The sequence below is a fragment of a genome, unplaced genomic scaffold (genome assembly GCF_019419815.1).
Source record: "Pyrus x bretschneideri cultivar Hongxiangsu unplaced genomic scaffold, Pyrus_bretschneideri_v1 Contig34, whole genome shotgun sequence".
Lineage (NCBI taxonomy): Eukaryota > Viridiplantae > Streptophyta > Magnoliopsida > Rosales > Rosaceae > Pyrus > Pyrus x bretschneideri.
Window position 1 is genome coordinate 4,019,181 of NW_025999657.1, and position 72,089 is coordinate 4,091,269.

The 72,089-nt window shown below is 38.5% G+C and overlaps 3 protein-coding genes, 1 long non-coding RNA gene and 1 pseudogene across 5 annotated transcripts; 4 read left to right on the forward strand and 1 right to left on the reverse strand.

The window, feature by feature from the left end:
• Window positions 1-843: 843 nt before the first annotated feature.
• Window positions 844-2,866, forward strand: LOC125480535 (autophagy-related protein 8f-like). Its single transcript, XM_048591469.1, has 6 exons — window positions 844-1,002; window positions 1,292-1,333; window positions 1,444-1,499; window positions 1,792-1,844; window positions 2,292-2,410; window positions 2,505-2,866. Exons 2-6 carry the CDS (start codon window positions 1,297-1,299, stop codon window positions 2,615-2,617), a joined length of 378 nt encoding a protein of 125 aa, XP_048447426.1. The 5' UTR covers window positions 844-1,002; window positions 1,292-1,296; the 3' UTR covers window positions 2,618-2,866.
• A 16,375-nt stretch (window positions 2,867-19,241) lies between these two features.
• On the forward strand, window positions 19,242-21,082 carry LOC103960607. The gene is made up of 4 exons (XM_048591640.1): window positions 19,242-19,450; window positions 19,680-19,863; window positions 20,060-20,118; window positions 20,574-21,082. The coding sequence occupies exons 1-4, from the start codon at window positions 19,337-19,339 to the stop codon at window positions 20,733-20,735; spliced, it is 519 nt and encodes a 172-aa protein (XP_048447597.1). The 5' UTR covers window positions 19,242-19,336; the 3' UTR covers window positions 20,736-21,082.
• A 7,367-nt stretch (window positions 21,083-28,449) lies between these two features.
• LOC103960606 lies at window positions 28,450-32,814 on the reverse strand. Its single transcript, XM_048591639.1, has 5 exons — window positions 32,403-32,814; window positions 32,192-32,269; window positions 31,998-32,082; window positions 29,701-29,789; window positions 28,450-28,804 (listed from the first exon to the last, which is right to left on the reverse strand). Exons 1-5 carry the CDS (start codon window positions 32,703-32,705, stop codon window positions 28,661-28,663), a joined length of 699 nt encoding a protein of 232 aa, XP_048447596.1. The 5' UTR covers window positions 32,706-32,814; the 3' UTR covers window positions 28,450-28,660.
• A 326-nt stretch (window positions 32,815-33,140) lies between these two features.
• LOC125480625 lies at window positions 33,141-34,152 on the forward strand. Of its 2 annotated transcripts, none has more exons than XR_007260964.1 (3): window positions 33,141-33,418; window positions 33,733-33,853; window positions 33,959-34,152. It is a non-coding gene; the product is annotated as an uncharacterized LOC125480625 (long non-coding RNA). The 2 variants fall into 2 exon arrangements; XR_007260963.1 differs by having other exon boundaries at window positions 33,141-33,375.
• Window positions 34,153-34,230: 78 nt separating this feature from the next.
• On the forward strand, window positions 34,231-36,033 carry LOC125480570 (annotated as a pseudogene).
• The last annotated feature ends 36,056 nt before the right edge of the window (window positions 36,034-72,089 follow it).

Here is a 72,089-nt window from a genome sequence, read left to right on the forward strand (position 1 = left end):
ACAAGCACGGTGAAAGATCATTAAGGAACCGGCAAGAAGGTGGAGCCGAGATAAGTTGAACTCCATCATGATGTCATGCATCATATTACACAACATGATTGTGGAGGATGAGCGAGATGGCTATATTGATAGAGAGTCTGATGACGACCAAGATGATCCAAATAGGTCAAGGAGGGCTAGTGCGAAAATATATGATGGGCTTAATTTGCCTTTGGATCCAAGAACTGGTAATATCTCTTTAAATGAGTACATGAGGCGCCATAGGATGATATGTTTGCGTGCCACAAATAAGTACCTACAACAGGATCTTGTTGCACATCTTAGGGCCAAAAGAACCATGAAGTAGAAGTTTAAGTTTTATGTTGTTAAATATTTTTTTCTTTAATGTTGTTTAAGTTTGAATAACTCCTCAAAGTAGTACTAGGGTGGAGATTGTGTTGTTTAATGTTGTTTAATGGATTAGGTAGTTATAGGAAATTTTTTTTTTTTTTTTTTTTTTAAATTTGTCCGGAAAAAAAAATTTCAAATGCAACAATAACTTGACGTTAGCATGACGTCAGCTAGCTGTTGCTGGACCCATCACCGTTTAAATAATTGCGTCCACTTCATCTAAGTTTCCATCTTGAAAACAAACCTCTAATCGGACAGACCAGACAGTGAGAGCCTGGGACCCACGACAATACTGTTTCCCAAATGCCAATGATAGTGAGCTGTGAGGTGAGATCTTCTCTTCTCTTCTCTTCTCTTCTAGGTGGCGGGGCAGCTGGCCACGTGTGCACTAAACAATGCGTAGACGGATAAACCTAAAAGAAACTTCCTAATTACTATAATTAAATAGATAATTACATTTTAATATAAATGCGAAAAAAAAGCAAGGAAGTAGCCTTCCTCACATTGTATTATCATCATCAACCAAACCCTACGGAATTTCGTGGACTTTTCTGATCAAAAATCCAAAAGGCTCTTTTTTTCCGTTGTGGGTTCTTCTTCGGACTTCTCGAGGTTCGATTTTCATCTGCTAATTCGTTTTAATTTTTTTCCCTGGTATAGTTAATTTAATAAGTTGATAATTTTTTTTACGACCCAGAAAACAGTTGTGATTATCTTCCTGTATGTGAAAATTTGAAATTGGATGGTGGAATTTCATGGGCAATCAGTATTTTCTGGTTAATCTATGGAGGATTTTAATCTTTTATTATCCATGTAAACATAAGCAGATGAACCTGTTGTTTACTTGATTGGATTGTATTTGGTTTTTAATTTTTTCTTATTTGATGGATGGTAATTTCAGGTCAAATGGCAAAGAGTTACTTCAAGCAAGAACATGATCTGGGTTTGTACCAGTATTTTGCAGATTAAATTGACACTGTTTTCAGTTTATGGGAAGAAAGAAAAAGTGAATTAATTTATGCATTTATGTGGTTTTGGTGTTTAAATCTTCAGAGAAGAGACGGGCAGAGGCTGCTAGGATCAGAGATAAATACCCAGATAGAATTCCAGTAAGAATTACAGTTCCAATTACGATGACCTAATTAACAATTATTGTCCAAGATGTGACCAGAAAGTAAAAAACCTGTTTAGTGCAGTAAAGGATTAGGATGGTTCTGTGTTAATTCATAATAATCTGGTCTACTGGTGCCAAATTAGCGTTTAAAATTACTGCCGGTGTCCGTATTAATTAGATTATCAGCTTTAGATATTGAGAAGTTGATTTCGGATTTGTTACCTGTTCCCTCGACGATATCGAGGACGAGATTTTGTTATCTAAAATCTTTTTATTACTATTTCAAGGTGATTGTGGAGAAGGTAGAAAGAAGTGATATCCCAAACATTGATAAGAAAAAGTAAGCTTTTCTTCTTCGCAGTATTGAATGTGTTAAATGCGTTTGTTATGTTCCCTGGTTCAGTTTGCTGCTCTTTGATTCCGTCTTGTTTATTCAATTTTTAGCAAAGTTGACATCTTTCTAGTTTCGGACAAACATTTTAAGTAGTTCCTTCGCCTTGATTACCTAATTCTTACAATGCCTGAAGTAGGGTTTTCTTTATTTGTGTGATCGTCGTCCTTAGTAAAATGATTTCGTCGTGGATAATTGTCTTTATGGATCATAGGACAGTATCCATTTTCTCTTTGGTTACCGAATTCTTCAGTGGCTGAAGTAGGGTTTTCTTTGTTTGTGTGATCATCGCGCTTGGTAAAATGATTTCTCATGGATAATAGTCTTTATGGTAATATGACAATATCCTATTGCCACCGTTTCTTTAACTATATAAACTGAATCTGAAAATTACAGGTACCTTGTCCCGGCCGATCTAACTGTGGGACAATTTGTTTATGTTATCCGCAAAAGGATCAAGTTAAGTGCAGAAAAGGCAATCTTTATATTTGTGGACAATGTGCTCCCACCAACAGGTAAGTTTTGTGATATCGTCCATTGGAGGATGCTGCTGTCTGCTTGGCCTTTCGATTGAACATCACCAACCTATAACGTCTTACGTCTTTGCAGGTGCAATTATGTCTGCCATATATGAAGAGAAGAAGGATGAAGACGGGTTTCTCTATGTCACGTACAGCGGTGAGAATACATTTGGTTATCAGATTCCACTGTGTAGCCCCTGATTATTTGGATACACCAATCTTCATCCATTCCCGGCATGTTTGATTTCATCTCTGCGATCTTCCTTTCGTTATGCTGATGCTTCTGTTCTTATGCCTACTTGATAAACACCTTCGCGGTGGTAATATGTATAGTCTCATATTGTACAAAATCTCGAAGTTCTGGTTTACGATTAAAATTTACACTTGTTTCAGTTCGTAATTATTGAATGAAGATCTCTGATCAGTGCTAGTTTTTGCTGCTCATGGTTATGTCGGGGTGCGACTTTGATGAAAGTTTATTAGAGTATATGCTATAAAACGTATATAATATGCCGACCTTTCTTCTTGTTGCATCTTTGACTTCCTAGTTCCTACAACGTGCGCTCATGGGTTTTATGACATTAGTTTTGCTGTCAAAAACCGCAACCTCTGCATATTTTTGGGTGCCGCCCTCTGTTTCTATTGCCAGGATGAAAATATGAAAAGTAACCGAAGAAAGCAAAGACTAGTATTATTCATGGAAAAAGAGAGGAGGGTGATTCAGCTGCATGTGGAGCGCTACCCGTGGCTGTCCGGGCCACCCGAACTCAAGAACCTAAGACCACCTCTAACCGAGGGCATTATTAACCTAAAATTAAACAAAACAATCCCCAATCAAAGCGTATTTGAAAATGGGCATATTTTGCTACTCGTAGACCATCTCCAATCGAAGGGGTTATGTTTATCTCCTGTTCAGATTATAGCCTTGCAAGAAATTATTTTTTAATGAATAGTGTTAGACTATATTTATGTACTATCTTCAACTGAATGGGCTATTTTTTAGCTCTCTCAATAATTTGTTATTTTAAGCTTGTTATTTAAATTTATTGGTTAATTTAGGTAAACTACTATTGAATGTTTTTAAATCTAGTCATCGAATTTGAATCAACTATTGCAACTGACGAGCTTGGCCAAAAAAGGGCTAAGAGAGGGTTACATTTAGCCAACTTGATGCCATTTTGACCAAATAATAGTATGGTAGGCTCCATAGAGTTATAGCATAGCCATCGGTTGAAGATGGATTTTTGAACAAATTAAGTCATTGTTTTGCCTTTAGACCTTTAACCCTCTCGATTAGAGATAGTCTAAGTCCCCATATGGGCTAAAAAATGTTAGCCCCCGGGCACATGGCCATTTCTTTTTCATGAAGCCGACAACTTGATAATATGGTGAATAAGCGCTCAGGCATATCAAGTAATAAAAATATAGAGAAGGTAATATTTAGTTCTCCATGCTTGGAGACAGAAAAATTTAGCCATTATTATTTCTTAGAAAAATATATTTTGAGGGCTAAAATTGGAGATAGCCTAAGGATCTTCTTGAATTCCTTTTTGTTTTTGAAATTAATGAGTTATTAAGTAATTTAAAGCTAATTGAGACAAAAAAATGGATTTAAGCCGGAATTCTAACATGTCTTGAGAAGTTTAAGTACATGCGGGCTTCGGTCATGCGCAGTGTGAAATGTTAAAAAGAATAGGTAGCAAATTTGAAGGAGAAAATGTTGATGGGCTGCTTGATTTTTTTAGGTCAATCATTTATGGGAGACTGGTCGACCTCAACCTTGGGGTCAGCGTTTTGTACCAAAATACCGAAATCGATCCAAAAAATTATGAACCGAATACTAAAAAAAACCAGAAACTGATAACCTCGAACCGTTTGGTAACCGATGCCAAACATACACTGATTCGTATTGGGTATCGGATATAGAAACTGAGATTCACTGTGCAAAACTTTCATTTCATTGAATAATTAATTTAGGACAATACAAGATAGTATATATAGCCAAATTCTAATTACAATAGTACCCTTAACTTTTACAACTAACTACACAATTACCACAACTAACTATTTACTATTATAACAAACTAGTATCAGCTTTGGATGATTTGACATCTTCCTTAAACACCCCCTTAAGCTAAGCTTGGTATCAACATTGCTTCCAAGAGGAAGCTTGGATTTGAGATAGCTAAACCTGCTTCTAGATAAGGATTTGGTATGAATGTCTACCAAGTGATCTTGATTGCAGACAAATTGAACTTTGATGAGATGTGCCAATACCAATTCCATGATATAGTGATGTTCGATTTCAACGTGTTTTGTTCTTGCATGAAACACTGGATTTGCAGCAGGTGAGATGGCTGAAATGTTGTCAAACCATAGGTTAGGAACCTGAGAGAGTGGAAAACCAATGTCATGAAAAGTTTTGCATATCCAAGTGAGTTCTGCAGCTGTGTGTGCTAACCAATGATATTCTGCTTCAGTAGATGATCTTGCTACTGTGGATTATTTCTTGGCACTCCAACTGATGAGGTTTGATCCCAGAAATACACAGTAGCAACTAGTTGAGCGCCTATCAAAAGTGCGCCCTACCCAGTTAACATCAAAATATGCATTAAGTTTGTTGTCATCCTTTTTAAACCAAATACCTTCAGAGACAATTCCTCTGAGATATCTAAGAACCCTTTTCGTAGCTTGTATGTGTTGTTCTCTAGGAGCACGCATGAATTGACATATTTGATTAACTGCAAATGAAATATCTAGTCTTGTCCATGTCAAATACTGTAAACCACCAACAATGGACCTGTACTCTGGGGGAGTAGATAGGAGAAGGTGATCAAGTTTCTGAGAACCAAGTGGAGTACAACAAGGTTTGGCTCCATCTAAATTGGTTTTCATGAATAATGAAAAATGGCTCAGAAAGGCATTAGGACCAGTTACCAGGATGTCGTCTACATAGACTAGCACAATAACCAAGCAAGGCCCTTGAAACAAACAATGAGGCATTTGAGGAAGAATGCACAAAGCCATATTGAATGATAGATAGGAAAAGTTTATCAAACCAAGCTCTTGGTGCTTGTTTAAGGCCATATAGAGATTTCCTCGATTTACAGACATGATTTGGCATACTCAGATTAGTGAAGCCTGGAGGTTGTTGTATACACACATCCTCTTTTAAATCATCATGAAGAAAGACATTACTTAAGTCAAACTGATTTAAAAACCAAATAAATTGCACTGCAAGTGATAAAAGTTCTCGAATTGTAACTAGTTTAGCTACATGACTAAAAGTTTCTTGAAAGTTAAAACCTACTTGCTGGTGATAGCCCTTAGCCACAAGTCTGGCTTTAAATCTTTCCACAGTACCATCAGGTTTCTTCTTTATTTTGAAGACCCACTTGCAACCAACAACATTTTGTGAAGGAGATGAAGGAACCAAGGTCCAAGTGCCTGTGGATTGCAAGGCATTAAATTCATCTTGCATGGCAAATCTCCAATAAGCATGTTTAGATGCTTGCAAGTATGTAGTAGGCACAAAATCAACATCATATGGAAAAGGATGTTTAGTGGTTGTGTACAATTTTGGTTTATGTATGCTAGTTTTAGAACGAGTAATCATTAGATGTGTGTTGCCATGAGGTAATGACATAGATGTGTCACGGGAATTGATACATGCTGCAATAGTAATAAGACTTGGAGGAATAGTTGGAGGGTCTGAAATATTTGCAGAACTTGGAGAAACATGACTGGGGACATTCCCAGTTGCAGAACCTGAAGTTGCAGAACCTGAAACTGTAGAACCAGAATGTGACCTTGGGAATGGCACAAAGAACTGAAGATCCATAAATGTTGGAGTAGTTACAGGAATTGAAGTAGTGCCCTAAGTGAATGACTAAAAGGGATATGTAGTTTTCCTTGAAATGTAGGTTCTGCTAGTGATAGGGTCAAGACATATATAACCCTTGTGTTGTAAACTGTAGCCCAAAAAGACACATCTTTTACTTTTGGCATCTAACTTTTAGTGAACATAGGGCTTCAGGCAGGGAAACAACTGCTACCATAGATTTTGAGTCTCGAATAGTCAAAAGGCTTGTGAAAAAGTAATTCCTAAGGAGATTTTGATTTCCTAGAAATTGGTAACCTGTTGATAAGATACATAGCAGTAGAGAATGTTTCCACCCAATAGGTATCTAGAACATTGGAAAAAACAAGTAAGGTTATGGTAGCTTCAACAGTGTGTCTATGCTTTCTTTCAACACAACCATTTTGTTTAGTGGTGTGGGGACAACTTAATTGTTGAAGAATACCAAGTTTACTCAAAAATGATTTAAACATAGTACCAATGAATTCACACCCTAAATCTGAACACAAAATCTTTATTTTATTTCCAAAATTTTTTTAGGTTTTTAGTGCAACAAAGGTAGAATAGGCATATGACTTTGCCTTTAATGGAAATAACCAACTATATCTATTACAATCATCAACAATTAATAGATAGTATTTGAAATCACTAGGTGAAGTAATAGATGCAGGGCTCCAAAGATCACAGTGAAGCAATTGTAAGCTTTGAGTGGTTGTAGAGCTGGCAGTTCCAAAAGGAAGTTTATAATTTTTAACAGGAGCACAATCTGAGCAGAAGAATTCAACAACAGACTTTGCTTGCACTGCAAGTTTATTGCTGGAAATAACCTTTCTAAAGATTGAAGAAGATGGATGACCCAATCTTAGGTGCCAAACCTTCACAGGAGCTTTGACACTTATTAAAGCTGATAGTGATGAAGTGGTATGCTGGCAAGATCCTTGAAGTGGATAAAAGCCATCTTTAACTTGTCCCCACAAAAGCATCTTCCCCGAAATATGATCCTTTACAGTGGATCCATCAGGGTCAAATGTCAAAGTAAAATTATTGTCTTTGAACAATTGATAAGCAGACAATAAGTTGTGTTTCATATGAGGAACATGCAATACATTGCTCAACTTAAATGAAGGCTAAGGAGTATTCAAAGAAGATGAACTAACAAGATGAATAGACAGACCTTTTTATCATCTCGTATGTAGAATTTGTCTTCACCAATGTATGGAGAAGAGACTGAGAGATTTGCAATGTCATTGGTGATGTGTGATGTAGCCCCATAATCTAATAGCCAAGATGGAGAAGGTTTGGAAGAGTAATGAGCACATAGAGCAATAAGTTTGGCTGGTGGTACTCTTCCAAAAAATCTCAGGATTCATCCCATCAAAACAGTTAATGGCTTCGTGGCTGGTGGAACCACATATTTGGCATGTAATCTTGAAGTCAAATGAGTGTGAAAAACCTTGATAATTTGACCTAAAACCTTGATAATTGGAGTGATTCTGATTTCCACGACTATTGCCATTAAAATTGCCATGATTGTTATTGTAATTGCAATTCCCTCTGTTAGAATTGCAATTATTTCTCCTTCAATTAGAATTGTACCAGAAAGATGATTGAAGTGGCTGATTGTATGCATCAAAGGCTTGTTGAGGAAGCTTCGGCAGCAACGGTGCCTGAGACTGAACAGAAAAAGCCTGAAATAACTTAGTGGCAGAAGAAGAGATTGTTTGTTTATGATGAGCCATGGAGATTTCCTTAGTGAGTAACAAACCATGCAGTTTGTCAAGAGAGTTAAAAGATAGACGAAGCACAATTGAATTAATGAAAGACTTGAATTCATCAGGTAATCCATGAAGTGTTATTGCGATTAGGTCATGATTAGAGACAAATGAGTCAGTGGCGGTAAGAGAATCTGAAATTTCTTTGATCTGTTGCAGGTATTCTAAGATTGATTGAGAACCTTTCTGAATTGACTAGAGACGAGATCATAGTTCATTAGAAACTCCACCAAATCATTGTTTAAGCTTCTGCCATAGTTCTTGAGACGTAGAAAGGTGAAAGGTATCAAGTCTTAAAAAAATATCGAATTCAACCAGATTAAAAGGTTTTGATCCTTTTCAAACCATTAATCAAACACTGGATTCAGAGATCGATTTGGGAGAAGTGGAGCCAAACATGGCTTAGTTCTGCCAATGAGACCAAGAAGCTTGTAACAGTGAAGAATCAGGGGGCAAACAATGCATGCCATGGAAGATAATTCATTTTCTTAAGTTTAATTGGCACCATGCTGCTAATATTCTGGATCGTAAGAGACATATATGAATTCGGAGGTTGAGAATTTACAGAGGAATTAAGGTTTGGCAATGTTGGTGAATCCATTGAAGAAGATGATTCAGAAGGAGATGTCATGACATGCAGAGGCAAGATTCAAGATTAGAAGAGTAGAATCAAGAATTGAAGGAAGAAAATCAGAGATGAAGCAAGAATTCGATCAGGAATTCGATGTTGGAGAGTAGAATAAGATCAATGTTGAGAGGCAAATGGCAAGATACCATATAGAAACTGAGATTCTCTATGTAAAACTTTCATTTCATTGAAGAGTAAATTTAGGACAATACAAGATAGTATATGCAACCAAAAGCTAATTACAATAGTACCCTTAATTTTTATAACTAACTACACAATTACCACAACTATTTACTATTATAACAAACTAGTATCAGTTTTGGATGATTTGGCATCTTCCTTAATATTGGAATCTCACCATATATTCGGTAATATCTAACTAAACCAATCTTTATTCTATAATATATATATATATATATATCTAATTAATAATAGTCTTGAATAGAAGAAAAGTCTGAAGTTTAGACTCCATGTTTGTCTCTCGACTTAATCTGGTTTGAACCACCACCAGACTTCACTTCAAACTTTCTTTCTCGATTATTCAGCCACCACGCACCACCATTCCACTTTGTCGTGTAACCACCACCACTACAACTTAGTGTGGTCCTCTGCAAGTTTTCTTCACACCTCAACAACTTCAATCACTTTTTTCCACCGTTAACTTCTTCTTCGAACAAGACCACCACCTACCACTTCGTTGCATACAGTGGTTGTTGTTACAACTTTATTAGAGAGGTACCCAGGAATGTGGTTAGTTATTCATGTCTTAGTGTACTAGTGTTGTTTTGTGATGATACAATAAACTTTAGCCCCTTAAATTTAACCTCCAGCAAAATGGCAAATCAAATATCTCGAAACTTAAACAGTCATTGGCTATTAGTTTGTTCGTTAAACTTAAGCACTTTTGCAACTTAAGCTAGTTGGCTAGTGAGGGTGCTATAAAGAATATTTGGTCATTCTTTGATTAAGAGTGTATGGACGTGACACCATTGGTCAACAAAGAAAAAAAATTGTAAAAATGATTATATTGTTCACCTGATTCAAGTTAAAGTTGTTGATATTAAGTGTATACATGCCAAATGGCATAATCTGTGTAATGGTAATTGGCATCATCCTAATGATTAAGGTTGTTAGAAGATTACTTAGTCATTAAGTTTCCTTGCTTGTATAAATAACATTGAAGGCTTATTTGTTGTAACTAATTGTTGTACTTGCAATACATAAAATCTCTCTCTCAAAAACTTTAAGCGTCTTCCATTGCTGTTCTTTGAGTTCTTCATTTCTATATTCTCTAGTTCTGTTAAGATGGTATCGAGCTTAGGTTTTTCTTGAATCGGCCTAGGAGAGATGTGATAAGGAGATCTCTATGGCGGTGATGTTTGTTCGTATGGCGGTGGTTTGCGATCTTTTGGTTTTCTTCGCAACATTGAATCAGGTATTGTAGTTCTGAAATTTAAGCTCTAATTGGATTTTTTCTGGTTTCTTGTTGTGTTTTGTTGAGGCACAAAGCTGTTTTCTGAATCTTTAATTGCTGTAATAGTTCTTAAAATTGTTAAGGCATAAAGCCATAGATTTGTGAAATTTGCTGAAAATTAAGCTATATATTTGTTTGTTTGAGCACGAAGTTGGTTTTTAATTAAAGATTCTGAAGAAAATTGATAAAAACTTAGGGCACGAAGCTCTGAATTGTGTTGTATTGTGGTTTTCTATTAAAAATTTGTTAGCACAAAGCTTTTTCAAGTTGAGATGATCGTATATTGAAGAGATTATCAATGGCGTCTACACACTTAAGATTGAAGGATTATTAGCAATGCTTACAATTTGACTACAAGATGATAACTTTGCTAAGTAGTCCTTTTTGTTTCAATCAGTGTTAGAAGGCTATTATTTGTTTAACTTCTTTGATGGTACAAATGTCTGTCCTCCCAAGTATGTAGTTTCTTTGGAGAATGGTGTTACAAAGGAGATTACTCAGGCATATCATGATTGGACTAAAACTAATAAAGCTTTACTCCGTTTGCTTATAACTATTGTTGGGGATGAAGCTATTGAATATTTTGTTAAGTAAAACGGCTCATAAGGCCTGGACTCAACCCAGTGATAGATTTGCTATTGTTTCTCAGGCTCAGATTAATCATCTCAAGATTGAGTTGCATAATATCAAAAAGAAAGTTGATTCCATTGAAAAAGTATTTTCTCAAATTGAAGCTTCTGAAAGATCAATTACTTGCAGCTGGTGAAAGTATCTCAGATAATGATCTCATTGTAGCAGCTTTGGCTGGTTTGCCTAAAAAGTCCAATATGATCAAGATTGTTATTGTAGCTAGAGAGTCACCAATTTCTCTTAAGGAATTTTGAGCTCAACTGTTGAGTGTAGAAAAGACAACATAAGAATTTGAATCTTCACTGCAACTTTCAATGTTTGGAATGTTTTTTCAAGATGAATCTTCTACCACTAGAGCTAATTGGCAATACTTTGAAGGAGAATGCTCTGCTACTACATCAAATAGGCAGCCTAATCAAAAAGAATTTTCCAATGACACTGAATAGAATCTTAATGGTGGCTTTGGTTTTGTTGGTCAATTTGAAATAGAACTGGTCATTCTAGAGGTCAGTTTTCTTAGAGTAACATACCCCAACATTTCCAATCTGGAGGTCAGTTATCTTAGAGGAATAATGGTAGTTACAATGGTCCTTGATATAATTCAAGGCCTAGATTTAATGGAGGAAATGGAAGCAATTTCAACACAAGAAATAATGGAGGGTTCTTTGGCTCATCTGGTAGTAATAATGGAGGAGTTTTTGGATTATCTGGTGGTAACAAAGGAGGTTCAACCTGAAATAACTAGAATGGAATAATGGTCAGAAGTCTAATATGATTCGAGAATGTCAGATTTGCAACAAAATGGGTTATATTGCTCCCAATTGTTCTTACAGGAATGAACAAGCTCATTCTTTCAAAAATGGTATTCTAGAGTGCCAAATCTATAGCAAATGAGGACCTGTAGCTCTTAACTGTTTCAATAGGGGTAACTACTCTTATTAAGGCAATCAACCATCTTAAACTCTCACTGCCATGACTGCACAATCTAATTCTGAATTGAGTCCAAATTAAGCATGGATCATGAATACTAGAGCAACAAATCATATGACTAGAGACATGGCAAACTTGGGCATGGTTACAACATTTAAAGGAGATCAAAAGATAATTGTTGGTAGTGGTGAATGTTTTCCAGTGAAGAATACTGTTTTTTCTTCCATTAAAACTCAATCTAAACCTTTACAACCTTTTACAGTGTTGCATGTTCTTGAACTTACTACTAGTCTTGTATCAGTTTATACTTTGTGTAAAGACAATAATTGCTATGTAATATTGGATGAATTTGCTTTTTGGGTGCATGACAAGGCAACAAAGACAATTCTTATGAGGGGAAAAAGTAATGGAGGCCTGTATTACATTCTGAAGCAACTGTTTGTTAGCTATGATCAGCTTTTGAATCTACACCAAAGGCTTTCCTTGGAAAATTAATAAAGGCATCTTTGTGGCATCATTGGTTAGGACATCCTTCCAATGAAGTTCTTCACAGCATGCTATGCCATTCATAGATTACTTACCAGTCCGATAACAATCAACACATAAGTAGTTCTTGCTTAAGTAGTAAAATGTCTAGGCAAATGTTTGAATCTAGATCTCTTGAGTCTGTAAAACCTTTTAAAGGATCAATAGTGATGTATAAGGGCCATCATCTGTTGTATATGTTGAAGGATATAAGTACTATATCAGTTTTATAGATGATTGTACTCGATTTACATAGATTTTTCCATTAATATACAAGTCTCAAGTTCTGGAAGTTTTTGAAAGTTCTTTGCTTTTATTAAGAATCATTTTAATGCTGCTCCTAAGTTCTTTCAATCTGATGGTGGTGGTGAAATATATGAGCACTGCTTTCAAGAAATTCTTAACTACAAAGGGTATTGTTAATTTGGATTCATGTCCTTATACCCCTCAACATAATGGAGTTGCAGAGAGAAAGCATAGATATATCCTAGAGACTACTGTTGCATTGTTAACCATAGCATAATTGCCTCATAATTTCAGGTTCCGTGCTTGCTCTCATGTTGTGTTCCTTATCAATAAAATGCCCTGTGAATTGTTAGCTATGAATTCTCCCTATTTCAAGTTATTTGGTCATCATCTAGTCTTGAAATCTCTAAAAGTTTTTGGAACAACAATTTATCCATACCTTAGACCTTATAATTCTTCCAAATTGGATGCAAGGACATATCAGTGAGTGTTTTTGGTTATGCTTTTGGTTATAAAGGTGTGTTGTGTTATAACAGACTTAACAAAGGATTGTTTGTGTTTAGATATGTCATACATGATGAACAAGTGTTTCCTTTTCATAATAAAGGACCAATGGTTGGCTCAGCTCAAGGTATTACAGTTTCTAATAGATATCATCCTATTATTGTTCCTTATGTTTTACCAATTTCCACTGAGATAAGCACTTCTACTTCTACTGCCACTAGTTCTCATGATGACTCTGTGAGTAATAGGGGTTCAATTTCAAGGGATAGTTCTGAGTTTCAAGGACATTTTAACAATGCTTTAGTTGATTTAGTTAGTGGTGAGATTTGTTCTGGTTCACTACAACATCATTCTAGAGTTCAAATACAAGATTCACTCTTAATTTCAAGTGATCCAATATAGGCATCTCCACAACAATCTACTATTCTCTCACCTTACTTGTCCAACTTTTGTTGCCTGTCCATCATTCTACACAATTAGAGGTACTTCTCCCTCTTGATCCTCCTTTTACTCCTGCTACTAATGAACATCATAATCTGCCATTATCTAGTTCTATTCATCCTATGCAAACAAGACTCAAGACATGACTATTTCCAAGCAAGATTATAGTGCTTTTTCGTTTCTACATGTCCTGATATTGGTTCAAACATGTAAGATACTGTCTTTTGTGGTTTTTCTGCAATTTTTCAAGTTCATGAGTCTTCAGAGCCAACATCTTATAAGTTTGCAATTTCTAATGAGCATTGAAGAACTGTTATAGTTGAGGAATTTATTGCATTGCAGAAGCAAGGAACATGGGAATTAGTTCATCCACCTATCAATCAAAGCATCATTGGTAGTAAATGGGTTTATAAGATCAAAAGAGATCAAAATGGTAAAATTTCAAGATATAAAGCTAGGCTAGTGGCTCATGGATTTAGTCAAGAGCATGGATTGGATTATGAAGATACTTTCAGTCCTGTTGTGAGGCATAGTACAATTAGACTAATCTTGGCTCTTGTTGTTTCTCAAAGTTGGACATTGAGACAATTAGATGTGAAGAATCTTTTCTTCATGGGGATTTACAAGAAGAAGGTTTCATGGAGCAACCATAGGGTTTTTAGGATACCACTCATCCAGATTATGTATGTAAGCTTGTTAAGTCACTCTATGGACCTAAACAAGCTCCTCAAGCTTGGAATTCGAAATTCACATCTTATTTGCCTACTTTAGGACTGATACTAGCTTATTTGTCAAGTCTACATATAGTGATGTTGTCATTCTACTTTATGTAGATGACATCATTGTCACTGGGTCTAATCTAGAGTTGGTTCAAACAATAATTGATGATTTAGGTGTAGTTTTTAACATGAAGGATTTGGGCAAGTTGACTTTTTTCTTGGGGTTCCAAATCACTTATCAAGATAATGGTGATTTGTTTATTTCTCAATCTAAATATGTCAACGACTGAAGAAGGCTCGGATGGAATCTTGTAAGCATGTCCTACACCTTGTAAACCTCACACATAACTTCTCGAGGATGAAGGTACACCATTGATTAATCCTAAAATGTTTAGAAGTTTAGTTGAAGCATTGCAATAGACTCGATCTTACTTTTACTAGACTCGATATTGCATTTGTTGTAAACTATGCTTGTCAATTTATGGCAACACCTACAAATGCTCATTACTATCTTATAAAAAGGATTCTGAGGTATTTACAAGGTACAACTAAGTGTGATCTTACATATTCTGCTAGTACTAAGTTAGAACTTTAAGCCTTTAGTGATGTAGATTGGGCTTCAGACATTAATACTCGGAGATCGACCACTAGATATGTAGTTTTTCTGGGTAATAATCTAGTTTCTTGGCAATTGAAGAGACAAGGTGGGGTTTTAAGGAGTTCTACTAAAGCAGAATATAAGGCATTAGCTAATGCAACAGCTGATGTTGCATGGATTCGACTTATTTTAAAGGATTTGAAAATGTTTCTTCCCCTACCTTCTTTTCTGCATTGTGACAACATTTCCTGCATAGCTTTGTGTTCAAATCCTGTTTTTCATAGATGCATCAAATATTTGAACACAAATTTCCATCTTGTGCGTGAGAGAGTTCAAAAAGGGGATATGCAAGTTGCTTCTATTCCTACTGCAAACAAACTGCTGACATTCTTACCAAAGGACTTCATGGTCTTACCTTCATTCATCATTGTTCCAATCTCAAGTTGGGGTTCCCCAGTTGAGATTGAGAGTGAGGAGTATTAAGTGTATACTTGCCAAATGGCATAATCTATGTAATGGCTAGAGGCTTCATCCTAGTGATTAAGGTTGTTAGAAGATTACTTAGTCATTAAGTTTCCTTGCTTGTATAAATAGTTTTGAAGACTCATTTTTTGTAACTAACTGTTGTAATTGCAATATAGAAAATATATATCTCTCTAAAACTTTATGCATCTGCCATTACTTTTCTTTGATCATTTCTACAATTCTCTAGTTTTGTTAAAAATTGAACTGTATTCGACCTAGCAAAGAACTTCTTCTCAATCAGAGTTATTTCTTTCTTGGGGATAAGACTTTGACCAAACAAACAAAGTGCGAGAAATGGTAACATTTGAAGGGAATGTGCGATTAAAGCTAGGAATTGAAGGGAAACCCGATTGAATTAAAAGAAAGTGTGAGAAAGGGAAAGGAAGAACAAATGTATAGAAAGTAGTTTTTGATTTATAGATAATTGAAAAGATAATATCAAGAATTAAAGTGTGTAAAGTAAAGAATTGAAATGTGAGTGCGTGAGCTAATCGCATGCAAAACAAGGGAATTGGAAGACAAATGCGGTGAATCAAATTGCAACAGAAATAAAGAACCAAAAGACTGCGTAAACTAAATCGCATGACGTAAATGAATTGAAAGATGAGCAACCAGTAACTTGAGTAAAAGTAATCCCGACTAGAGCTACATTATGCTACTCCTAGGTTATGAATTGAAAAGTTAGTAGAACAAAAAGATGTTCCACGTTGTGTTAAGGGTTCTTCTCCTGTTCAATATTTTGTATTTATAGGCCTCCATAACGTCCCAACATGATTGACCATTAATGGCCTTGGGATTACATCAACCAGTATAATTCTTCCTTCAATTGTCATAATTGACATTGATCATCCTTGATTGCATACATCAACACGATTTTGATACAAAAGACATTTACCACTTAAATCATGGATATGATAGAATATAATTAGTATGACATAATTTGATATCCTCTCCACCTTGAGCTCTCTCACCTTAAATATTTGATGACACTTTACTGGCTTGAAACCTTTACATCTATGCTCAATTTTCTAAAAACAGTGAACCAATATAGAAACTCGTGGTTGGGTCACGGTCGAAGCTCATCAAGCTGCCCCTGGAAGTCTCGTGGTTGGGTCGTGGTCGGAGCTCATCACGCTACCCCTGGAAGTTGGAATGATATTATATGTTGTTATTGTAAAATTATCAAAGAGACAGGCCAATGGCTCACTTCGAACAACACCGGTACTGTTCCCAACTTGGTAATTACCACTTGCACAATCCATCAGGTGTGAGATTTTATCACAAAAGACCTCGATATTAGTTGGAGTGTAGTTAGGATATTTAAACTCTTTTTTGTTTCTTTCTCTAGCCGATGTGGGATTTCAACAGTTATTTGATGGACTTCATGGGTTGTGGCCAAAGTCGTCACCCTCATGTCCAAATAGCTAGTCACCATACTACGATACAATTGGTGCGGTTGCAACAACAAACTGACCTTGGACATGGTCAAGTATCATAGCAGTATTGACATGGATGACATCAACTCATTCTGGACTAAAATCAAATTTCAGCTTAGACTGAATTTAGTCTAGAGCCTTAGCCTAAGTCATATGATGACTTGAATTGGGACAAATCACATATTGGCATCTATTATTGTCCAATTATCTGTTATTATCATCTTGGACCAATTTTATTACTTGATAATCCTAGATCCATGAGGTCGAGTGGTGTAAAATTTGGGCACAAATCGGTCCCTTGAATAAACCAGAAACACAACAATAAGCCCAATACAATCATTCAGAGTTGTACTAGCATCAGTTGTGCGTGAAATTAGTATATTCCATTCAATTTAAGATAATGTTACGGCTAACTAATCTCTATGTTGAGAGTGAATCCCATATTGAGGAAAGGAGAGACCTTGCATGTGCTTATAAGAGGTTGTGCTACTCTCTATATTGCCAATTGGTTTTATGGTAGAACCTCAACTTTCTTCATGTTATTAGAGCAGGTTGTCCTACGTGTGAAGCTCAACGGCCAGATGTGCTCCACATCTCCCGAGATGTGTTGTCTACGTGTTAGGCTTGAAAATTTGCCACACGTGAGGGTGCTTATAAGAAGTTGGGCTACTCCCTATATTACCAAGTAACTTTATGATGGAACCTCAACTTTCTTCACCCTGCTAATCCAGGAAGCTATTGATAACCATTGATGAAATGATACATTGTTAGACCCACCAAATCATGATGCTAACTCTGTTTATCCAGCCTAACAACAACATGAATAGGTCGGACTCGTTACCATGTTCATGGCCAAAACGACCGAAGCCCTTTAAATTGAAACCACGCACAGCATGATTCCTAATGAAAGTGATTTCGGTACGCTTTGTTTCAATTTCAAAGAGAAAATGAACATAAATAAACAACTTTTTTTAAAAGGCTCATTTATTGATTTGCCCCTTAAACAGTCTTGTAGTCTCATGGACGTTAATTAAATGAAAGACCAGTCTGAGCATTTCTTACCATATTGGCAAAGATGTGTCATTGTGGTTGGTGGTGTCTAAAATTTTTAGATTGTCTTAAACCTCTAAAAACAACCAATTCTCTGCCAGCGTGGACGACTCGATTTTGATAGTTTTAGGAAGTAAAGTGAGATAAATTCAATTTAAAAAATAAAATGAGATTAAAGGATAGTTTCATAGGCAAATCAATAAATAAACCGAAAAAATGTGCTGACATTATTTTCTTTTCAAACCTAATTAGCTAAGACGGGTGGTGTGGCAAAAAAACCAAGTGCGAGGCACATGGGGTACATGCCACATAGAGTGCATACTAAGTACCGACGTTGGTGGGGGAGGGTGGACCTTTCCATGTCCACAAAGAAGCTGCAATGACGGTTTTGCCACGCTCCTTTGTCTCCTTCGTCCCTATGTCCCTACCTCCCACTCCACTCATGGGTCCTATTCAACTTATTTTTTTGGTCTCATTCAACTTCTTCTACGCTTCTTTAACAAGATTATACAATTCTCTTTTTAAAATCACTCATTTAACATCTTGTTTATGAAATTATAACTCTATTAGTTAAGAGTAACCATCCTTGCATCTAAAGTTTCGAGTTAAATTTCTCTACCTCTTCCCTACTATTGCTCGCATAAAGAAAAACAAAAGCTTCATGTTACTTACCTCAATGGATATTGAAATTACTCGGTTTATGACATTAATTATTAGAAAATACTTGTTTCCAACCCATTGATTCTTTCGTTCTCAACTCACTTGTGATTAGCTTATCTTTATTGAACAATTTTTATAATTAGAACCATTCATTTTCTTTAATATTCTTTAAAAAATATCAAATTAAAAAGTTTTTAGCTTTCCACATTGAATATATACATGAAATTATATATTTACTCGTCTATCTTAAAGTAAAATTCTATAAGTAATGCACCATATCTACTTACAATGATCACAAAATAACACACATTTCTGAGACAATTTTTTTTGAAGAATTCGCCATGATATATCTGATTCATGCATAATATCATGAAAAATGAATACAAATTTTTGGTTGCTTCGTAATATCGACAATAGGTTTGAAAAAGTATCTAAAAATTTCCAATTTAGATATTCGTATCCTGTCGAAAATAGTGAAATCCACCTATAAGTACGTCTCACCTTATGACTACTATGTGCGATCAATGGATTTGGAAATGAACTGTTTTCCTCTCTCAATATCTATTTCCATGCATTATTTATGCACCAGATAAGTTATCCATGTATCATGCTTTTGTGCTTTTTAGGGCCCTCCAATCGATTTAAAAGTAAGAGATGAAGGGGACAAGGGGAGGCCTCAATATCTTGAGTTTGGTTTTAGACGTTCATCACCCAAACACCTACATGTTCTCTTTAAGAACGTCTCTACCACCTGCATTTATTACTCCTCCTTCCCCTATCACTACAAATACTATGCAAACCTAACACTTCAACTCACTCACATATAGAAAGACTTTCCATTACTCTCATCGATTGAACTATCGACCGTTAGTTCCGTTTGTGACTTCAAAACCTTGAGATCGTAACCACTGTCTTTCGTAATTATGTCTTCAATTGTTCTTCTCGTTCTTCTGTGCCTTTCCATGCATGCATGCAATGCCCGACTTCTAGGCTTCGTTCCAAAGGAAAGTGGCTGTAGAGCCTACCATTCTATTGAGGTCGGCACAACTATTTCCTATATATATATATATAAGATAATTGATGGGATTTAACGTAATTGAACCAACCAAAATGGTCATCATAATCGCATCTAATTGACTGAAATATATATAGCTACCTGAAATGATCTTGAAATATTGTGACAGAACCCACCTTGCATGCAATATATAAATGGTTTATTATTGCATAGTATTGAAAGTGGCCTAACTATTTTAGGTTTTGGTGCAGGATGTAGGGAATGTCTTAAGACGTTCTGAGACTTCAATGTCGTCGACGAGGCCGACTATCTCAGTAGAATGGCAAACAAAGCAAGTAGAAGTGAAGGTCGACGCTGAAACATTACTCACCCTTCAGAGTATCCCAAAGGATGATCTTTTGAGGAAACAAGGACATTTCCACGGACCAACTTCAGGTTCTTAATCTATCTTCGAATTAATCAAGTCAAATTATCTCCCAATAGTATTCTTACTATATATGTTGTTAACCACGAAAAATAAACATTCCTCCGTTGTGCAAGGAAAAAAAAAATTTTATTTCCCAAAATTATTCTTGTTATATGTGTTATTTTTTGTTGTTTACGATGGTGATGGTATGGTGGCGATGTGCAGGACATGATATTTTTACAGTATCTTCTGGGATTGACCAGAAGAAATCGATTAAAATGAAGGTACGTACATAAGAATTCACCCAATTGCTGCGTTAGAGTATGATCCCTTCTGGAATGATGCATGGTGGTGCAAGTGGCCACATTTATCTACTTCACCATATGTTCCCTGCGAAGATGCAGGGCATGTGGTCAACTCATGCATGCACACTACATATAACCGTTGGCAGGGGATATATACATAACATATATAATTGGGATGAGAAGAAAATCAGTACTATAAACTACGATTTTGCAACAACGCGTAATTTTTTTTGCCGAACTTATGTTATCAAACAGCTTCTGAGGTGCATGCTAGATAATGAATTTGGACTATACATTAAAACAAGAATCAACATAATCAATGATGCTTAAATTCACGGCCTAACAAAATAAGTATATATGATATAATTGCTTGATAGTGTCAATATTTTGCATCGAAATGCATATATATGATATGAAAGATCTGCATGATTTAGGGATTGGAGAGGCACATAAGGACATTACTGGGATCTGCTACACTGCATAATCAGATGGAAGAAGATAAAGGTCCGAAAGGAAATAGAGCTATGGAGGACGTAGGTGTTATGGATTATGCACAACCTCACAGGAAACCACCCATTCACAACAAAAAGTCCTAGACATATTAAATGATCAGCATGTCTACACTTCTGATGAATTTACCGTCTACTTTTACCTAGTTGGCAAGCGCTTAAGAAAAACAATATAATGCTTTTCCTTGGTTTCTGGGAATGATATAGATATTTATAAATAAGGCGCTTTCATTACTTTTTTTTCAATAAAAAATATCTGTTCATTAGAAAATAATAATAATAATAATATCTCCTCGCAAAACCTTGGAAAAGAAGAGAAAAAAGAGTTCAACTGTTATAATATTGGATGCCATGTGAGTGAAGATTATTCATTGAAGATTGTTGCATAGGGTAAATAGTTCTCACTAATTGGCTTACAGTATTCTTGCTCATGGTTTTATAAGGTTGTACATGTTTTGTCAATTGAATTTTCCTATATAAAAGAATAATTTTGAGGCCCCACATACAGACTGAAAAAACCTTTTGTTCTCTCTTGTGAGCAACAAAAGCTCAAACAATAGCACAAAGAAATCATACAAGTTTCTTTCATTTCTCTTCTTTCATTTCCATGTCCCATATCCAAAAATAAGTAAAAATAACCAGGCAATGTGATACTTAGATCGTGTTCCACTTCAACCTTTAAAAAAGGTTCTCCCTCTCTTTCTCTTTCGCCTATTTATAACATGTTATCAGCACGACTTTGTAACTCTAACTAGTTTTCATTCCCTTGCCAAAATGTTTCCTGAAAGGATATTATTGTTTGTCTTCCTTCTCTGCCTCATTTGGTTTATGTTCCCTTGCCACTACAATGACGAACTGCTAGCACCATGCTTTCTCCTAGTCCTTAATTTAATAATTACCTATGTTTTATATTTATTATTTGGTGTAGCTTTCGATTACTAATCATGCACTGCATTTTAGATGGTGCAGTACAATGGCCCATCATGCACAACATAGTTAAATTTACTGTACTTTTAGATGGTGTGGTATAATCACCCATCCTACACCTCTATTTAAGTTTACTGTAATTTTAGATGGTGCGATATAATCTCTTATCCCGCATTACATTATTCTGCTCAGGATGATGCGATACAATTGCCTTCCTCATTAAATAACTACCTAAGAATTTTTAATTAATGTCTAAATTATGTTAATCTCGAGTTTGAAGTTTTGAGTGCTAATCATTTTGGCCTAAAGTTCAAAAATGAAAATTTGTAAGAATGAAAAGTTTTAACACTGCATTCCTCCAGAATACATATTACTGCAAGTTCTTACACATCTCACTTTACTTTTCAGAAAAAGAAAATGACTAACTTGGCAAAGTTTGATTTTGTCACCCTGAATGTCATTGGAAAGAATTACCTTACCTGGGTTGTAGATGCCAAAATCCATCTTGAGGCAGGAGATCTTGGTGACACCATTAAGGAAGGAAACATTATGTCCTCTCAAGATCGGGCGAAAGCCACTGGCTCTCTAGAATGCATTGAGAAATAGATATAATCACCAGAAAACATCGATTCTCCCAAGAGCTCGTTATGACTGGACATACTTGAGAATCCTGGATTTTAAGACGGTTGTTGAGGATTGATGTGAAATATTTTAACACTCAAATTAAAACCCTATGATTGTAGTATGAAAGTAGGAATCGTTTTAGGCCGGGGATTAGAAAGGATGCTAATCTACTCTAAATTGACTTAAAAACACAAAACTAAACTTAAAAACACTTAACTGGACTTATATGACTCAAAACAAACTAAAAAGACTCAAAATACACAAACTAAGTTAAATTGACTCGAAATAGACTCTAAGAAGTTATTTGGATGAATTTTAGACTATTAAGACTCAAAACACTAAATTGGACAGATTTGAACACGTTTCTAATTAATCTAACACACTTAATTAAAAGGGAGATTGATTTGGACGAAATTAAAGTAAAAACAAACAGATTGTAAAGACTCTAAACAACTTGGACGAAATTGGGTGAAATATGGGTGAATGGTTAGCTAGAGGGTCCTTCTCCACACATGACACATGTGCATACAAATCGGTTTCCAGTTATTATTTATTTAAACCATGAATGACAATGCCCCAAGTTAATTGTATCGCATAACTAACCATCAGATTTTCCTTATTTCATTGAATTGAATGAATACGCATTACAACCAAATTATCTTTCTCAAGTTCCCTATATGAAACGCATGGTAGAGATACATATCAATAGTCATTAAGTTCTATGAAAATCATAAGCATTGACAAGGCATTCATCACTATGAAACGCATGAGACTCCTGCCAAGGATTCACTTAACACAATCATGACTAGTGACTTCCACTACTGAATATAAGTGAATAACTATTACGTGAAACTCCCTTATATTCTTGCATCAAATTCATGCATGCAAACTAAGTAGGCCTCCTTAATCAACATACAAGAATAAGTTACCAATAAAAAAGATAAGTAATTCGCATTCATGATTTATGAAACAATAATTGGATGAAATCAATTCATATCACATATATGTTCATGGCTTTGAATTCACCTATAACTAAAACGAATTTAGTTCCTCATGTTCACAAAACAAAGATAATTAAACTTAAACATTGAAAACAAAGAATAGAATACACCTAAAAACGCTCCAACAATCCAACGTTTTGAATGGCAAGCACGGCTCCAGGTGTGGTGGATGGGATGATGTGAAATTGTGGTAGAGGGTGGTGGTTTATGAGTGTTGCGGCATCATGTATTTATAGGGTGAAGGGAGGGCACGAAATTGGGCTGAAAATGAGAGGAATTAGGACTCCATATCACCAAAGAACAAGGACACTTTCAATCAGATTCCAAGGAGGACAAGGAATGGTCCTTGTGGCAGATTCTAGAACTTCTAGAAGGGTTACATGTGGTATAAACTTAGGGCACGAAAATAGGGCTTCTAGAACTTGATATTTAGGTGATTTAATGTGAAAATGAGTCCTCTTTGAAGCTAGAATTAAGGTAGGAAAAGATTAGGATAGGATAAGATAAGATAAGGTTGGATAAGGTTTGGATAAGATAAGATAATTTGGATAATATTCCTTCTTTGTAGCTGATTCCTTATCTTCCAAGTCTTCAATTTATTTCTTCCAGATGTTAATCACATTCCTAGCCTCTCTTGATCTTCAAATTCATCCATCCAACTTGCTCCATGCATATGCAAACCATTCCAAGCCCAAAACTGCTCCAAATAGCACCAAATTGCACTTTCTTGCCAACTTTGTCATTTAAACCTACAAACACATGAAAATAGCTTAAAACACTATAATAAATAGAAACTAACTTTCTAAATGCAAAGAAACAAGCTAACAAAGTCACATAAATATGCTCCTATCAAGGATAACTCTTCAATGTTCAAAATCAGTTCCCAAATGAAACTTTGTGGGTAGAATATCACTGAAGCAGACATACTAAAAAAGACATCTAGTACTTTTTATGCCTCTAATTTGCTCCTGGATTAGTAATATAGAGAGTGTAGTTTTAAGTACAACCAAATGATATTAAGCACTTTGTGGCTGAACAAAACAATGAGCTTCTGATGAAAAATCATTAGTCCCGACCAACTAGATTAGTACTATATTCCCAGAAGTGAATGCTACTTCCCTTGAAGCAAACACCACATCTTCTCGTGGCTATAATTACATATGAGGACCTGGCTACAAGCGAGGCCCATGGAATGGAAAACGCAAGAACCTGGGTATTCAATACAATCAGAGTCCAAGGCATAGTCCAAGTCAAAGCTTTAAAAATGTAAACCGCTATAAGGAGAAAGCTCATATGAATGACATTCTGGGAAATCCTGAAAAAGTTTGCCATAAGTGTGGTGGCAATGGTCATTGGGCATGTACATGTCATACCCCAAAGCACCTTATGGATCTTTATCAGGCATCCCTCAAAGAAAAAACATTTCGGACCAACTTTATCGACCAGGCTGATCCGATGAATGTACCTGATCCAGTTTTCAATTTATCAGGACAATTGAACACAACCCATCTAGATATTTCAAACTATGTTGTGGAGAGGGGGAATGAAGTTTATAGGTCTGAATACATCAATCTTAGTTGCTGTGTAATTTTGCTTTTCATTAACTAAACTTGTTGTCTAAACCTTTTATTTTCAATTCAATAAAAGTGGCATCGTAATTTCCTTTAATTATGAATAAACTATTTTTAATTATGATTATTTTACTCACAAAGCATGGATTAAAATTATGGATATTCTCAAAACAGGGCAAAGATATTTGTTTTGCAAACAGCGTAACCACGCATGCAATACTTCAAGATTGAGAGTATTTTTCAACCTTGATTCTACAAAAGCAAAAGTAACAACAATATCTAGCTAATCAGACGTAATTAAAAGCTCAGGTCGTTACCAAATAGAACACCCATACAAAATGTGTTGTACACCACTCGTTCTACAAGAAATTTGTTGAGTTTTAAAGATATACGTTTGAATGGATACCACAAAGAAACAAAAAAAAGTAGAAAATGTGGAATACCTATGCATTATCTCCAACGATACCCATAAGCTTACATTGGAGAAGTTGCGTTGTTTATCGAGTAGATTGTATTATACATATATAAGGGCAATTGAAGCAGACAATGTCATGAACCAAAAGTTCTTTGGCCCAAAAAATTTACATGCTCTGGCATGACCGTCTGGGGGTCATCTAGGATCCACCATGATGTGTAGGATCGTACCAACTCTAACGGACACACATTACTAGGCAAACATATTGCTATACGAAATGATAACCCTTGTCAGGCTTATTCTTAGGGGAAATTGGTAATTAGAGCATCTTAGTCAAATTTTGATGCCAAATCCCTATCATTTTTGCAAACAATTGAAGGGAATATTTGTAGGCCTATTTTACCACCTTGTGGACCATTCTGATACTTCATGGTCTTGGTTGATGCATTTACTAAATGTCACATGTTTGCCTCTTGTCTACCCGAAAGGTAGCTTTTGCAAGACTTCTTGCTCAGATAATTAAGCTACGAGCACAATTTCCAAATCAACATATTAAGTCAATTTGACTTGATACTCTCGTGACTTTACGTCTCAAACTTTTGATGAATATTGCATGACACTGGGCATTGATGTTGAAAACCCTATTCTTCATGTCCATACTCAAAATGATTTAGCAGAAGCATTTATCAAGCGGCTTCAATTAATAGCTCGCACTCTACTCATGAGAAACGAAGTTACCAGTTTCTACATAGGGACATGCCATCCTACATACTACATCATTAGTTCGATTGAGCATGTTGCCAACCATTAATACTCCTTAGTACAACTCGTATTTGGGTACCAACCAAACATTTCATATTTACTATTTTTTGGTTGTGCCGTCTATGTGCCTATCACACCACCATAACGTACTAAAATGGGACCTCAACGCATATTGAGAATTTATTATGTAGGTTTTGATTCACCATCTATGATTCGATATTTGGAACACTTGACGGGTGATATTTTTAGGGCTTGTTATGAGGATTGTCACTTTGATGAGACAACTGCCGTTAGGGGAGAAAAGAAATTCCAGAAGAGAGCACTTAGTGTGAAAATGAAGTGAGAAGAATTGTTCATCTTCAAGGTATTGCCAATCAAATGCCAATTGCATGTAATGATGCATAAGTGGAAAAATCATATACACCAATTGCAAATGTGCCTGCAAGAGTTGATGTCCCTCGTGGGCATAATAATGTGGCAGCAAATGATTCATCCATTGCATGCTTGAAGCGTATTAGAAACTTAGGTTCAAAAGATTTAGCTCCTAGAAAGAGGAAGATAAAGGCACATCTGAATCCAAATGAAACCATTCATGAAAAGGAAATGAATGATGAACTTATAATTTATGATTTTGTACTTCTAAAAAAGAAAAATGTCATTGATGAGACACATGTCCTTGAAGAGACAGAAATATATGAAAGTAAAGAAATCTCCATAAATTATGCTTGTACTAATGAACTGTGGAATCAAAATGAAATAATTATCGACGATATGTTTGCATTCGCAGTAGCTACTGAAATCATAGTAAGCTATGATATTGAGCCACACTCTATTGATGAATGTAAACATAGCCAAGATTGGCTAAAGTGGAAAGATGCAATCCAGGCAGAATTATATTCCTTGGAAAAACGAAGTGTTTTTGGACCAGTAGTCCATATATCATTACTTTACCTTTACTACACTTTTACTTGTGCTCTGACATCACGTGTGGAATGGGTTCAATCCCGCGCACATACGCACTTTAGAATTAGTTATTTTAGGTTAAATTAGTTTGCACTTTCCGCATCACCATCACTTTATGGCTTCATCAGATGGATATTCTGGGTCGGGGTTTGTTAGTTTGGTAAAGCCCACTTGGAGCAAACCCTATAGGTTACAAATGGGTGTTCATAAGAAAGCGCAATGAGAAAAACGAGATTGCAAGATATAATGCACAACTCATTGCACAAGGTTTTTCACAAAAAACTCGTAATTGATTATGAGGAGACATACTCTCCCGGAATGTATGCAATTACGTTCCTATATGGAAATCCCAAAAGGACTTAAGTTGCCCGAAGCAATTAACAAACCATGATGTATGCTCTCAATTAAATTAAGGCGATCGTTATATGGGCTAAAATAATCTGGAAGGATGTGGTATAAAGTTTCTTAATGAGTATGTAATCAAGGAAGAATGTACCAATAATGTCATTTGTCCTTGCGTGCTTATTAAGAAATCAGACTCTAGGTGCAAACAGAAGCAGAAATAAATCATACAAGTTTCTTTTATTCCTCTTCTTTCGTACCATCTGCCATATATAAAAACAAGCAAAGATAATAAAACGGTATGATACTTTGATCGTGTTTCACTTCAACCTTCAACAAAGTTTCTCCCTCTCCTTCGACTATTTATAACATCAAGTTCCTTTATGCAACAAAGAATGGTCCACTAGCGAGTAGTGACAAAGTGTTGATTTGATGGATGATGGCTGCTCTCATTGTTTGCATGTGTTTTTATTTTTTTTTATTTTTTTTTTTTATGTTGATAGTTTAATAAATTATTGTAACAAAGGTGAGAAACATTTTTTTTTTTAATTGTTTTATGTTGATAGTTTACCAAATTACTGTAACAAAGGTGAGAAACATATTACATGGATGTGTCACAACCTTCTGTGTTGTCATGGTCGGTACTTTAGCTAGTTACATTCACACTTCAAAACAATTTTTTAAAATGAACCACGATATGTTCATTCTTACATTACACATGAAATTTTACCATAACAATTTATACTTTCTGCCTATTTGATTGTCCGGTCAATTACTAAATTGATGACGTGAGACCATTTTTTTGTTGATATTGAAGCCATGCCCACACCATTCGGGCAAAAATTAGTTATTATAGAGTTTTAGCTTCCCTGAATCAAATACTTCATTTTCTAAAACGATAATAAATTACACAGTTGGCCCCATTATTAATTTAGTAGAGTAAACGATAGACAAAAATTAATAGAATTTCAAAAATCTCAAGGCGCAATGTGAAAAAACTGATACATCGTGCTTCATTTATTTGTTGATGTGGTTGACCCCTTATTTTTTTGGTTAATCGGTAGCTAGTAGCATCACATCAGCTCTTTTCCAATTTTCAATTAAGCACACCACAAAGAGGGTTATGTTCCACAAATTCGATGTTCATGTCCATGCACTGAATGCCTTCCACATTACATTTTCGTTTAAAATTGGCATGAAGAAAAGCAGTAGCAATTCATAAAAGCTGGTAGGATAGCAGCACCTGCTCTATACATAAACTACATAGTTATGGGACTCAATGTTTTTGAAATGAATCGATCATCGGTGGGAGTAACAAAACTACAAACCAACTCCGAAAAACATTTCTTCGTTTCATGTATTAATTTGTAGGTTTTGTTTAATAACGTATTCTTTTCTTTGGATAAATCAAGAACCACTGCAGCTCACGATAAAAGGTTTAGCATAGCTTATAAATTCTGAGGTTCTGATGCCCAGCTTCAGATCAACCTCGCCGCCGCCCAGCCAGAAGAAATCAGGACTAAGTTTCTCAATTGCTTCATCCATAATCACCTGAAAACAACCAACAGATCATCGTCACAATAGGAACAGCAAAACCAACCATATGTGCTCGCCTTAAGCTTGTTAAAATTCGTGTGATGAGGTGTTAGGTGTTGTCAGTGGTCACAAATAATCACTACGATGTCATTTCATAATGTTCTGTCATTGCGATCTTTTCTAGTATACGACACATTATAGGACCCATGATAGGAATGTGAATGCCCACTTGATTCAAGCTCCACATATTTCAAACATTATATGCTGCTCCGTACACTAATGCATGTGAAAAAACACACACAAGGTTGTTTGTTGTCTGCCAAACCTCTCAACAGAGTTCTAACTCTCACTATCAATCAGTTTTTTGTCCAACAGAGTGGCAGATAATCATTAATCAAGACAACCAATACAATGGTCCAGCTTAACAGCTGGTCTGAAGGTTGGAAGGATTGAACATATAAAGCAGGCATCAGGCAATTGAACGAGGGGCCTGTGTGCTAGAGCTTAACCTGTCATGAAACGACACTGAAGTGGTTCGTCTCAAGAACTCTGGACAGTACACGTGTAATTTAAAGAATGTGACGGTTATATGTGCACTAAAATCCAAATATAAGTTACCAAATCTAAAATAAAAACAGGATCCTTCATGTTAGAGAAAGTTTAAAAGAGATGAACAAATAATTTAGAAACGGGATCCATCCTAGTTTTTCTCATCAATCACATCAGACTTCTGACTACATCAGTTAATACCAAGTTTTATAATTATCAAGGCATAGATATGTGAGAGGCAAGGAATCTTAAGTATCATGTCATGAAGAAATGATTCCTGTACCACAAGACCATTCAAAATAATTCCAGTTTCAAAGGACATGAAATACATCGTAAATAAATTGCAAAAAGCAAGTGCTCACTGGAATGTCTGTTTTCATGCCAACACATGTAACTGCATTGTGCTCAAACCCAGTCAATTGTATTGAAGTATCCTCAGGCGCAAGCCTCACTGCATAACCAACAACAACCCCTATTACCTTTTGAAATATACAATAAAGTAAGAAAGCTGACTAAAATTGAAGATCTCAATTTAAAAACCTGAGGGGAGAACAGAAAGAAAAGCAAACAAAGCAACTAATTCTGGAAAACCCCTTTGTTTATTCATTGAGGTTTGGAGCACATTTTCAGTAGACTTTTAAAAAATGAAAGAGAGGATGGTTTATGGAAATGCAGTAGGAGTAATACAAAAAGAAACAAAGAATGGAGTTGGACTGACACTCTTTAATCTCAAATGTCCAATGACGCAAAGGGGTTAACGAAAAAAATCTACCAATGCAATTGCAACACATCCCTATAACTTTAAGAAAGATAAAAAAGGACAGATTTTTTATTTTTATTTGATAATAGGTTGCAAAAACAAAATTATGTGCAGAGAGTTGGACCATTGTTCTTTCAGAGTGAAGGAAAAATGGGGGAAATTGAGAAGATTATGAATCAAGCCATACCAAAAACAGATGGACGAAAAGCTCACACAACAATACAGTAGATGTGAAAAATAAAGATGCTCATGGGAGTATTGAGAAACAAACATGGAATGGAGTTGGATTAATTCTGTTTATTTAATCAACTGTCCAACGAGGCAAAAGAGCAACAACAACAACAAAGCCTTATCCCACCAAGTGGGGTCGGCTATATGAATCCTAGAAGTAACATTGGAACACATCTCCATCGGTTAAGGAGAAGGCTCAAGCAGAGAGGATATTTAGTACAGTGTATGCACATATAAAATCCTGGAAAACGTTTTCTTGAAAAGCAGATTCCCAAGACGATCTATGTGCAAAGACCTGGACCAATTTTCGTTGGGAGAATGAAGAAATAAATTGGTGGATCTAAGAAACTCATGCATAAATCCTGTTAGGATTTGGTTCGTCTTTTGTTAAAGTCCTATTTTGTTTAGGATTGTATTAGGAAAGCTAAAGGTGCACAGATTCTTATCCTACAAGGATTAGGAAAGAATTAAAGTTTTCTTGTACAAGTAGATTAGGAATCCTTGAAGCCAAATTGGAATAGGAAAGAAAGTGAACTTTCCTATCCCATATAGACTAGGAAACCTAATCAGAAAATAGGATGTAAACCACGTCCTATACTTATAAATAGAGGTGCAGGAAAGGCTGAAAAGGAAGTGAGAGAAACGGAGAGATAGTCGAGGAAAGAGGGATTAGTTCTAGCATTTGCAGAATTAATGTATACTCTATTATTAATCAAAGATGCCATGGTTTCTCTACCTAGAGAAATCACAACTTAACGTAGGCAAAAGTTCTGCCGAAGCAGTATAAATCTTGTGTGTTTGTAGTTGTTCTCTAATTTTGCTGAGTTCAGTCTAGTGCCGGAAACATCAAGGAACAAGATCCAGAGGGCAGTCAAAATTATAACAAATCCATCTCAAGAACAGTTGGACCAGAACGGCCCAAAATTGCAGAAAATAAGTTTACACTTCTAGACTATATACTGAAAAGAAAGGAGGCATAGAAATAAAAAAAATAAAAAAAAGACAATTGGAACAACTTTTCTATTTTTCAACCTGTCCAACAAGGTGAAAAGAGGGTTCAGAGCGAAATGTTCTCTTATAGCATTGGAACAGACTCCGTGGACTTAGAGGAGTACGCTCAAGCAGAAGGAATATCTATTTGATGTACATGGAAACCATTTGTCGGAAAATAGGTTTTCAAGAAGAACTATGTGCAAAGAATTGGACCAATTTTTTTGAAAGAGTAAAGGCAGAAAAGCGGCGAATCTAAGATTGCCATATCAAGTAAACTTGGACAATAACAAATTATCCTCTAATACGATTGCATGTCATGAAACATCAATGCATATAAATTGGTACATCAGTGTTTAACACATTACAATACCTAACCCAAAATCACATTGAATATTGTCATTGTTCAAAGCATTCACCAAAGAGACGCAATGTTTCCATTACTAGTCTTCACATGACACCTTCTACGAACTCACATTGCTAGTTTGCTACCTAATTGACAGTAGGAATTCTCCATGGTTGTACATATAACATAATGCACTCGTCAGAATTTCACACCAAAAAATGGAAAGAACATAATAAGCTCAAAATGCAAACATTTTGACATACACAAACGCAGTAATCGAGAACTTATCAACAAGTTACTGATTATCAAGATTCAAGAGAACAAGAACTGACTGTTGAATTTCTTTTTCGCTATCTTGCCGTCATTGAGCGAATACAAGAAGTTCTTAACAGCTTCAGCATTAAACCGAGCAGTGTACTGCACCCAAAAACAGAAGGACACAATTTCATACAACTCACACACCGGCGTTGTTATTGTTTCGATTAAAACACCCCCACAACAACAAAAAAATTGACACTATAAGTACCTGAACAACAACAACATAGTACTTTGAATTGTTGCGGTCACTACAATCAACGACACTGGATTGGGCCTGAGTGTTAACCTGGGAATGCAAATGCAAGGTCGTAAAATAATTAAAAAATTACAAATGGGGTATTTCGTAGAAACCTAAAAACGTTTTCGATATTAGGAATTAGGATTAAGTCAATGAAGACTACAAAGATTGAGCTGGGTACCAAGACAATGCTTTTGCAGAGATGGTGGATTGAGGCAGCGCGGAGAGCGTCGCGCCGGGCATCGAGGGACCAATCGTAGTAATCCGAAGCAACCCTCTTGAAGGCGAAGTCTTTTACGCCATTGGCGAGGAGAATGGCGGAGAGGCGGGCTTCGGTGGCGCCGACGGCGGCGTTTTGAGTTGAGGAAGGGATGGGGGTGGAGGTGGATTGGGGAAGAGAGGCGGAGGTGGAGCTCTCAAGCTTTGATATGCGTTCGAGGATTTGGGTTTGGATTCGCTCCAGCTTTGCTAGCGAGTCTTCCATTTTCTGCCTCTCCCTGGTACAGTCTCCCTGCTCTGTTTTTCGAGCTTTGGTTAGGCTCGAGACCGACGCTCTCCTTATGGTGGTCTATGATTTCGTACACGGCAACCTTTTTTTTATTATATACATCATTATATATGCTAAAACTCAACCTTTTTTTTGCCCTTCCATTTTTGCTCTGTCTCTCTTGTTGTTTCCACATTTGTACAGTCGAATGACTGTTTTGCCCATTCACTCCACGCATCCATCATCGAGTTGTGTTTGTTTCCGCTGGTCTCTCACGCATCTCAGTTGTATTGTTCTGCTCAGATTCCGCCTGTGTTGACACCCTTGAAACCATAGAAATCATCATCGATCAAGTTTCTGTTTCGACTGTGGCCTCTTAATTTTTGTCTTCATCTGGCTGATTCCAGCTGTGTTCGCACCCTTCAAAACCTAGATACCAAAATTCCGATCAGTTTTCTGAAGCTTGGGTTTGATTATGTTCGGCTTCGTTCTGCTCCTCGCCTTCCTGTTCACAAGATTCGGTTTTCTCAGCTTTGGTTCACAAGATTCGCCTTCCTGTTTACTTGGATTTTCTCTTTTATTTAATTTTTTTCGCCTTTGCTGACAACATCTTTGGTGGGACTACAATTCCAGATTCGTATAGCAACATGTCTAAACTGTTCAAGTTGTAAGTGCTGCTTCTGATTCTATGTCTTCTCGTAAGTTTAAAGGTAAAATTGTGTGATCTAAGGACTACAATCTCTATTTATTCATACATCAGATTTAAAGCTCCAACTACGGAGGTGTAAATCCAAAAGATTTGTGATTAATCATAGCAATAATGGAGGGAATCATAGTTTTTTTGTTGGGAAACACATATTTCCAACCACTGTGCAGGGAACATCTCCCGTTTCTATCTGATGTTATATCACATTAGGTGATGGTGCTAGTTGTTTGGAATGACAATCGAGAAGTAGCTCTTAATATTTAACACGACGAATCATGTCAAGATTGAATATCTTTGTGTTTTTGTTGTTTCTTTCAGGAGTTTGAGGAACTGCAACTTACAAGGGCCTATTCCTGATTTTAGTAGGATTCCAAACCTTGGTTATGCACAGGTTCAAGTTTAAATGTGTAAAAAGTGTACCCACTTTTTATTCATGATGGTTAGTGCTCGCTTGCAACCCAATTTGCTGCTGTAAGTTTTGCGTTTTACAATCTGTTCATGCTTAAACCTCTTCCAATTTTGCAATTCTGCGTAAATCTTGCAGGTCAAGATGGGACACGTATCTGGGCAATGTTGGGATGTCTAGGCTTGGGTGGAGACGTGGACTTACGGTAGTGGTGAAGTAGCTTAGCTCTATCTCATTAGCTCTCATCTGTTCTGTTTAAGCTCATTGGTGCTGGCTGTGAGGTTTTTCGAAACTTTCAATTTTCGAGATCTGAAGCTTAGAATCCCATTCAACCACAAAGAAATAAAAATGTTTTGGCGTCCAAAAAGAAGCATGTGCAATCCTCTAATTCTATTAATATAAAAGAAGTGATGCAAATCCAGTAAAGATGTAAATAAGAGCTATTAGTGGAAAAAATAGTTCTATAATTCCAGGCCTTGAAGCAGGCTACAAAGTATATGAGAATAACGTATCTAAATAGTTGAGGCTCACCACTAGGCCTTCTTGATACCCATTTTTAACTCGGACCCACACCAAGATTTCGGTTAGAGCAACTCCAGCGTTGGAGCCCTCTCCCCTGGCAATGCACTATTCAATCCACCTAATGAACAATAACTGCCCTTAATGAACAGTAAATAGCCTTGGCAATAGAATTTGCATCTCCACCGTTGCACTTCAATAGCCCTGGTAATAGGCAATAAAATATTAATATTTTATTTATTTATAAAATAATACAAAATAATTTTAATTGTAATATCGGATAAGATTTTTAATCGTTCTCGTTGCGCCACGTGTCATTATCCGAAGTATTATTAAATAATACAAAATAATTATATTTGTAATTTCGGATAAGATTTTTAATCGTTGTCGTTTACGCTACTTGTCATAAAATCCGAAAAGACAATTATTGGGGATGGATTTCCGATAAATTTTTTAATCGTACTCGTTATGCCACGTATCATTATCTTTTCAGATATTTCAAATATTTTTTTACAATTTTTTTCAGATTTTTCAGATATTTTTTTGAATTTTTTTGAATTTTTTACAATTTTTTTTAAATTTTTATTCAATTAATTAATCTCTGCCGTTGGATATAAAAAAATTTGAATTCCAACACTCCAGATTGTGCCATGTGTCACAACTGTAACTTTTCAGATTTTTAAAACTATTTTTTCATTTATTTTTTAATTTATAAAGCATTTTAATATCCACCGTTGATCTCAGATCGAACGGTGGATATTAAATCTGACTTAATTTTTTTTTTTTACCGTTGAGATCGAACGGTTCACATTAAGTGACCGTTAAGATCTAACGCACCGTGGGAAGCCACGTGGCTTCCCAACGGTAACTGACAGATTCTTTTTTTTCTGATTTTTGTATCGGCGACGCGCCCCCACGCGCGGGTGGGTGCACGCGCCTGACACAAAAAAAATAAAATATTGCGCTGACGCCCCCCTGGCGTCAGCCTGACGTCACGCCCACCTCAGACTCTCGGGCTGGCAATCCCCCACGGGCCCGGAGCTCGGGCCTCCCCCTTCCATCGGTCTAGCCAACGCTGGAGCGACGCCACCGGCCCTCGGGCCCTTGTTTTGGAGCCCGTCCCCCGAGCCAAACCCAACGGTGGGAATGCTCTTATGGGACCTGGCAACGTGGGCATAACCATCGCGCAAACCCTTTTAAGTGAAGGTTTACCCGACGAGCTTGTCCTCATTGGCACCAGTCCTAACAAGTGACGTGTTGAGATGCTTAATCTCCAACACGCCTCCACCTTTATACCTCATACAGAACTCATAGCGTTGGTCAGTTACACCGTCACTGTTGGATTTGACGTTTGAATTGTGACAGCTGGTGCGCGTCAAAAGCATGTGGAGTCCAGGCTCAACTGCCACAAAAGAATGCATCTCATTTTTAAAAATTTATACCCTAACTCGTGCAACACTCCCCAAATTCCATCATATTAATCGTGACCAATCCAGTTGACATATTGACTTACATGGCATGGTAGCTATCCGGGTTCCTTAGCAATAGGATATTAGCGTCGTGTACAAATTTAGACTCGTCCAGATTTCAGTTCCTCATTGCTGATCACCTTGGTGTCAACACTTAAGATGTGCGGGTGATTTCATGTCATTTATCTATTTAATTCAAGCTTTTATTTTTTCTTCTTAACAAAATTGGAGAATTTGCAATCAATACAAATGGTTGTTCACTTATGGATGATTCATGTTATAGGCTTACATCGTTGGAGATCATGGGGACAGCTCAGTGGTACTATGGTCAAGCGTTACCATCGGTGGAATGCCCATGTTTAGAAAGCGGTAACAAATGGGTTGCAAGAAATAAGCATTAGATAGCATTCACACCAGAGTCATAGAGAGTTTAAAATCGTATACTTATTCGGCAACTGGATACTCATCAATGGCTAGCCTGGCTTGGGCATACTAAAAGATCAAAGGAAGATCCACCTGGTTTCGGTGCTCGCAACGGGGTTTCATAGAGTGATGGTGGGGAAATGTTGAATTCTAATTAAGCTATTTTGTGTATATTTCATCATAAGAGACATTTACAAGAAGGGGGCTCTTATAGGGAGCTCGAGAAAGGCTGAAAGCCATTGGACGAAGGAGGGAAACAAGCCACAGCAAGGACCAATGGTTAACCAAGCTCACCCTAATTACGAGTTACAATATTGGGCTAAACCTAGTTACAAGTTACAAAGAAGACATAAACCCTACAATTAAGGGAAAAATGAAGAAAGTGGCGGCTGTAACGCTCACACGTGATTGCTAGATTTGCAGGAGCAACTTGTAACCTATACATGTCTTTCAATACTCCCCCTCAAGCTGGATCAAGGGGGTTCATTCATCCAAGCTTGAACAACAACCTTTGAAACTGTGTAGAGTCTAAGGCTTTTGTCAAAAAGTCTGCAAGTTGATCGTGACTTCTTGTGAACACGGTTTCCATCACTTTGGATTGAACTTGGGCATGAATATAATGGCAGTCAACTTCAATATGTTTCGTCCTTTCATGAAACACAAGGTTGGATGCAATGTGCATGGCAACCTCGTTGCAGCAAAACAAAGGCATAGGTTGCTTGCTGGTGAAGCCAAAGTTTAAAGAAAACCCCTTAACCAAATGAGTTCACAAGTTGTGGCTGCCATGGCCCTATACTCAGCATCGGCACTAGACTTTACTACCACCGTTTGTTTCTTACTTTTCCATGTGACGAGATTGCCTCCAACAAAGATGCAAAAAACCCATGGTTAACTTTTGTAAAGGGGGATTACCTACCCAGTCGACATCAGTGTATCCCATAATGTAATTGGAGCCATCTTTCTTCATCCGCAACCTACTGAGCCCTTGAGGAATCGAAGAATCTTTTTGAAATTTCCCATTGAACCAAGGTAGGTGATAGAATTTTTACCACATGCGCAAAAGGGTTAAAGGCACCTATAATACTTGCAAGAATGGCAAGGATATTGTAGTATAAATGGTTCTAACAAGGTCGTTCTCCCCAAGGATTATTAAATAATTCGTATCAAACCAAATTTCAGTTAATTACTGCAAAGCAAAGATTTGGGATGATTGATTTTATGACCTAATTTAATACAAAACGAAATTAATAAATGAGAATAGAACAATCTGTAATATTAAAGATGAGGAAAAAGAAACAGTTTTTAGAAATTACATTGAGAAAGTACTAGGGATCTGCCGTCACCTTAACAATCCTATATAGTTCTCCCAATTACTTATGACCTATACATGCATATTTCGAAGGTTAAGTTTTCCTAATATATGCCTACTTGGACCCCCAATATAGAACGTATATCGAATATGCAATCCGTTTGTGGTATTCAGATCAAATCTAAACATGCATGACTCATTAAGTTATGTGAAATCTTTTGAAAAACCATGCAACCCTTAAGACCTGGTATTCATCCTATGTGAATTTGCACATATTAATCACAAGAAGCCTTCGTCAATTTCAAGGACGGACCTTTGACCAAAATTGCATCAAATTACTTTTCTAAATATCCTAATGGTTGTGAATCACTAAGACGAATAGATAGTTTAAACCAGTGATTAACAACTCAAAACATGCATGCATATTATCATAAGCAAATTGAAAACGAACTACATATTCTTGCTAAGGCTCGTGGCCTCACCTTAGCAAAAAAGGAATTAGTTAGTTTCTCTAAGTAGAGTAAAATGTTTAAGGCTTTTAGAGGTAGCAAAAGCTTACTCAAATTTGGTAGAATAAGGGGTATATATAGGGGAGTGGCCAGCCATGGTGTTAGGGTTTTACCCTACACATGGCGGCATCCTATTGGCCATGGTTTTATGGAGAAATATGCTCAAGATATTAAATAGAAAATAATATCTTGAGATAATGGAGTAATTATCCTTAATTGATTTAAATAGGGATTACTTACTTGAATGAAGTCAATCTTCAATTGGGAATGTATTAAAGATAAGATTTGATTAATCCTTATCTTTAATGTTTTGACTTTTCCTTGCCAAAGGCATGTAAGTTGTGGACAGTCGTATTCAGCTGCTGGGACCTTCAGGGTTGTGAACTGCGCGTGGGAGTATCTGAGGAGCCTGCCCATTTATTGCGGGCAATCTTGTGGGCAAAAGTCCACATGTCGCTTCTAGAATTTTTGGAATTATTTTAGGCTCCACAAATTCCCCCACACCTACTGGGCTGCATGTAGGAAAAAGGCAGTAGGTCTCAAGCTGCATGGGCTCGTAGAGTTGTTTCCCAATTTAAACTTGATCTCCTTCCTTGATTTGGAGATAGACTTCTTCTGGGAAAAGGAAACCAATTGCCCCCAATACCTTTTTAATTCTGCCTTAAGCGGGGGATTAAATAAAATTGGAGAACAATCATCATTCCAACAAGGAAGAGAGAAGCCAGGGGAAGTTTGTTCCCTTACCCCTAGCTTTCTTCCTCTCTTGCCCTTGCAAAGAGTCGTCTCTTGTTGTTGGTTTTCTTCTTTGTGCTGCACTAAGGTAAGAAAAATTTGAATTTTCTTCTTCTTAATTTTTTGGAACTCCGGGGCTTGAAAAATTAGCTCAGCGAGGGTCAAGGAGGCATGAGAAATGTGGCAGGGGTGCCACAAGGTTGCTGTGCTGTAGTGGGTAGTGTGGGCTGCTGGTGGTGCGGCACAAGAATCGACTCGGATTGAGCTGAGGTGCTGGAGGTGCGAGCAAGGCTCGGCGCGCAGCTGGCATGAGCTGAAGAAGCAGGGGTGCAGAGTTGGGTTGGGGCCCACTAGAGCTTGGAGGAGGGGAGAGAGGCATAGGGCGCTCGTCCCCTTCTTGTGGCTTGGCCGTGTAGGTGAGTTGGGCCGTAGGGCTTAGCGCTAGGGCGCTGGGCTCTGCAGTCCTCTCATTTTTATTTTATTTTTGTTTCTTTTCTCGTCAGCTGCCTTAAAAAATATTTTTCTTCGTACTTGTAAACACCAAAATTCTGTAATGAATGAAACGAGAACACATGTACAAATTAGATTTGTATTGATTTGAACTTGTAGGTTACAATCTATGTTTACAATTTTCCTCTAATTCAGTCTTCAAATTTGATGTAGGTGCATAGGTTGTTGATCTAAGGGTCACGATGACTTGATCTCAGATGAATGATTGAATCTTCAAGTTTTGAGCTTGAAACAACGCTTGGATGGTCTTCACCTCAAAGATGCGGCAAAGGTAGAGTTGATGTAGGACTTCGTTGATTCAAGGGTCTTGACAACTTGATCTTGAATCGAACATCGTTACAAGTTTTGAGCTTGCAACAAAGTCTTGAAGGAATCGGCACAAGTGCTTGTTGATTCTTCAAGGGAGTGCTTCGGCTTTGGTCGAAATAAAGCTTCAGCTTTGGTTGTGAGTTCTTCAAAGAGAACTTTGGCAGCGTATTAGTCTTCAAAGATTTGTGCAGAGATTCTTCTTAATGTGTAATTTTTTGACCCCTTTGTTTGTCTTAGGTCCTTGTATTTATAGACTTGCAAACTTATGCCTTTGGATGGATTTGGCTTTGATTTGTGTCTTGATTCGTCCATGGGAAATTTAGGCATATTTTGTGTCTTAATTTTAGCCACCTTCCTCATAATGGCCAAAATTTATTGGCCTTGTTGCCTATTTGTGAGCAATCTTCAATTCTTGCTTATTTTGTGAAGATACTTTGGCTTTCTTTCTGGTTTTTTAAGAGATTTTGGGCCCCTTGCCAATTTTAAGGGGGCTTTTCTCCCTTTTGCCGAATATTGGGAATGTTTTCCATTTCCTTTGCTTGATTTATGCCACATGTCATTGATAACTTGTCCATTTGTGATGCGTCATATGCCACATGGAGTTTTGTGATGCACCTTTCATGTACAACGAAATTTACATGTCTACAAATGCCCCCACTTCAAGGTACATTGTAGGCATGTGCTTGTCACATGTAGGAAACGTGGTTTGAAGTCCTACAATGTGAATGTTCTAACTTAAGGGTTATTGAGACTTGATCTTGAATTAGTTTGCTTCTTCAAGGGCCGTAGAGGCATATTTCTTGAACGAAACATTTCTTCAAGGGCCGTAAAGGCATATTTCTTGAATTGAGATGATGAATTTCCTCAAGGGCCGTTGAGGCGTATTTCTTGGACGAAACAGTTCTTAAAGGGCCGTTGTGGCGTATTTTTTGAATGAAATAAGAATTGTCTTCAAGGGCCGTAGAGGCTTGGTGTTGAGTCAAAATGAAATGTTTCTTCAAGGGCCGTAGAAGCTTGATCTTGAAAGAAATTTTTTTTTTTTCAAGGGCCGTAGAGGCTTGATCTTGAAAGAAATTTTGGAATGGATAAATCGGCACATACTTATTGTGCGTATTGATTTTGCATAATTTTGACAAAATACATTTGGGTATATTTTGAATTTTTTTTCCTTGTGGTTGTAGGAAAAAATTGTTTTTCCTTTCTTAGGTAGGAACCTCCTTCAATTTCCTTCAAAATGTTGGAAAGCCTTGGTGATTTCCTTCAAGGGTTAGGAAAGCTTTGATGATTTCCTTCAAGATTTTAGAAAGTTTTGATGATTTCCTTCAAGGCTTTGGAAAGATTTAATACTTGTCCTTCAAGGTTTTAGAAAGCTTTGATGTTTGTCCTTGGGTAAGTAGGATTTTCATTTTTTTTTCTTTCCCATTTCTTTTCCACGGCAAGGAGGAGGTGTATTTTCCTTTCCCCTTTTGATTTCCATGGCAAGGAGGGGTATTTTTCCCTTTCCCTTTTGATTTCCACGGCAAGGAGGGGTATTTCCGTTGATATTTTGGAAATTTTGAAGCCCTTAACTTATTTTTTTATTTTTTTTTTCCTTTTCTTTTCTTTGCTAATTTTTGGTGCAAAAACCGCATGCTTTTGTTTTGGGAAACTTTGAAGATTTGTCCTTGGTTTGGGAAGCATGTCATCTGACTTGCACGCCAAGTTTGAGGTCGATTTCTCTTCTGGAAAATTCTGTAAAAATATGAGAAACGTAGATTTATCTCTTATCTTTTGAGGCATATATCGCACACCACTAGGAAAAATCGGGAAAGCCTTCAACTTGTCATTTTCCTACAGTTGCGCAGTTCTGAAGGGAAAACAACTTCTGCGGGATTAACTTTGAGAATTGGAATGTTTGGCTTTAGAGAAAATTATGAAATTTTGACACGACAATCATCAGCCTTTTAGGTTCGTTCTCCAATTGGCCTTGTATCAAGATTCCTCCGGAAAGTCGAATTATCACTAAAAACGTCCTACCTGCACAAATTGGCTGAAACTAGCCATTTTTTGCTTGGAATTTGCTTCCTTCTTTTTGTTGGAATATGCTTCCTTATTTTGATTTTCCTTTTGCTATTTGGGTATGTATTTCCCTTATAGCATTAGGAAGCAATTAACCCCTATCTATAGGACAATTGGGTGTGTATTTTTTTTCACAATTCACATCCCTACTGTGTGCTTGCTGTTGTGCTTTGCAGTGGGTTTTGCTTGCTTGGAGCTTGTTGCAATGCGTCACTCTTATCTTGTGGTGTTGTGTAAAAAACTGCAGCGGGTTTGCATTATGGAGTGCCTTTTGGTCATAGTTTTCTTTTGGTGGTGACGTTGCCGTGTAGTGCAAGAAACTACTTGCGTAATCGCTGCGGGTTTGCATAGTGCGATTGGGTGGCATTTTTGTTTTCTTTGCTACTGTAGCATGCATTGAAGGACCATCTTGTAGCTACCCTCTTTGCCGTGCAATGCAAGAAACTGTTTGTGTAATTGCTGCGGGTTTGCATAGTGTGATTGTGTAGCATTTTGGTTTTCTTTGCTACTTTAGCGTGCGTTGAATGACCGTCTTGTAGCTGCCCTTTGTGCGTTACTCTTCAAGATTTTGTGGCTGATTTCTTTTCATCATTGTGACTTTGTCATCGTCATCCTTCAATGCTTACGAGGTTTGTCTCGCATGTCATTTGCTTTAGCGAAGCAATATTTTTTCTTCTTTGTTTTTTCCTTGCCATCCCACCTTGTGCTTATGTTGCCTTGTTTGTTTTGTTGCAGCCATGATATTTTTTATGTGCTTTAAGAGCAATACCGTCACCATTCTTGCAAAGGAAGGCGCTTGTTCTTCCTTCGAAAGACAACTCTATGCACATCAAGTCGTGGTCTTCTGATGCATGTTGGGATGTGACAGATTTTGGTCGACCAAATACGAAGAAAGAGTGTATGTCGAGGATTCTTATCTTGAATCCTTTGCACCATGCTCGTGACAATTCATCGGCTTCGTGTGAGCTTATTGGCGATCGTGTCCGTAGCGGAGCTCTGCGACTTTGAATAATACTTTGCCGACTACTGGAGAAGCCGTCTTTTTTATTTTATTTTATTTATTTATTTATTTTTTGTCTTTTTGTAATAAGGCTTTGTAGCCAAATTCTTCCTTTAAAGAAATAAAGTATTCATATTCTTGAATTTGCTTTTTGTTCTTCAAAGTATTTGTGTTTTTGTTGATGATGTGACTGTGCTTGAAGTTTTGAAGTTTCAAGTTGCCTACATACCCTCAGTTGAGGAGGGATAAAGTCATGATGTAGTTCAAATGAGTGATGGGTTGCTTTGATGGTTTTGATGGTGATTTTTTCGTACACAGTTTATGCTCTTGCGGGCCAGGAGCGTTGGGTGTCGTATTTTAAGCTCGTGCGAAAAATGAGCATTGGATGTCACCTTTTAAGCTCATGTGAACAAGGAACATTGTTGCCATGTGCAGTTTAGGCTCGTGTAGGCGAGGAGCATTGATTCCATGTGCAATTTAGGCTCATGTAGGCTAGGAGCATTGTGCCATGTGCAGTTTAGGCTTATGCAGGCGAGAAGCATTGTGCCGTGTGCAGTTTAGGCTCGTGCAGGCGAGGAGCATTGTTTGTTTGGTTTAGGGGGTAGTAACGCTTCAAGATTCTGCCATTGATGTGGCCGATCTTTAAGCCTTGGGCAGATCTTCTTGTTGAATGCCTTGGATAGCCGTGCTTGGTAGCATTCCAAATGTTGTTGAGCTTCGAGCCTATTTTCATCGAGTACTTACAACTCTTGAAGTCGTAGCTTTGCGTTTTCCTCTTTAGTCAAGCTTTCTTGTATAGTCATCCTTAGTGAGAGGATTTATCTTTCAAGCAGCAAAACAACTTTCACGCCATATACGAGAGAATAAGGCATAGTTTGGGTAGGAGTCCTATGTGTTGTCCTATATGCCCAAAGTGTTTCACTATTCTTTCATGCCAGTATCTCTTTGTTTAGTTGATCACCTTCTTCAGGAGGTTGCACAATGTTTTGTTGAATGTTTTCGCAAGGCTGGTCGCTGGAGCATGATACTTGGAAGACTTGTGTTGCTTGAACTTATATTTCTCACAAAGATTGTCCATGAGTTGGTTGGATAACTGTTTTCCGTTGTCAGTGATGATGTAATGAGGCACACTATATCGATAGATGATATGCTATTTGATGAAACGGACGACAGTTTCCTTCTTGACTTCTTTTAGGGGTACATCTTCAGCCCACTTGGAGAAGTAGTCTCTTAAGGCTAAAATGTAGGCTTCTTCGGCAGATGATTTTGGTGCAATTGGTCCTACGACATCTAATCCCCATACATCAAACGGCCATGAGGCAACTGTAGGGCATAAAGGCTTAGGTGTTTGATGTATGAAGTTGGCGTGGAATTGGCAAGCTTGGCGCCTTTTGGCGTATTCTAGGAAATCCTTCACCATGCTTGTAGTAACCCATTCTTTTGAGCTAGAAATGTAGCTTTAGTCCAGACTGATGCGCTCTGCATATGCATGAGTGTGCCTCTTCCATGGCTTGATTGGCTTCTTCCTCACCTAGGCATCTTAGAAGTACTCCTTCAAAAGAGCATCGGTATAGTGTTTCTTTGTAGTCGAGGAAGCGAGATGCTTGTCAACGTATTTTGAAGCGGTGTCTAGGATCGTCTAGAAGCTTTCCATGCTCCAAGTAGTCGATCAGCGGTTGTCTCTACTCTTTAGTGTCGACTGGAAGTACTGAGATGATGTTTGTGTCATCTAGTAGCATTTCAATGACGACTAGGATCACCCATCTTTGGTAAACTGGCACGTTTGCAGCTTCGTCTTCTCTTAGCACTCTACTTGAAGCTAAGTTAGTGAGAGCGTCTGCCATTTGATTTTCTTTTCTTAGCACATATTCTAGTGTCATAGCCTCAAACTTTTGTAGCAGTTGAGTTGCTAGCCAGAAGTATGGGACGAGATCATCTTTCTTCACCTCATATTTAGTCAAGAGTTGATTGATTATGAGCTTGGAGTCGCCATACACTTCTGGCATTGTGATTTCCATGTCAATCGCCATTTGGAGTCCAATAATCAATGCTTAGTACTTTGCGATGTTGTTGGAGCACAACTCGCTTAATCAGAAGGAATATGGTAGTACTTGTCTTTATGGTGACTGATAGGAGCATATTCATGCGACTTAAATGGCTTGTTCTCGTGCATTTATGTTATGTTTCTTTAGTTATTTTAGTCTTTTAAGCTATTTTCGTGTGTTTGTAGGTCCAAAGGGCTAAAGGAGCAAAAAGATGCATTTTGGAGACTTTTGGAGCACTTTTGGGCTAAGGATGGATAGCTTATGCTTGGCGCCAAAATGTTGGACGAAATTGAAGACCAAAGTGTTGGAACTTTGTTCCCTTTAGTTTTAGGACATTTAAACCTTTCTAATTCCCTTATGCAGTGCATCTCCACCTTTCTCCCAAAACCATACACATGCATTCATTATTCATTCCCTCACATTCTCCCATTACTTATCATAATCACATATCATATCACTTATCATTCATCACTTATCATTCACCATTTATCACTTATCATATCATTCACCACTTATCATTCATCAAACACATGCATTCACATGTTTTCACAATCTGCCATCATTCCAACCAAAACCGTGCACATGCTATCACCATGCATTCACATGCACTTGTTCCTCCATCATTCCATCCTTTAAAACATTGCACATGCACTTTAATCATTCAACACATGCACTCCCATTCTTTAATCCATGCAGCCACACATTCACCCACATGCATTTCCACTCACATCCATTTAATTCACATGCTTTCACATGCATTTTCAGCCATGCACATTCACCCAAAGGAAGTGGATTTTCTGCACATGCATTTATCATCATCACTCTAGTTTTAATTCACATGCATTTCCACTTCATAAATCTTCCACACCCTTTAATCATTCAAACATACACCCATTCACCACCAGAAATCCTCTCAAAACCGTGCATTTCATGTTCATTCCAACCTTTAATCCACATGCACATTCACCCTAATCATTCACATAGCTTTAATTCACATGCATTTCAGATTGCATTCCCATTCTTTAATTCAACCAACACAACACATGCATCTTGGCAGATTTCACATGCATTTCCACCCTTACAAAACCCTAATCATTCATTCACACAATCTGCCATCATTCACACAAACAACATCATTGCCGTGGCCTCCCTTTGCATTCACATGCATCTCACTTCATCATTTCAGCCACACATTCACACACATGCATCTTGGCAGATTTCACATTCACACACATGCAATTCCAGCTTTCACATACTTTCCTAGCTGTCATGTTCCCCCCATTTCATCTATAAATAAGCATCCATTGCATTCATTCTCATTCACACTCATTCATAGACAATTTCAGTCACAAACTCATCCATTGCAGAAATGTAGACCATAAACCACCTTTGTGCCGTGAGCCACTCCCTTACAATCCAAACACCATCCTTCCATCTCCACCACTCCTCTTCCATTCCTCCACCACTACCCAAACCATTCACACCATCAAACTATCCTTAGACCTTGTGCTACAACGAAGAGGAAGATAAGAATGCCTAAACGTTCATACAATTCAAGTTTGAGTTGTTGGAATGTTTAGGTGTTTCTTTGATTTCTATGTTTAATTTCAATACTCTTTGTTTTGTACGAATGAGGAATGGAAGAGAAGAGGGCCTAAACGTTCATACAATTCAAGTTTGAGTTGTTGGAATGTTTAGGTGTTTCTTTGATTCTCTTTGTTTTGTATCATAAGGAACTAAACTCCCCCTTGGTTGGGGGGTGATTCGAATATATGTTTATGCTTGCATTTTGATTTGATTACTTCTAATTGCGTTTCATAAGTTGTGATTCAATTTGTTTAACCGTTTTATTGATAACTTATTTATGTATGTTTATTGAGAGTGCACGCTTAATTTTCATGCATGAATATGACGCTAGAATATAAGTGAGTTTCACCTAATAGTTACGAACTTATATTCATAAGTAGTGGAGGTTGCTTATAAACAATCGCGTTAAACGAATTCTTGGCAAGAGTTTCATGCATTCATAGTAACGAATGCCTCGTCAACACTTATAATTTTCATAGAGCGTAATGATTCTTGCTTGTACCTCTTCTATGCATTCATGTTGAGGACTTGTGGGGAATGTTTTGAATTGTCGCATGCATCATCCAATTCAATAACGTTAGGAAGATTTGAAGGTTAATTAGTGCATCACGGTTAACTTGGGGTGTTGAGTATCATGATTTATTGAAACGCAATTGGAAATCATTTTATTATGCAAGTATAACATGTAAGGAGATGAACCCCTTAGCTAGGTTCCCATCCATTCATTTTCATCAAATTCATCTTTACTATCTGTTTTAACTTAGAATCTGTACATTTTATTTAATTTCATCAAAAACCAAATCCCCCTTTACTTTATTGTCCATTTTAGTTAGAAAGTATCTTATTTTGTGTTTCTAAGTATTTTGAATCAATTTATTACCCAATTTCGTCCAAATTCACCAAAGTGCTCAAAACTGCCCAGAAAGTGATTTTAAGGCAGTTTTGAGTGTTTTGGGTGATGTTTGAGTCTTTTGGTTTGTTTTAGTGTTTCAAGCATTTAGTTTTACATTCTTTGAGTTAGTTTAGTGTTTTATATTGTGTTTTTACGTTCTTGAGTCAAGTTATTACTTAAATTCGTCCAACATTGGGTTTAAGGTCAGAAACTGCCTAGTTAGTGTTTTTAGGCAGTTTTGAGTCTTTTGAACTTGTTTTGAGTCCTTTGAGTCTTTGTGAACGTTTTTAACTTTGTTTTTATGTTTTTGAGTCAAATCCAAGTGATTAACAATCCCTCCTAATCCCCGGTCCAGAACGATCCCTACTTATACTTATACTACAAATCGACAAAAAGAGGGTTTAATTTGTGTGCGTAAAAATCACGCATCAGTGACATAAATACTACTCTTGCCCTCGCTTTGTCCATTTGTGTGGATCCGTCGAAGAACATTGTCCATGTTAGGAAGATGTTAATGTAGAACACCTCATCGTCAAGCAAGTTGTTCGAGATTTTCTAATCGGTTAGGATTGGGTGATCGGTAAGGAAGTCCACTAGGGCTTGTCCCTTGACAGCTTTGGCTAAGATGTGGATGATCCCGTGTTGGTTGAGAAGCAACGCCCATTTGGCTAGTCGCCCTGTCAGAACCAGCTTGGACATAATGTACTTGACTAGGTCAGCTTTAGCAACTAAGTAGATGGTGTAAGCATGCATGTAATGTCTAAACTTTTGGACGGCAAAGACTAGGGCAAGGCACATCTTCTTGATCAGTGAGCAGTTAAGCTCAGTTTGACTTAGGTAGTAGAGTACTCTTTCCTTTTGGTCTTCATTTTCTTATGCCAAGAATGCCCCAATGGAACCTTCTTATGCAACAATGTATAGAATGAGCGGCTTTCCAGGCACGGGTACTCCTAAGACATGTAGGCTTGCCAAGTATCGTTTTATGCTTTCAAAAGCACTGCGATAGGCGTCATCCCATATGATCGGAGCTTCTTTCTTCATGAGTCGACTGAAGGGTTGACAGTGTCCAGCAAAGTTAGAGATGAAGCGCCTAATGAAGGCTAGCTGTCTTTGTAGACTTTTTAGCTCATGTAGATTCCTTGGCTCAGGCATGCTTTGAATAACCTTAATCTTTGATTGGTCCATTTTAATGCCACGGTGCTTAATAATGAAGCCGAGGAACTTCCCAGAGGTGAGGCCAAATGCACACTTCAACGGGTTCATCTTGAGGTTGTAATGTCGTAGTTTGTTGAACGCCATTCGTAAATCTTTCAAGTGATCAGATCTCTTCTTGGTCTTGACAACTACGTCGTTTACGTAATATTCTATGTCTTCGAAGATTTTCTGCATTGTGCGTTGATATGTAGCTCCAACATTCTTCAAGCCAAGGGACATTACCTTGTAGCATTATATACCTTTTGAAGTGCGGAAGGTTATTAGTTCCTCATGTTTGGGAGCTATGAAGATTTGATTGTATCCAGAGGTACCATCCATGAATGACAGTGCCTCGTGGCCAGTGGTTACGTCCACCATGATTTGGATGATTAACAAGGGAAAGTCATCATTTGGGTAAGCATCGTTGAGGTCGCGAAAATCTACGCAAACAATGTTGGAGATCCATTTAGGGTATTGCACCTCTCGAATGAAGCTTGCTTCGATTAGCTTGTCAATCTCGGCCTCAATTTGTGGGATGAGCTTGGATCGGTAGCGTCTTTAAGTTTGCTTTATCGACCATGTTCCAAGTTTGACTGCAAGATGATGCATGGCGATGGTAGAGTCATGGATGGCATTTCCTTATAGGTCTAGGCAGATACGTCGTTGTACTCCAATAGCAGTAGGTAGTACTCTTCGATCTTGTTTGTACTTAGTAGTGCACTTATGAAGATAGGCTTTGGTTCCTCTCTTATGCCTAAGTTGAGCTCCTTGAAATCATCAACCGTGGTTTGCCCCCCATCCTTGAGATGTGGTGGTGCAGCAGTGACGTCTTTCTCAGGGATTTCGTTTTCTTTATCTTCTTGGATCGTGATGTGGAAGATGTCTTGGACCTTTTCTTCAGTGCTGTCCTCTTGGGCTTCTTAGCGGGAAGATTGGCTAGTGTGGATGGTGGTGCGCCTCTTTACCTTCAGTTGTCCTTTTGTGTTAACCTCCAAGGTTGCTTGGCCTTTCATCCTTGAAGGAATCGAGATTCGAACGTCGTCTTTTTCTGCAAGAGCGTCGAGCTTTTCTTCCTTTGGCGTTGCCTTTCTCTTTTTAGTAAGCTTCTTGGTTTCTTCGAGTTTTTCCAAAACCAATCGTCGTGGAGGAGAACTTGCTGTGTTGCTTTGTAGGTTTTGACAACCTTTCAAAAATAAAGCTTTGGGATGTTGGCGTGTTAAGCCTTTTAAAGAGGGAGGTTCGGTCTTGACCACCAATACGATCTAGTGATGAAATTCTGGGTTTTAAACAATTCAGCCTATCGAAGATTGACAGTCGAGGGACGAGTTTAGGCTGATCTTGATCTTGTTCAAAGGTTACGCTGATGTGTTGAGCGCTAGTGTTTTTCACTTTTCTTGAAATTTTCACGGGTGTATTTGGTGTAAAGCCAAGTTCAGCTTTGTTATTGTCAACTCCGTAACCATGCTCCTTCAACTTCTTTTGAGTCTCAGTAAGGTCATGTTCTTTGTCATTGATGGTGTTTGCATTCTTCTTTTCAAGATTTGAAGAGAAGACGAAATCGTATCCAGCGTTTGACATGAGTTTGTAGGCGTTTGGTTCGAAACCTTCTTTGGTCCTCTTTGTTGGAAGAGATCTTGGTTCTGCCCCTTTTGGCAGGGGTTTTACGAAACCTTGTGGTGGTTTTGAAATTTTAGCGTTGCCTAGTTGTGTCAAAGGTAAAACTGTATTTGTCTTTAGTGGCTTTATATTGTCCTTGTGCAGCTGTGTGTCGGCTTTGCTTGTTCCTGTTTGGATGGAGATTGCCTATTCTTTCTTCTCAACATTGGGATGTTTCGGAAGACGGGTGAGTTTGTTCCTTTTGAGGGTGTTACACTCCCTTTGATTTTTGTGGGCTTAACAGGCTCATCATCGTTTTTGCTTGAAGATGACATGACTTCCCCTTCTTGTTTCTTGGGCATGACTTGCCACTCTTGTTTCTTAGTTACGGCTTTACCTAAGGATTTGATTTCTTTTGGAAGAGCTTCCGGCACCATGTCTTCATCCATGTAGAACTTGGCGTATGTGAAGTGTGATTTGGCTTTGGTGAATGGCTTGGTGTCGCCTTGTATCACCTTTACTCCTTCTTGGTAGAACTTTAAGCATTGATGAAGGGTGAACGGCATTACTCCATTCTCGTGGATCCAAGGCCTTCCTAAGAGCAAGCTGTAGGAAGTTCTTGCATTAATCATGTGGAATAAAGTGCTTGATTTGAGTTTGCCAATGGTCATCTTCACTTAAATCATGCTCATCGCTCTTTGTCTTTCTTGATTAATACCTTTGATTAAGAGGCGGCTTTGGGATAGTTCATCCACCTTGATGCCGATTGTGGTCATTGTTGACTTTGGCATGATGTTTATGGCTGACCCACTATCTATAAGCATGTGGTTGCTTTTGTTTTCTTTCACATACCAAGAGAGAAGAGAGGATGGTTATGAGGCTTTGACCCTAGCAAAACGTCTTCGTCAGTGAAGTTGATTACATTATGGGCGGCATAGCATGTGGCATATTTATGTGGCTTGCTTCAAGCCTTTGTCTTTGCTTTCTTGCATTTCGGGGTTGTCGAGGCTTACTAAGACTGCTACTGATGCTTTTTGCATCTCTTTGGGTAATGGCAGTGCCTCCTCAATGCTAAAGTGTGTTGGCAGGCCTTCTTTGGGTGTGGGAGTTTTCTCTTCCTTTATGACGATAACCTTGCTTTTTTAGGGTTCTTTCTCTATTTCAACTATGTGACAGGCAGAGGCGGTGCACTGTTGGAAAAAGTCATTCAGGAAGTACTCGTGCAAGGAGATAGGAATGTGTGGCTCTTGCTTCATAGGTTCCCCAACGTACATTGGCTTAGCAACTCTTACACTTCTTTTGGGCTTTCTATTGTTGCGACAACGGTGTTTTCTCCCTTGCTTAACTTTTGGCCGTGTGGTTTGTGGTCTTACCTTCCTTGTCTTTTTGTAGGTCACCAACGTCCACCATTTTTCATCGTCAGTAGGTGCATTTGGGTTGTTTATCGCCAACGATGGTTATGCAGAAGGTGACGTGCAGCTTAAGCATGGACGGGAGTGGGCATGCGTCACTTAGAGAAGCACGGGATCGAAGGATCGAAACATAATCGTAGTAGCATGAGTTGCGACTGTGTCCTTAAGGTCAAGTTCGATTTGCCTTTACTATGCCAGCTTCATGATGAGCTCCTTGAGGATGAAGCACTTGCCAACCAGATGACTTACGATACGATGGTATTTGTAGTACTTAGGATCATTAACTCGATTCATCTTTTTGGGGCGCTTGCATTCAGGCAGCTCAATTACTTTTATCTCCAATAGGTCGTCTAGCATTGCTGCCATGTCAGAGTCAGGAAAAAGGTATGTCTTTTACTCCAATTCCTTCAAGGTGTTTTTGTACCTATCTTGGGTGCGAGAAGGTTTACCTCTCTTTATCTTTTTTGCTTTGTTCTGGAAGGAAATCTTGACAGGCATAGGGATGGTCTTGATGAGAGTAGGGTTGACGGTAAAAGCTTCTTTGGTGGGCTCCTTCCTTTTGTCTACCTTTGAAACAAACACCTTATCCTTCTTGAAGTCGGTGATTGGCTCTTTCTTCACATAATTGGCGATACTCAGATCCATGTCGTGGGATCAAGTTGCCAACTCCTTAAACGTTCTTAGTTTTATGCCTTGGAGGATGTAATGTAACCCTAGTGCATGCCTTGAACACACATCTCAATGAATGAGGTTTTAAAAAGCCGATATTTTCAATCTAGACTTAACGAGCACCATCTGTTGATGTAGTTGACGACAAGTTCATCCTTGCACTACTTCGTACTTGTCAGTTCTAGCATGCTTACGGTGTGGCAAGTATTGTAGAAGCGGTTGAGGAGTTCCCTTTCAGGCTGATCCTAGCTGTTGATAGACTTAGGCTCGAGGTTGGCATACCAGTCAAAGGCATTACCTTTAGTGAGCACACGAACTGCTTAACAATGTAGTCTCCCTCCGTCCCAGCATTATTGCAAGTTTCAATGAAATAGGCAATATGTTATTTAGGATTGCCTTTAAGGCATCAATCTTCTTAGAGTAAGGCTTTGAATACAGCATGGAGTTATGTGAGCTCCTTTCATATTGCGCCTTGATGGTGTTAGTGATCATTTCCTCCAGTTGCTGGATAGAAAGAAATTCCATGATCGTTGTTGCTTGGTCCAGTTTCTTCTTGGCTTTTTCTATCGAATGCTCATCATATTCGTCAATCTCCTTCTTTTGTAGGTCAACATTTAGGTCGTGGTTAGCTTTTTCATCATGCTGCACCTCCACTCAATTGACAAGTGTGGCAATTTGCAAGTCATTTTTCTCCACGGTCTTTGTTAGCCTTGCAATTGCTTCATTTATTTGAGCTAGCTGGTCCTCGATGGAAGTCGCACCAGTAGTCATAACTTACAGTTGGCATCAGAAGTCAACGACTCGGAGTACCTCCTCAGGCTTTCTTACTTTGGCACCCTTAGCGAGGCCATGGTGATCACGGGCTTATGCCTCAAGTGCTTTTACTCGTTCGGTAGGGTTGATGCAGGAGTGAAGGGCACGACAGAAATAGCTCATGCCTTGCTTTGGGTTGTGATGCCCGTAGTGCCCCCACTTATGGCAAGGATGTTCTTGTTCTTCACGTTGGTTGCGGGAATAGCTTGATCATTTTAGTCATCAAATTTGATCTAGATGCGTAGGTTGTTGATCTGAAGGTCACGATGACTTGATCTCGGAAGAACGATTGAACGATTACTTAAAGTTTTGAGCTTGAAACAACGCTTGGATGGTCTTCACCTCAAAGTTACAGGAAAGGTAGAGTTGATGTAGGACTTCGTTGATTCAAGGATCTTAACGACTTGATCTTGAATCGAACGTCGTTACAAGTTTTGTGCTTGCAACAAATTCTTCAAGGAATCGACACAAGTGCTTGTTGATTCTTCAATGGAATGCTTTGACTTTGGTCGAAAAAAAGCTTCGACTTTGGTTGTGAGTTCTTCAAAGAGAGCTTTGGCAGCGCATTAGTCTTCAAAGATTTGTGTTGAGATTCTTCTTAATGTGTAATTTTTCGACCCCTTTGTATGTCTTGGGTCCTTGTATTTATAGACTTCCAAAGCTATGCCTTTGGATGAATTTGGCCTTGATTTGTGTCTTGATTCGACCATGAGAAAATTTAGGCATATTTTGTGTCTTAATTTCAGCCACCTTCCTCATATTGGCTGAAATTTATAAGCCTTGTTGTCTATTTGTGAGCAATCTTCAATTCTTGCTTATTTTGCGAAGATGCTTTGGCTTTCTTTCTGGTTTTTTGTGAAATTTTGGGCCCCTTGCCGATTTTAAAGGGGATTTTCTCCCTTTTGCCAAATTTTGGGAATGTTTTACATTTCCTTTGCTTGATTTATGTCATATGTCATTGATGTCTTGTCCATTTGTAATGAGTCATAAGCTACATGGAGTTTTGTGATGCACTTTTTGTATGCAACGAAATTTACATGTCTACAGTACTTTTTGCAGGGATTTTGAGATGTCTTCCTTCGATCGTAAAAGTGTCGAAGACCCTCCACATTTGTACCATCAAGGTGGTTTTTCCGACAAGCTGGGTTACTTCAAGATTGTACATGTCAAGATCAATTCCGATGAGCTGTTTCTAGATTCTCTTGAGGTGTACAAGCATGCAATTCTGTCAAGGGTTCGCATCAAGTGGGTGAAGGATGATAGCGACCATGAACTGTGTGGCAAGGGTTCCACTACTAGGAGAAGGGCTATCAAATTCCATCTGTATTACTTCGTGTTGAGATTTACTTTTCCTATGCCGCGTTTTTTTGAGGAGGTGATCTGCTCCATGAAATGCATGCCTACTTAATGCTCTCTGAATATAGTTCGTGTGATGGTGGGGTTTTCAAACTTGAGCAGGTTCTTTGTTCTTGGCTTGACCATAAATATGTTTTGGTACTTCTTTGAAATTGGCCATAAGGAAGGCGTAGGGCAGCTGAGGTCTTGCCATAGGCTACTTGATGCTTCTTACAAAGGTGATTATGAGTGGACGAGAGATACCTTGGAGGTAAGTAGGGAGTGAGTGTCTGACCCCTTTCCTGAGCTGTATGTTTTGACTGTCTTTATCAGTAGTAAGTGAATTGCTTCATTCGTGGATTGCTTGAATTTTTGTTGAGCTGCTCCATGACCTTAGTTTATTGATCGTCTTTCTTGCTTTGTGTAGATTTAGAATTTGGTTCAACTCCAAGAACTTCGGCAGATATGAAGAAAGTATTCATCACCTTGGGTATTCCTGCTGAGTACCATGAGTGGGCTGCCTCCGAAGGAAGAGATAAAGTGGATAAAGGATGAGGCGTTTGCTCGTCCGAATGCTGTTCCAGAGCCTGCTGCCAATAAGGGTGGAAAGAAAAGATCTTCATCACCTGCTTGTGAGCCTTCGACCAAGAAGAGGCTAAAGACTTATGTTGTTGCTCGCAAAGGCTCTTCCGCTGCTAAGAAGCTTGTCATCGATTTGACTTATCCCAAGGGGATGAAAAAGGCTGTTGAGTCTGAGCTTGTGGAAGCTACTGCTTCGAAGGTAGCCACGAGCATTGCTGAAAAGATTGCCTATTGAAAAGGTTCAGTGGTACCCCTAATGTCTGGGTTTGTGTGGAAGTGCACGTCGGGTGCTAAGTCCAATTTAGCTTATGAGGGGCTCACTGCTATAAACAGCAGGAAGGTGGATTCTACTGCTAAGGTGGCGCCTGGGCATGTTCCTCATTTTGTTACGATTGATTCATCTACTGAGAAAGGGAAGTTTGCTCCTACGGGCAGTACTGAAAGATCTATCGAGTCTAAGACTGGGGGAGTTTCTCGAGGTTTATGCGCTACTGAAGGTTGACCTGCTTGAGGACATTGATGCATGGTGTTAGGAAAGTTGTTGACTGCCCACTCTTTTACGAAGCGTCCTGCTTACTCGAGGAAGTCCTTCTTGATTGCCACAATGCATAAGACTTTGATTCTGGCAGCTGAGTCTATGCATGTTGATCAGGATGCTGTCGAGTGTGCTAAGAAGGCCTAAGTGGCGTTGACGGCTTAGTTTCGCTCGGCTACTAAAAAGATTGAGAAGCTCAAATCTGAACTCACCATTTCGAAGAGGTCTGAAGCCTCTACCTCCACTTCTAAGCAGTTGGAGATCGTTCATCAGGAGGTCGTCCATTTGAAGGCTAATCTTAGTGAACTCAGGCGATGTTGGAAATTGCAGAGAAGGAAGTCAATCATGTTACATTGGTGGTCAAGGACCTTGAGCGTGTTAATTTGAAGCTACCATCTGCTTATTTCACCAAAGACGAAGAACTTGTCTTCATGCACGTTGAAGTGTCTTGTCTCAAGGATGTTGCCAGTAAGCTTGAGTCCAAACAAATCGATCTGTAATGTGCGCTGTCTACTAGCGAGAACTTGAAAAAGGAAATGGGTAAGCTGTAGGATGCTCACACTAGGCTTGTTGAGGAGAATGCACAGCTGAAGAATGAGAAGGTCGGTCATGAAGTGGCTCTTGCTTCTTGTCAGGACAATTTCTATAAGCATGGCTATGTAAACCCTCTTCAAGGTAAGCCGTCAGATTATGAGTTTTCCAAGAAAAGCTTTGAGACTTTCTCCGTTTCTCTAGTTGATTTGCTTGACTTCTCGTTTGAGGCTGCCTTTGGTGGAGCAGCTGAAGGTTAGGCAGTCCAGGCAGGGGTGGTTGAGGATGAGTTGATGGAAGCTTTGGTTGCTGAGAGCGGTGTGGTTGCTGAAGGCGTGGCAGTCGACAGACTAGCGGTTGCACAGGTTGCCGATGAGTAGTATTTTTGCTTAAACTTAGGAATTTTCTTCTTTTCCTTTTCGTTCTACTTTATTTGAACTTTGTTGGCCTTTGAGTGGGTTTATCAATTTGCTGGAAATTTACTAAACAGATTTCCTTGCTTTGCTTCATCATTCCATTTCACCATGTCTTTTGTAGAACTTTACCGTAGTACTGGCGGTTGGGTGAGCTGCTTTAATGAAGCAGTCGATCCCACGTCATCACTTAGGTTTTAATTTCGGCTTTGATACTCAAGGAGCTTTACCTACATGAGGAAAAAATGCAAGATTTCTAACTTATATAGCCGGTGGCCGAACTCGTAGCGTCTGAAGGAAGCAAGCGAGTTCGTGTAGGTGCTATTGTCGTGAATCTCGACTTTAGCGGCTACATGAGCCTTGGCCCTCCTGGGGCATGTTGTGAAAAATTTTAACTTATAGAGCCAGCGGCTGGATACGCGTTTCTCATAGAAGTTAGATAAGTCGCGTAGTTGCTATAGTCGTACATTTCTACTTTAGTGGCTGCATAAGCCTTAGCCCTCCTGGGGCATGTTGCAAAATTATTAACTTATAGAACCGACGGGCGGACACGTGTTTCTTGTAGAAAGCAGAAGAGTCAGCGTAGCTACTATAGTCGTATATTTTGGCTTTAGCTCTTGCAAAACTTAAATCGTATACCATCGGCTGGAGACGTTGCTTTTAAATAAATAGACAGGTTTGCGTAGTTATACCATGTGTAAGTCTCAACTTACAAATTTCCTAGGGCTGCTTGCCGTTGGGTCGTCGGCCGGGCGTTTCATTTATAGAAGTAGACGACCCGTGTGACCACTTTAGGCATCGTCCCTGGTTTTTAGAGGCATTTTAGGCTTAAGATGTTGGCAAAATCACGCCTTAAAGGCCATATCTTTCCGAGCTGCTGATCCCTTAATCTTCTAAGATGTACACGGCTCGATACAGATCTCTTAGGCAACAATTATAACTTGATTCTGCAGGTTGCTTAACTAGTATTGCAACACTTTAGAGCCGAATTACGTTTATGAAGACTTGCACGTCGAGGGTGGACCATCTAGTCATGCGAATTCTTTCATGGGCAGGGATCCTGCACTTAACGTCTCTTCCAGCTAGAGACCCAGGCTTCCGCGGATTGAATCCTTCAGTCAGCTAAGTCTTTTTAGGAAAAAGTCTATTGTAGCCAATTCTGGAAGTAGTCTGGCATAGGTAGTCGATGCATTTAAGGGAAACTGATCAGTCGTAAAGCCTATCCACGTCTCGACATCTCAGATTAGTTTACCCTCTCTTAATAGAAGGAGAGCACACCCCATGTTTGCAAAGGCATGAGCGTCTTCTGCTTTGGTAGGGGTGGTCAGTTTGTTTATGCATATGGTCTAGGCTTGTGAATAATTCCTTCAATCTTTATTTAAAATAAAGAAATGTGTTAACTTTGCTTATAGGCAGTAATAGCATAACAGCTAATAGTCATCGGCATGTAAGGCCTTATTCGTCGATCTGCTTAAGTCTTTGAACTTTATTTGTCTTGAATAAGGTCTAAGGAATGGTGAGAGGTCACACGTAGTACTCTCTCATGTTGTAGGCATTCCACTGCTTTTCGATCTCTTTGTCGCTCATAGTGGTGAGGGTGTAGCTGCCCTTTCTGCCTACTCGGCTGATTTTGTACAGACCTTCCTAGATGGGAGCCACATTTTTGGAGCCTTCCCGACGAGTAGTTATGAAGGCTTTCCTGAAGACTAAGTTTTTTGGCTGGAATTGCCGGATCTTCCTCCTCTTGTTGTAGCTGGAGAGGATCTGCTGCTGACAGGTTGCAATGCGAGTGATAAATTTTCGCGTTCTTCTTCTGCAAAGTCTAAATTTGTGGCCACCTCTTTCTCATTCTGCTTGAAATTTAGTAGTACAATACTGATGCTCGGCACCATGACGTTAGGAAGGATGATCGCCTCAAAGCCAAACACCAAGGAGAATGGAGTTTTAACGGTTGCTCGTCTTTTGGTGGTGCGATATGCCCACAGAACACCAGGAAGCTTGTCTGGCCACTTGCCCTTCTTATTTGATAGGGACTTCTTAAGGTAGTTGAGAATGATCTTGTTAAATGTCTTGGTCTGCTCATTACCCTATGGATACCGGGGTGTGGACATGTGCTGCTTGATGCCATATTTCGAAGAACTTCGCCAAGTCTTTACCCACGAATTGCGGACCATTGTATGGAGTGAGGGATGTCGAAGCGACATATGATGTTCTTTTATATGAAGCACTCTATGTCCGTTTGGGTAGTTGTAGTTATTGGTTCTGCTTCAACCCATTTTAAACTGTGGAAAACAGGTGGTCGGGCCACTAACTCTTCTTGTATGAGGGTGGAACTCATTGTTGCTTCAGATACAACCATATAGATGCATAAGTCATTTGCTGCTTCCGGCTTAGACAGTAGGGGAGGTGATGTTAGGTATTTCTACAAGTCCTGGATTGCTTTCTCGCACTTCTTGTCCCATTTGTCTCTCTATACCCTCTTGATTGCCTTGAAGAAGGGCTTGCATAGGTCGGTAGATTGCGGGAGGAAACGATTAAGTGCAGCTGCTCGCCAGGTCAGATCTTAGATCTCCTTTAAAGTAGTGGAATACTTCAAATGCATGATCACTCATATTTTCTTTGGATATGCATTCAGCGTGGTCTGATCGCTGCTTAGGGTCAAGGAAGATATGCTTGGCACTTTCTTCGGGTTTCCATCCTGATTCATTTGCTAGTGCATTGTTGACCTTGATGCCATCTTCCTGACTAGTCTGCCATGATTGCTATTTGGTGGAGGTAGATTCATCTTTCTGCACTTTAGCTGCTACTATTGAGGCGAAGAGCTTCTTCTTTGTCTCCTTGAGAACTTGTACAGTGCATCGAGACAAGGCCTAGTCACCCTTAATCTCTCCTATTGCTCTTCCCGGGATGCAAAATCAGATCTTTTGATACTTGGTTAAGGTCACAGCTTAATCTTCACTAGCTAGGGTCCACCCAATATCCCGTTATGAGGAGATGGGTCGTTGACGATCATGCAGGTCTACGATGAGACAATTAGAGGGTTGGTTACTTTGAGCGTGATTATGCCAATGACAGTTGATGTAAGTTTGTTGAATCCAGTCAAGACCTCTGCTTTGCCTTTGGTCGTGTTTTGCAGGCCCATCTTATAGATGAATGACAATTGTATAATATTGACTGAGCTTCCATTGTCCGCCATAATTGTTTCAACGATGGCATGGGCCAGTTCAATAGAAATCACCAAGGTGTCGTCATGGGGAAAGTCTATTCCATCAGCGTCCTGTTTGGTGAAGCCGACAGTTGGTCCAGGTACAACATCTATAGCTTGAACTTGAAAGACTGATCTCTCCTATTGGATCTTCTTCTTCTTTGAATTATTAGTGGCCCTCAGATGCTCGGATTCGGTAAAGATGCCAATTCGGATCGTCTTGGTTGGGGATTCAACATTGGTGTTTGCTTTTCGCCTTGGCCGAGCAGCTGGCTTGACGACATACTGGTCGCACTTGCCTTCCTTCATGAGCTTCTCACGGTACTTCATCCATGTGATGCAATCGTTGGTTGCGTGCCCCACACCTCTATGGAATACGTAGTACTTTGTTTGGTCCATCTTAAAGTGTCTCCACTCATGGATTGTGGCATCCTTAACCGCTGCTTGTCTTTGAGGTTGTGAAGGATCTAGTTAAGTGAGATTAAGAACTTGGTGTATGTCTTGGGCGTTGAGCCTCTATAGACATGTAAATTTTGTTACATACAAAGAATGCATCGCAAAGCTCTACGTGGCATATGACTCATCATAAATGGACAAGTCATGAATAACATGTGGCACAAATCAAGCAAGGGAAGTATAAAATATTCCCAAAATTCGACTAAAGGGAGAAAAATCCCTTAAATTTGGGGAAAAGGCCCAAATTACTCTTAAAATCGGAAAGAAAAGGCATCTTCATAAAACAATCAATAATTGAAGATTGCTCACAAAATAGGCAACAAGGCCTCATAATTACGGCCAAATGAGTAAAGTGGCTGAAATTAAGACACAAAACATGTCTAAATTCTCCCATGGAAGAATAAAGACACGAATAAAGGCCAAATTCACCAAAAGGCAAGCCTTGAGAAGCCTATAAATACAAGGTCCTCCCAAAAGCATAAGGGTTGAAAAATCTCTACACATAAGAACCTCTACCAAACCTTTGAAGACTAATACGCTGTCAACGCTCTCTTCGAAGAACATTCAGCCAAAGCTGAAGCTTTCTCTCGACCAAAGCTGAAGCACTTCCTTGAAGAATCAACAAGTGCTTGTGTCGATTCCTTCAAGACTTTCTTGCGAGCTTATAAACTTGTAGCAATGTTTGTTTCAAGATCAAGTCACCAAGACCCTTGAAGCAATGAAATCCCGCATCAAACACTACCTTTGTTGCACCCTAGAGGTGAAGATCATCCATGTATTGTTTTCAAGCTCAAAACTTGAAGCAATCATTCAATCATTCATTCGAGATCAAGTCATTGTGACCCTTGGATCAACAATCACACATCTACATCAAATTTGAAGACTCAATCAGAGGAAAAGTTGTAAATAGAGATTGTAACCTACAAATTCAAATCAATACAAATCTACTTTGTACACGTGTTTTCGTTTCATTCGTTACATAATTTTTGTGCTTACAACCCCCTTCGCCGGGGATGGGTCCCTACGTCTACTTCCAGGCTTATTTTTGTCATTGAATGATATATCGCCTGCCTTCTTCTGAGCTGGCTTCGGGTCTTTGCATGGCTACTTAGGCAGCTTCTGAGAGTGCTTAGCCTCATCCCAGAGGAAGTGCTTTTTTGCCAAAGAATAAGAATCTGCCAGGGTCAAGTTCTTGACTATGATCAGTTCTTCAAAAAGTGGGTGATCTGATGAGAGCCTTGTAGACATGTAAATTTTGTTGCATACAAATGATGCATCACAAAGGTCCACGTGGCATATGATTCATCACAAATGGACAAGTCATCAATGACATGTGGCGCAAATCAAGCAAAGGAAGTATAAAACCTCCCCAAAATTCGGCAACAAGGGAGAATTGCCCTTAAATTCGGCTAGGGAATCCAAATTGATCTTAAAACTAGAAAGAAAGCTAAAGCATCTTCATAAAACAAGTAAGAATTGAGATTGCACACAAAATAGGCAACAAGATCCCTAAATTCGGCCAAGGGAGTAAAGTGGTTGAAATTAAGACACTAAACATGCCTAAAATCATCCCAAAGGAAAACCTTGAGAAGCCTATAAATACAAGGTCCTCCCACAAGCATAAGGGTTGAAAAATCTCTACACATAAGAACTTCTGCCAAACCTTTGAAGACTAATACATTGTACAAGCTCTCTTCGAAGAACATTTAACCAAAGCCGAAGGTTTCTCTTGACGAAAGCCAAAGCACCTCCTTGAAGAATCAACAAGCGCTCGTGCCGATTCCTTCAAGACTTTGTTGCGACTTATAAACTTGTAGCAGCGTTTATTTCAAGATCAAGTGGCCAAGACCCTTGAAGCAACGAAATCTCACATCAAACACTAGCCTTGCCACACCCTAGAGGTGAAGATCCGCCACGTATTGTTTTCAAGCTCAAAACTTAAAGCAATCGTTCAATCATTTTTCTGAGATCAAGTCATTGTTAAAGCAATCATTCAATCATTCGTTCGAGTTCAAGCTAAAAACTTAAACACGAAAATTTTGTATTGAATGAAATGAGAAGATATGTACAAAGTAGATTTGTATTGATTTGAATTTTTAGGTTACAATCGCTGTTTACAAACTTCCCTTTGATTAAGTCTTCAAATTTAATGTAGATGCTTGATCATTGATCCAAGGGTCGCGATGACTTGATCTCGGACTAACAGTTGAACGAGTTTTGAGCAATTGTCTTCCTTCACCATGTTGCTTTGTTTCTTAGGTTTTGACAACCTTTCGATTACAAAGCTTTGGGGTGTTGACGTGTTAAGCCATTTGAAGACGGAAGTTCGTTCTTGACCTTCAACATGATCAAGTGCCAAAATTATGTTTTGAATGATTCAACTTATCGAAGACTGATGTTTGAGGGGTAGGTTTAGGCTCCTCTTGATTTTGTTCAAAGCTTACGCTGATGTGTTGAGTGCTAACGTTTTTTGCTTTTCTTGAGATCTTCACAGGTGTTTTAGTGTGAAGCCAAGTCTAGTTTTGTTGTTGTCAACTCCGTAACCATGCTCCTTCAACCTTTTTTGAGTCTCGATGAGGTCGCGTTCTTTGTCGTTGGTGGTGTTTGCATTCTTCTTCCAAGATTTGAAGAGGAAGTGAAATCGTACCCAGCTTTGACATGAGTTTGTAGGTGTTTGGGTCAAAGCCTTCTTCGGTCGTCTTGGTTGGAAGAGAGCATGGTTGCGTTCCTTTTGGCAAAGGTTGTCTAACGCCTTGTGGTAGTTTTGAGATTTTAGCATTGCCTAGCTGTATCAGGGGTAAAACTACATTTTCCTTGAGCAGCTTTATGTCGTCCTTATGCAACTGTGTGTCGGTTTTGCTTGTTTCAAAAGGGGGATTGCCCACTCTTTCTTCTTGACTTCGGGATGTATCAAAAGACAGGTGTGTTTGATCCTTTTGAGGGCGTCACATTCCCTTTGGTTGTTACGGGCTTAGCGGGCTTATTGTCATTTTTGCTTGAAGATGGCATGGCTTACCACTCCATCTTTTTGGGTGTGGCTTTGCCTGTGGACTTGATCTCCTTTGGAAGAGCTTCAGGCACCATCAGTTCATCCATGTAGAACTTGGCGTTCGCGAAGTGTGATTCGGCTTCGGTCAATGGCTTGGTGTCGCCTTGTATCACCTTCACTCCTTCTTGGTAGTATTTTAGGCATTGGTGGAGGGTAGATGATGATGAGTCCATATTATACCATATATTTTACCCTAATCTTAGTATTAATTTAATAGTTATTTTGGTAGAATTTTGATACTTTGTTATATATTTTCAATGTAGGACATTCGATTTCCTCTGGAGCAAAAAGTGACCAAAAGGATGAATTTTGGAGTGATTCGAAATGGAGGATATTCGTATGTCTTTCTAGATGATTGCGTCAAAATTCCAGATTTTTCAACCAAGCCGTTTGACCGTGGCCGTGAAATAAAGACTCAGCGCGCAGCTTTTCTAGATTGACATTTCTGGACAATTTGGCTATTTTGGAGGTCAAGATGGCGTATTTTGAGGAAGATTCCTTCTGAGGATTTGTAGGGAACGTCTTCAGCTTTCAAAAGAGACCTGTTGGGACCAAATCGAAGTTGAGTTGGTCGGTCAAAAGCTTGATTTTCTGAGAACTCCGAATTCTAGTTCAAATAGGAAACCTTTTATTTTCTGTTTTATCATTTAATTATGTTTCCTAGTTTTATTCTAAGACCCTTTGCTAGGAGGATTTTAATTCGAGTAGTATAAATAAGGCTTGTTAGCCATTAGGGTTCTCTACGCAACATTGGGGGGAATGTACTTGGAGAATTTAGCTAGGCTTTGACGCTTTGTATTTTTAAGGTGTTTTCTATCATTTTTCTATTTCAATATGATTCCTTGTGTTTTATGATTGTTTGTAACTAATTTTCGTTTGCTAAGGCGATACCTTGAGCCTTAGCATGAATATGTAGTTTTAATTTAATTACTTATGATTATACATGCATGCTTTGAATTATCAATCACTGTGCTTTAAACTGTCTCTATATCTTAATGCTTAGCTACCATTAGGCTGTTTAGATAAGTACTCGGATGCAATTCAGTCGGAATGCCATCAGGGAATTGAGTATTGCTTCTTATGGTTGATAGTTGTAATTTCACCTAGGGCGAATGCCACGTCTTAGGGGTTGCAAGGTTTTTCAAAGGGTTTTTACAAAGCGTAATGAGTCATGCATGTTTATATTTGATCTGAATGCCACAGACGGATTGCATGTTTGATATACGTTCTAACCTGAATGCCACAAGTAGAATATGCATAAGGAAAGCCTAACCTTCAAAGTTGCATGTGTAATTCATAAGTAATTGGTATATCTACATAGAATTGTTAAGGGGATGGCGGAACCCTAGGCTTTTACAATTTCGTTTTCATAACGTTTTCTTTTGTTTTCTTTACTTTGTCAATTTATTTAATTGTTTAATTTAAAATTCGTTTTTAATATTATAAGTCATAAAATCAACTCCTTCCAAACTTTGTTTTCAAATAATTAATTAAGATTTGGTATTTACATAAATTATTCATTCAATCCTTGCGGAAACAACCTTGCTTGAGCTGTTTATACTACAACTACCTTGTTCTCTTGCAAGTATTTTGAAGTGCTTTTATCCCTATTTTTGGTAAAAATCCCTATCAAGAAATTTAATACCCCTAAACTTAGCTTTTGGCTTGTCCTCAAGCAAAACAAAACTCAAAAACAAATTAAAAACTAACAAACTAGAAACTTAACTAAAACTAATTGACAAAAATTTCACCTTCAAGTTGCAATCCATACAAAATGTTAAAAATCATAACATCTTTTCAAAAGTACCAACTAATCCCACCACAGAGTCTAAGCCATTTATAATCAATTAGAAAAGAATTCATGAACTTCCTTTGGTGTACTGTGAACCAACATGGCTAAGGAAACTCGACTAAAACCCTCACCTCTCATCCTTCTTTATTTCACTCATATTAACTTTAAAGATAGCTATTTTCTTCTCTTCTTTTCGATTTCTCTCTCTCTCTCTCTCTCCTTTTTTTTTTTTTTTTTTTTTTTTTTTCCAATAACAGTAATGGTCATGCAATGTTAGTTCACTTAAGCTTTTGATTCAACCTATGTAGCGAGCTTTAGGTCAATGACTTCCAAACCACAAAGGCTTTAGGGCACTAGGTGTAGAACACCCCTAAGGACTTATTAACTCGAGCTACAAAGGCTACGAAACCAATTAACCACCCTGCTCCATGCCAAGACTCTACCGTTTGACGCGAGAATCATTGTTGATTAGGTAGGATTGCCCCGGTTACTAGGCAAAGTCTCCGGTGGAACAATTATAACTTTATTCATAACAATAACTCATTTTACTTAGAACAAAAATTAAAATTAAACTTTGACTAAAAGTAAGTGTTTCAATCTCACTCCCCTCAAACCATGTTGATGTGAATGTGCAAATTTTCAAAGTATAACTGATGAATTAGTGTCTAAGCAATGATAAATAGAAAATACTCTATTGTGGGACTAACCTTCACCATGTCCATTTGTTCTAATGTTTAAAATAAAATATGGATATAACCTTAAAAATTTTAACATGACTCAAATATAAAAATCTAAAAATTCTTATTTCTCTCCCCCAAACTTAAATCACACATTGTCCTCAAGGTGTGGAAAATAAAAGAAACAAAGAGGAACAAAAATAATAAGTCCTAAAATAAATACTTAAAACAACTAACAAGGATAAAGTCAGTAAACTAGGACAATAAAAAAAAAACCAATAAAAGAAATATAAAATAACAAATAAAACAGAAAATAAGAGAAAAGAAAAGGGAATGGACAGACTTGGGTTCGAAAGGGACATCAGCAGCATCAAAGAAGGTGCTGAAAAATAAAAACCCAAAAGTGCTATGATCTGGATTTGAACCTATGACATGGATGAACAAAGTGAGGCGCTGAGCCTTGCACGTGCAGGAACACTCGTGTGAAAACCTTAACACCTGGAGCTTATAAGCCGACTTAACAACTTCATTCTTCATTTACAATCCCAGCTGCCGTTTCCCTCTAAACTTTTTCAGACCTCAAGCCCAACACCATGAGTGCACTCCTTCATCATTTCAAACCCTGACACAAAACCGCTGACTGTCATGCCTTCATAGCTGGATTTTTTTCATTTATTCCCAAATCTCTGTGACGCTGCAAATCAAAGCTCCAATCCATTGAATCAATGTCCCAATGCACACCAAGGTAAACATCTCTTTTTTTTTCTTATAGATTTCATGACCAGAAGTTGCATGAACTCCTTTCTAAACTTGATGCATGGGCTCATTGATATGACAAAATTCTCTGATCTGATTCTTGTGTTTGCTGTGCTTGCAGGTTCAACCTAGAAGTGATGCAGAGATTGAAAAATTCATAGATCTTCATGCCCTCGAAGGTAAAATTCATCACTGCAATTATTTGAGCCTGAACTTGCCAGATCTGTAAATGTACCGCTTGTGCATGCCTAATATATGAATTAGGTTACGTCGCATAAATCTGTGTAATAGTGCTTTCTGATTTCAGTGCGTTCATGCATCAATGGTTTTAGTCTACTATCTGCAAGCTCATGAATGTGTTCTGTATATTGCATGTCTCTAATGCTGAACGCATAAGCCCAAAAATCCGTGCATGAGGTCAATCTGCGTATTGGCTTGATGAATGTGCTCCCCTCTGTGCTGCTTGGATCCCACCCCTAAACTTCAATGTAATTATATTTTGAAGGAAGTGTGAGAGAGTGAGAAAGTGAAAGGGGTCCATTAGCATAAAGGTCTTCTCAGCGTCCCCACTGTGAGTATCCCTGGACCTCATTCTGTGCTTGCATTTGTGTTGAATTTGACTCCTATGAATATTCTTTTGAATTTGATAATGAATTTTGTTGTGATGAATGGATGGTTGAATGTATACTGAGATGAATGGATGAATGTATGAATCCACGAGTAGTTGAGATTAGACCGAATCAGTTCCGAATGTAGCCTGCAATCACAAATAAAAAAGCTAATTTGATAAGTAAAGAAAAATAACAAGAATTAAAAATTGCAATTTTTTTTCTTTCAATTTTTAGATTTTTTTTTTTTTTTTTTGTAATTAGGAATAAAAAAAAGAAAATAAAATAAACGAAATATAAAGAAAAGAGTTAGAAAAATTGGGTTGCCTCCCAATTAGCGCTTTAGTTAACGTCTATAGCTAGACGTAGATGAATGAATTGATGATCATGTCAGTTGTTCTTATAGAGCCAACCAATCTTTAACAGAATCATCAGGCAATAGTAGGTAAGGATTGACTTGAATTGTACATTTGAATTCATTGGTTGAATTCTTCGTATACACCCTTATATTTGAATGAATCTTTGCAATGAATTAGATTCCTGTCCAGCGAGGATTACGTCCTTGACGAACTGACTTCCACCTTGTATTTAATACTCATAATTTGTGCATTAACCGAATTTGTCTATGAGGAATTTGGCTGCCATAAAATGTCATCTTCTCATATGCCTTAATTTGCTTGATGGACCTGCACTCACTTTTTGCAATTATGATTGGCTTTGCTGGATTGTAAAAATTGTAAGAAGTGCACCCAGGCCTCTGAATATCATGGGTATTTAAATTGCAAAGAGCGCAAATTATTGGTGCAAATCCAAAGTATTCCATTGCTGCTAATAGAATGGTCATCAACAAATGTGACATAATACTTATACCCATCAAATACTTTTTAGCAAGAGGGACCCCAGATATTTGAGTGAATAACCTTAAATAGCTTACTAGTTCTAGAGTTAGACGATACAAAAGGAAGTCTAGTAGCTTTTGACAATTGACAAGTCTCACATTCATGTGAATTTTTATAAAAGTTTGGAGACAAGTGGACATCACTGGTTTTGAAGGGATGAGCAAGACGTTGGTGCCAAAGTTGGTACTCTTAAGCAAGACTTAAGTTGGCGATGGGATCCTTGACAAGGTTGACATCCCTTGAGAAATAATAGAGTCCAATTAAAAGTAACCCTTCACCAATCTTTTTCTGAGTGACTCGTTCGTGAAACATAACATTGTGATGAGAGAAAATAGCAAGACAATCTAATGTGTTTGTGATATTTCCCATAGACAACAATTGGAATGAAAAGTGGGTACATAAAGGGCAGTAGACTCAACATTATCACACATCAACCTAATTTTCCCTTTTCCTAAGATAGGCTCCCCTTTCCCATTGGCCACAGAGACATGTAGGATCATTCAACTTTTGAAAATCATGAAGAATAAATGGATTATTTGTTATCTGGCCAATGGCACCTAAGTTTACAATCCAACAATCATGTGTAAAATTTGCATTGAGAGCAGTTGTAAGATTTGCATTGAGAGCATGGGATTTCTAGTGGCTCACTCTAAGTATTTCCATTCTTCTTTTGGAGAAAAGTGATCAAAGCCACTAAATTTGATGTGAAATTTGACATCCTATCAGTTGATAGGTTAGTTGTATGATAGGCTTTTGGATTAAAAACTTTGACTTTTTTGGCCATTGTTTTCCTTGTCAAACTTGGCCTTAACTCAAGGTGTAAGATCCAACACCTTTCTCTCAAAAGGCCAATAACATTGCAGTAAGTACACTTCCACTCATGCCTCTTTCCTTTGAAAAATCGTTCCCCAGTTTGCTTGTAGTCATTAGTGAAAGCCTTAGACTTGGGCTCAAGACTCATCAACTTCATGCAAGTTTCTTCTCTTTGAACTGCATGGCACACATTGATAACTAATGGCAATTTTGGCGTCATTAAAAGGTGGTTACGAAGATCTTGATACTTAGCTCCCAAGATTGCCAAGAGTTGAAACACTTTGGCGTCATCAGTCATTTCCAACAGCATCGCGGGGTCAGTTTGTATATGGGTGATACATGTCAAGTTCGTTCCACATGGTTTTCATGCTACCAAGGTGTTGAACAAAAGATTGGTCACCTTGCTTGAAGCTAGCAAGGCCCCTATTTTTAACTGAAGTACACGACCAACATTATTTTGACTTCCATACATTTCCTTGACAGATTCCTATGTTGCCAAAAATAATTCGAAAAATCGTGCACCTGACACGTGGATTATTTTCCAAGAAAGACAAGAATGCCCTTATTAAATGAGCAAGAGCAGCCTCATTCACCACGCGCAGCTGAGGTAGAGCAGGCAGACATTAACGACTGCTCCAGACACCCCTGCCCGTAGGAAAAATCAAAGGTATTTAAGATACAATAATCCCTTATACGTACCATAAAAATATTCCTAATCAGAGAATACCTCTTTCAAGTAAGTTATCCTAATTCTATTTATTTAGGATATTTACTTAATTATTCTAAGACATTTATTTTCACAAATATCTTAGAATATCCCACCCAAAATGCCACCTAAGGCTGGCCACCCCTAAACCCTAGAGGGCCGGCCCACTATCTTCTCCTATAAATACTCCATTTATGTTTAAGATTCAATAAGCTTGAGCTACTCCTAAAGAGGCTTTTTGCTTCCCACAAACACTCAAGCACATTCTTTACAGAATTCTAACTTTGGCGTCCAAGATTCTTTGCCCAAAGCCCCCCATTCATCGTGGTACATGAGGCTTTTAGCCATAATCTTAAGTGTTATTATTTTGTAGGTGCATATTCGTCAATCATGGAAAGTCGAAATTTTGCATCCACAAATTGCCACAAATTGGTGCTTTCGTTGAGAGCTCTGGTTCGAAGACTTGAAGAAGACTCTCGCTTTCAACTTCCTTCGTTCGTAGATCCACGACTAAGATGGCAGGAAATTCAAAAACTACAACTAATGGGACCCCCTACGGTGAAGGACATGGACCAACCGATAGAGATCGCGATGTGGCTCCACGTAGTCGCTCCTTAAGACTTACCAAGACAAAGACTGCACTTTTGCCACCATGAGGTACCATGGCCATACTAACAGCGGTAACCACCGCTGTAGTGGCCCACAGAGCAGTCTTCATTCAACGTGAGGAAACCCTAGGGTAAGAGACCCACATCGTAAGCAACTAACAGGCGCAGACCCAAGCAACTACTCACCATTGACACAAGCCTTTAGCGCCTTCCACCTTTACTTGGACGCGAGCTGCCTAGACAAGAAGGCAGCCTAAGCCATACCAATCGAGGTGGCCCAGCACCCATGCACCCAACCTACTCCCGCAGCCCTTCAGACAACTTAACATGGTCCCAAACTAGTTCAACTAGCCCAAATCCAGATCTCAACGCTGACGAATGAACCAAAGGTATTTTCACCCTACCTTACTGTACATCTTAGCTCAAGCTTTACACCAGAGTCCAATACAATTCCACAACTTAGGCAGACGTTTTTGTCCCAGCTCTTCCACTCCAAATGGCAAACAACACTTATCCCGACAGGTCGCCAAACTGATAAGCGCCTTTGCACAGCAGACTACCTTGGTGAGTCAGCTCTTGCAATGCACTGAGATGCAGTGTGCCCTAGATGAGGTGTCCAGAAGTAGTACAAGGGCAAACGATGATGTTTTTTTCCAATGACGTCCCGACAAACAGTCCCTCGACCAACCACGAACTAAGCGTTGGTAGTGTACGCTCTCGCTTGGGCCCCCGAGATAGCGTAGACTCTCGTCTGTGAGTGCAAAAGAGTGTGGACTCTCGGTTAAGCCCTTGAACGAGCATAGATTGTCGTTGGGGCCACACTCTGATAATCAACATAGATAACTTTCCAGGCGAAGTCTTCATACAGGGCTAGGATTGCAAGGAGTATTCTCTACCTCACATCGGAGTAGACAACACAGCAGACTGGGAGAAGTAGTTGCACAATCTAGCTCAAGTTCCGCTGGCATTCTACTAATAATCCGCTTACCTGCCACACGAACGTACTACACGCACAACAACTGTGGCATAGATGATCTAAGCATAGGAAAGAGTAGCCAAGAACAGCAGATCATAATTAGGGGTAGCCGGAAGCCCCGCTGAATAGAGAGGCTCCTGACTGAGCAACTGTGCGAATTCTAGCGCATTGAGACCACAGACGACGAATTTCCTAAGGACGTTGCACACATGGGCAAATTACCTTTCATGGATGAGATTAAGCAGATGGAACCACCCCCCCCCCCCCCCCCCGCGCATAAGCTCAATACGCCAAATTTCACAATATTCAAGGGAGATGGAGACCTAGAAATGCACTTCAAGCACTACCGCAATGATCTTCTACAAGGTCAACGATACCTTAATATGCAAGATATTTGTCACTGGTTTGTGAAACGAGGTGCATGATTAGTTCCATACCCTGCCTTCATAGTCAATCCAGAGTTTCAATGAGTTTTCCGTAGTTTTCACTAAGGAGTATTCATCTTACCGCTCGATCAAGAAGAAGTCTGATCATCTCGTCAACATCAAGAAGAATCCAAAGTAGTTGCACTATGACAATGTCAAGAGGTTTAAGGCAGAAAAGGCAAAGATAGTCAGCTACCACGACTCGATTGGCATCGCAGCCTTCCAAAAGGGATTCCCAGTAGATCATCCCTTATTTGGATAATTGATCATGAAAGTTGATCATGAAAGCAGACTTAACTCTAGAAGACTCATTTGCTCTGGTAGAGAAGCATGCGCTTTGGGATGAGGCCTGACGAGCAATCAAGGCACCTGAGAAGCCTCAGAAAAAGTCTGAGGCAGCCTAGAAGAAACTGGACAAGAAACAGTCCAACAACCGCAAGAGGCAGGGGGCCAAGCACAGAGATCGGTCCTTGGCAAAACAAGGCTAATCCACTAAAAACTATGCCAAGTTCTCGATCCCAATCATCCAGAGGAGACACCTCTAAGCTGGATTACACCAAGTACTGCGTGTTCCACAGAGGTCCCGGTCACACGACGGACCCTTACTATACCTGGAGGGAATAGCTAAAGAAGCTGGTGAAGGAGGGTAAATGCGACGGATACTTAGACAAACCAGCTACGTAGCCTAGGAGGAACATAGACGCAGACGAAAAGCCACCTGCCAAGACCATCAGAATATCCGGCATCTTCGCCGAGTCCGAATACTTAAGGGCTACAAACAACTCCAAGAAGAGGAAGAACCAACATGCTATAGCAATGTCCCAGGTTTAGGCAGCCTACGTTAAACCTGGACCAAT

Coding starts and splice junctions, on each gene's coding strand:
- LOC103960607 (XM_048591640.1), top strand. CDS start 19,337: ATGTCTTCAATTGTTCTTCTCGTTCTTCTGTGCCTTTCCATGCATGCA. Junction 19,451..19,679: donor GAGCCTACCATTCTATTGAG/GTCGGCACAACT, acceptor GTTTTGGTGCAG/GATGTAGGGAATGTCTTAAG. Junction 20,119..20,573: donor AGAAATCGATTAAAATGAAG/GTACGTACATAA, acceptor TGCATGATTTAG/GGATTGGAGAGGCACATAAG.
- LOC103960606 (XM_048591639.1), bottom strand. CDS start 32,705: ATGGAAGACTCGCTAGCAAAGCTGGAGCGAATCCAAACCCAAATCCTC. Junction 32,270..32,402: donor TCTGCAAAAGCATTGTCTTG/GTACCCAGCTCA, acceptor TTGCATTCCCAG/GTTAACACTCAGGCCCAATC. Junction 32,083..32,191: donor ACTATGTTGTTGTTGTTCAG/GTACTTATAGTG, acceptor TTTTGGGTGCAG/TACACTGCTCGGTTTAATGC.
- LOC125480535 (XM_048591469.1), top strand. CDS start 1,297: ATGGCAAAGAGTTACTTCAAGCAAGAACATGATCTGG. Junction 1,334..1,443: donor CAAGCAAGAACATGATCTGG/GTTTGTACCAGT, acceptor TTAAATCTTCAG/AGAAGAGACGGGCAGAGGCT. Junction 2,411..2,504: donor CAATGTGCTCCCACCAACAG/GTAAGTTTTGTG, acceptor ACGTCTTTGCAG/GTGCAATTATGTCTGCCATA.